The sequence below is a fragment of the Strongylocentrotus purpuratus genome, unplaced genomic scaffold (assembly GCF_000002235.5).
Source record: "Strongylocentrotus purpuratus isolate Spur 01 unplaced genomic scaffold, Spur_5.0 spur5_scaffold_8, whole genome shotgun sequence".
In the NCBI taxonomy this organism is placed as follows: domain Eukaryota; kingdom Metazoa; phylum Echinodermata; class Echinoidea; order Camarodonta; family Strongylocentrotidae; genus Strongylocentrotus; species Strongylocentrotus purpuratus.
Window position 1 is genome coordinate 10,574,678 of NW_022145614.1, and position 72,089 is coordinate 10,646,766.

General features: G+C 36.9%; 1 protein-coding gene and 1 non-coding gene across 5 annotated transcripts; both read left to right on the top strand.

Annotated features, from left to right (window-relative positions):
- The first annotated feature begins 6,603 nt into the window (after positions 1-6,603).
- On the top strand, positions 6,604-49,495 carry LOC576704 (serine/threonine-protein phosphatase 4 regulatory subunit 1). Of its 4 annotated transcripts, none has more exons than XM_030975867.1 (17): positions 6,604-6,753; positions 18,624-18,747; positions 22,447-22,553; positions 24,143-24,285; positions 27,559-27,705; positions 33,548-33,652; positions 34,601-34,666; positions 37,052-37,210; positions 37,755-38,801; positions 39,938-40,126; positions 41,389-41,550; positions 42,155-42,255; positions 43,021-43,141; positions 43,972-44,087; positions 44,919-45,079; positions 45,672-45,814; positions 46,442-49,495. In XM_030975867.1, exons 1-17 carry the CDS (start codon positions 6,669-6,671, stop codon positions 46,454-46,456), a joined length of 2,991 nt encoding a protein of 996 aa, XP_030831727.1. In that variant the 5' UTR covers positions 6,604-6,668; the 3' UTR covers positions 46,457-49,495. The 4 variants fall into 4 exon arrangements, with proteins under 4 accessions (XP_030831727.1, XP_030831729.1, XP_030831728.1 ...); XM_030975869.1 differs by lacking the exon at positions 6,604-6,753 and adding an exon at positions 11,518-11,625; XM_030975868.1 differs by lacking the exon at positions 6,604-6,753 and adding an exon at positions 12,086-12,149.
- Positions 32,263-32,363, top strand: Mir71 (microRNA mir-71). Its single transcript, NR_036399.1, has one exon. It is a non-coding gene; the product is annotated as a microRNA mir-71 (primary transcript).
- Positions 49,496-72,089: the final 22,594 nt, after the last annotated feature.

Sequence of the window (72,089 nt, forward strand, 5' to 3'; positions counted from 1 at the left end):
TAATTTCACAGAACATGTATAATAATATGCGTTTCTGTGATGTTATGCAATACTCATAAACGGAAATAATGTTTTACTACTTCTTCAGCCCTCAGCATTATTCTACTCCAAATAATGATAATAAAAGTCACATTTGTTTAGTTTTTAATACTACGTTTCTAAGCACTTTACATTGTAATTATTACTACCCTAGTCATTGGATTAAATTGCTAATTCGCACATGATAGCACACACGTACCCATCCAATCATATTTACGTTTGCATCCTACCGGGTACTCATTTACTACACCTGGGTAGAGACTAGAGAGTGGCAAATGTGGATTAATGTCTTGCCAAAGGTCATTAGTGCCAGGGCGTTGCATGAACTGCGGACCTTGTGATCCACTATCCTTTGACATAACCACAGCACCTCGAACATGATGTTGCCTGATGAATTCATGAACTGTTTCTGTATCAATTCCTCTACATCATGTACAGGTGTATAGAGAGAGACTTTGTCAGTTTGACGTGTTTTTCTCTGCTATGAAGTACCTGCCCTCTTCGTAAGTCCTTCTGAAAGTCCTACATCTTCTGTTTTAAAACGTTTTGCCGCTTGAAATAACTTGCTGTGAATCATAAGGCCCGTCTTCACTATCTCGAGATTGCCAAATATCCAGCTATTTGAACTATCCCGATTTGAACTATCCCGATCGAAACTATCCAGCTAATTTGCGTCTTCATTAGACCGAAGTAGCAAATTAGCTGGATAGTTTGTCGGGATAATATTCCAAGATATCTTGGGATAGTTTGCAAAATATCCAGCTATTTGTCCTGTGCGTCTTCACTAGACCGAAGATTCGCAATACACGCTAACGCTGAGCAAAATATCTCGAGCTAATTTCTCAAGGTCGAGTTTCAAGTTTCGAGGTCGAATCTCGAGATAGTGAAGACGCGATTTGTTACTTCGGGATTATTTCCCAAATAGCGGGCTATTTGGCAATCTCGAGATAGTGAAGACGGGCCTATAGTGAATAGAGTGAATATTGGAATCAAATTAAAACCTAATTGTACATAGGACATTAGAATCCAGTATTATAACTCGTCTAATCATGAACAAATTTGACAGTAGTAATTGGATTGATAAACACAATGCATGAAGGTATGGAGAATTTTCAGCTACTCTAATCCCTTTCAACACCCACTACAACAGGAGCATGCTCCCAAATGTCAATTTTCAAATTAATTTATATTCAATACTTGATAATAATAATTATATAAGAATAATAATGTATTTACATAGCACAAATGTTGATTGTAAGACACCTACAGATGAAATAACCTTCTGAAATCGATTGGTATGCAAAGCGGAAGTGAATATAATTAATCTAGAACTTAAAAAGCTGTTGTTTTCATTGAGTTCCATGTTATTTATCTGTTTTTGGTTAATGACCTTTTCTGTGTTCTGCCCCCTGGCAAGATATGTAATAAGATGAGCTATAAATAAGACAGCATATTGGAACGAAAAGCTCAACTGATTTTCTGGCTTGCATGATCAGTAGTGCAAGAAAAATAAAGATGGAATCATGAAGGCCTTCGAGGAGAAGAAGAACAAGAAAGAAAAAAAGGTGCTCCAAATTTTTAAATCTGAAAAACAGTTTTTTTGAAGTAGTCCGAATGTTGTTGAAACTAGGTAATTTACTAAAGTGGATTAAAACATTTTTCCATTTAATAAGAAAGCTTGATATCCTTTGTGTTATGATTTAGAATCCCCCTCCCCCCCCCCTCTCTCTCTTTATAGTGGATTGAAAACATTGCCAAAATAAAGGTATTACAATTTGATTGAAGAATTCAACCTATTATTGCTATTATTGCTTAGACCACAATCAGATTAGAGGTGCTTTGTGACAACTCAATACTTTTTCTTAAGTTGAAGTCGAAGAGTTTCTTTATTGGTGTTTTGCGTCTACGTGTAGTGAGAAATTGTCGCAATATTCCTCCAATTTACGTCATAGGAATTCTTCAAATTCACTAATTGCCTCTCGTTTTATGCCTAGCATGTCTGAAGTTAGTGTTTGTATGAACTGAATCTATCCAGGCTCATTGCTCTATTCTGCCTTGAAATTAAGAATAATCATGGTCCTGTGGTGTTCAATAATGCTTTCTTATATCGTATCAAGCTCAAGAAAGACGAGATATTTCTGCCGTCGCTATGCCAGGAATTTTGCTTCTAAATTCTCTGCATTCTGATCCTCATGACCCCATGCTGTACGAGGCACGGATGAAGTTAAAATAGAGCGTCGTAGCGTTCTGAATTCCATGGAGATTGTTTTGTCTCGATGTTTAGGATTTGGTCGTTGTGCATGTACGAATTTGAGACTCTATTGCAACCCGTTGTTACTGTGTAGGCCTTTATCTGTTAGCCTCCAATTTCGTGATTTTTTTTCATCTCGGGTTATACAAGGATTGTAATTTTTTTTTAAAGGAATTAAAATAGATCATGTTGTGCATTAATTATGTGTGTATCTTCATCTTCCTTCCAAATTCACAATCTTGAGATATAGGAGGCAATATTTTAATAAGGATGTTATATCCTGAAGTTTGAAGGGGAAAATAAACCATTCTCATTCCCCCAGCCGATCTGTCTATACACTCTTATGCGTGATGTCTTCATTCCCTTCATAATGTGATTGAATGTGATTTCCTGCTGGGCAATGTATTCGGATATGTAAACTAGATTGCTCAGTGCAAAACAGGGACGCCATGTTGCCTTGTATGCATGATGCCTTATTTCACAGATGTGGTGAGGATTAGTGCTGATATCTTATTCCAGGGTTGAAATGGAGGATTAGGTTTATATCTTAATAATAATAGATGACTACTTTTTAAAATGAGCCCATGTTTGATTATAACATTGTGGGACTAGATTAAATACATTTTTAAAGGCTAATGTGTAAGGAAAATGCAAAATATTAGGTGCAGTCTGGACTCTCTGTACATGTGTACCTTTGTTTTGAATTCATGAATTGACTTATAACCAAAGAGAAATGAGGTTTATTAAGTTTGGAAATGAATTCCAAATACATCTTTAAAAAAGAGTCATTTTGTTTATGTTTATCACTTTTGTTAAATTGTTTCTAGGTAGATTCTTGGATGGAATGTCATTGACTCTATTAAAAAAATTAATAGTTATTACGGGTAGTATCCAACCTTGATATATATTTTAATTATCTAGCCTGTGAAGATATACTGGTTGAAAGATTCATCTGTTCAGTCAGCCCTTCCCTACTGAGTAATGAGCACTCAACTAGACATTCATCATTTCAAATGAATAATCAAAATCGTGGCACGGCATCATTAATATTTTCTCTTAAGTTCCCTTTTGTGTTAAAAGTGTGTTTCGATTGTACATTTTAATACCAATATTAGTGCAGTGAACCTAATGGTGAATGTGGACCTCGTTAAACTATACCCGCTCATTGCACGCGTACCTTTATAGAATAAACTACAATGTAGGTTATGTTGCTCCCCCCCCCCCTCCTCCCTCAGAAGAGAGAGAAGAAAAAAAATGCCACACATCTGGGATTGATGTGAATCGACCATGCAAGGCAACTCAAGTTCCTGTTTATGGTTTAGTACCTTTATTTTTATTTGAAATACATTAGATTGTCCTACTCAAACTGAATCTCATCTTTAGGGGCAGTTACACTGTCATCCAAACACGCCAAAAAATGCCAAACCGGAGCCTGGCCGCGATGTTACCAAGGGCAACTACGCTTTACCGGCAGACATGCCAAGCCCCAAACATTCCAAAACGAAGTGTGATCTTTTGGCGTGTTTTGGCGTGTTTTGGCGTGTTTGGCAAGTATAACCGCTCGCAGTTGTAACATCGCGATGTTAGGCACGTGACTTCCGGCACTTCCGGATTGTTACCCGCGCTCTTTTAAACCACGTTCTTCCCGTGTGATATTTATAGCATTTCCATCGTCGCGCGTGTTATCCGTTCATTCAGCTCCGTTTGTTCCAATTCCGTTAACTCATCCTTTATTCAATCTTCGTTATTCCCGTCTGGCCATATCTGTCTAGTAGTAGTATTTGAGTGTTTTGTTAGATTAATTAATATGGAAGTGAACAATTCCCATTGGACTGATGATGAGATGAAGTTCTTGATTTCGATGTGGAGGCAGGGAGAGCTCCTCCACCAGACTTCCAAGCGTCCCTGCAAACGTGGGGAAAAGGGCTTCAGAGAAATGAGTGAAAGCATGAAATTAACAATTAACAACGATGATTTTTATAACCTTCCCATATCGTTTTTACTACTAGATTTCGATTGAATTTGGGAAAACTGAATCAGCAGCCGTAGTCCGTACTTCGTAACTTATCCACTCTTGCCTCAAATACTACACGCGAGATAAACAAAACATATCGCATGCATGCGCATGGGATGTATCGCTATTTAGCTAGCTATAGCGCTAGCTGGAAATTGCGCGCGCTAAAAATCTTATAGCAGGCCGGGGTCAAAGGTCGGGAAGACTGCACATGCGCATTACCAACCGAAACACGCCAAAACATCGCTGAACAGCTCCGTCGGTGATGTTTCAGCACAAGTGTAACCGGGTGCACGAAACATCGCGACTTTTCAAAATGAGGTATTTGACAGTATAAATGCGCCTACTAATTGGGTTGGTTTAAAACAAATAAAGCTTCTATTCATAACTCTTATCTTAAATCTAAAAACATTCAATGTATAGATAAGGAGCTCTGTGATAACTCCTTTGTCTGCGCGCACAGACTCTAATATGACACATAAAGATAATTCTGTGAAACCTTTAGCTGAGCCTAACTCTAACTATAGTCTCTGGTCATCAACATAACAGAGCTAGTGAAGTGCAGAGGACTATTTGGCCTGCGTAGTCTCACAGTTCAGACACTGTTGTACACACAACATGACTGGCAAGGGTTTGTCCCTGCAAACTAATACATGTAACTCCTCGTGTGATAGTTTATCAGCAGCAAAACTTTGAGATATTTCCCAGACGAGATAAATCTTGAATACTACAATGAATCTTCAGACAGGGTAATCAGGCGGAATTCACTTCCTGTCAGAGCAAAATAAAAGCACACCTGTTGGTAGTTTGTTTGCACAGACCCTATTCCTCCTACACTTTACGTGTAAATTACAAATTATGTACAATGTAGTTTTTCTACAAAAAGTACAAGTACTAAGTTCAGTCAACTGGATTTTGTATTGGCTTTATTATGAAACAAATGTTATTAAAGATGCCAGAAATGTTGGTAAAGCATTGCAAGTATAATATTTTCAAGGAACTTGTGTCTGTCATGATATATGATCAAACTGGGTATTTGACAAAAGTACACATCACCCATCCACCCCCCCCCCCCTCCCTGATCAAAGGCGAGCATGTACTTTGACTTTGATCTACATGTATATTTCAAATCATTTCATGATCATTAGGAATATTTTCTATGATACCATTATCAGAAGATACCCCACTAAATTCTGAAGCATAAGTCTGCTTTTCATCCCAAGTTTTTCCATGTTGGTATTCTACGGGTTAAGTGTACGCCTTGTCATTGACAACAAAAGGCAGAACCGCAGAACGACTTCCTTTTTCTTTCCCCGACTTTTCACTCATCTCCGTTACTTGGGGAATAGTGTTTCTGGGTCTTCTTTCCTTTCTGTCTAGCCAACCCAGTAGAAGTGGGAAATATCTTCATCATGTTTGTCAGGTATGTGCCTAAATTCCCCCTTTTTTTACTCTCTCTCTCTTTAGTTCAGGAAACAACTGCTCCACTTTTGTAAGCAGCAGTCATCTTAAGCCGATTAGTCATCACAACATACACTCAATATTTAAAAAAAAAGAGTCCCAGGCTGGGAATTGGGGTAAAATATTTGCCATTTATATGTGGACCCTATGTAATGAAGATTTCTGGAACTTGGGAAGTGATAAGGAGTGTTATAATTGCCGTGGATTGTGTACAGGAGTTCTGTTTGGACTTTGTGTTGCAAAAGTGTGATTTTTCTCGAAGACATTTTAAAAGGAAATGTAATTATTTTTGTTTCTTACCGGAGCTCTTGTGGATGTGACTGTACTAAGTATATGGACGTGGACTTTTCTATGAATTTAAAAAGAGATAAACTGAAGATATACTTTCTGAGTGAAATATGAAGTGCCTATTGGTCAACATAATACCTGGACATAACGTGGTATTTTGCTGTACGTAGTGCGTATTTTCTAAGTTCATCTTCATTCTTTATTTTGATGACATAAAGCCTACACATTGACTATTTCATAGTACATACAGGTACATGTATACAAAGGATGTTCTTGCATTGTTGCTATCCTTACACAAGGAAACCTGATCGAGGTTGGAACAGTTCTGAGGGCTACATTTTACGAATGATTGAATCAAATGAATGAAAAGACTGTATTCAGTTGACATTCTTCCCTTCAATTAGGATTGGAAGAGTAGTCAGGAACTATTTCTTAAAACATTGTACTTCACACATCACCTGTTAATAGGTCCATGTTGGAATGCAAAAGAGCGATTCCTTTGTAATCTTTTGTGAGCCGTTTCCAAAGGGGGTTTCCTAGGAATCCACAGAAGGGATACATGTAGTTGCAGGATTGTACTAGTGACTTGGTGCTCATCAACACTGGGTGGATGATATGCATGAGAGAGGGAAACATACTTGGGGAAAGTCTGTCTGCTATCTTCTGATCGCTTGTTCTCGCTGCCGGCGTTGCAAAAAGGGTACGTTATGGCCACGTTGTTCTCGTATCTACTTGTAAAAGGAAATGTGAGGAAGTGCTTTGCATGATTTTCATGCACATGTAGCCCTACATGAACCACAATCAATGTGCTATTTGTTTTCATTGGAATGCTTGTAGGTCTAACTGTTTTTTAAAGTTTTTTTTTTAATACTATAAGATTCTCTGAAGTATTTAAATTCTGGAAAAGTACTACATGTAAATGAGGTTGTAGATAATAAGTAATCTCTATCAATTTGGACTACAAGTTCATGATTTTGCATTGTTCTTTGCTCAATTTTCCTTCTATCAGTGAAATGAATGTGCAGACATAAATTTTATGCAGCCCAGGCATAAATAAAGGCTGTAGACCCCCTCTTGTACTGAAAAATTTCGTAGAGCATAAAATATATAAGACACGCGTCAATGAATAATCCTGTAACTGTAAGGTGGGCTTTGTGTAGGTTCTGATACTCTCAACAAAGTTCCTTTAAATTGACAAGGGTAGGCATAAAGTGCTAAAATTGAATAAGTTAAGCTTATGTATGCTGAAACATAGCCAAATACATTCAAGTCTACAAAGAACATTCAGCGACACCCGCTGTTGGGGCGCATGCAAATTTATGCACTCATGTGAACTTCTGGCATGGGCCTGGAGGCATCGCCAGTGTAGTCTTGTTTCCAAGCAAAACATCATTAAACTCTGGATGAACTCTCCTCGTAGTGTAGTCGTACCTCTCAAATCACTTTCAAGAGACTTTCAATATTTCTACTCTTTCTTGTTGTATGCCAGCTTATATTTACACCTTTCCTTAGTACTCTCCATGTACTAGGACTCTACCCCCAAAACACGAGTGTGGAGCTCTGCTTCAAAATGTATGTAGAAATTACTTTATTGTAGGATCCAATTCCGTGCAGGTCTTTTAATGGTCTTTTCTATCCATTTAAATGAGTTCATTTGCAATGGAATTATTTTGCTTTTCCCCTTGTTTTGCTTTTCCCCTTGTTTTTTTCAATGTTTTTAAATGCAGTAACACTACATGGCTATCTCCCCTCTATAAATTGCGCTGGACACAGTTGCTCGAATCATGCAGCTCTTTTTTTTTCAAGAGGCTTGTGGGGGGGGGGGGGCAACCCTCTGGCCGCTTCTGCTTTCTCTCCTGTCAACTGATGTCACCTTGAATGAAAGGTCAAGGCAGATGCATTAATTGACCATGCTTCTTCAGTTCTTGGAAAACAAGAGAATGGCTGAGAGGTGGCTTGGTCAGGGGTGAAGGGTCAATCTGTCCTGGCAAGTCTGTGGATTAGGTCAAGGCCAGTAATAATCACCGAAATCATGTTCTAACAAAGGTCAATTTTTGGTCAATCCTATGATGGTTATAATGAGAATAGACTAGCCTTTTTACAGTACATTTAAAAAATAATTTAAATGGGAATATTTGAAACAAAGGGTGGGGGAGCAGCTTGTAACATTGTGAATATTCATGATTTAAGCAATCTTTATTGTACTTGTAGGTTCACTAATCCCCATTTGATAACTCGCCACTGAAATTTAAAACCGAAAACAGCTGATGAATAAAACTTAAAAAGCCGAACATGTCCATATGGATCACTGTATATTTCTAAATCAGTACGATATAGACAGGTATGATATGTCTTGGGTTGAAGGAAATGGATAACAGATTAATTATGCATGTATGGTTTCGCTTTCTTATAGTCTCAATGCCACAAACATGTTTTCATGTTTTGGCGATTTAGGTCTACCGATCATTTGTTGAATAGTGCCCCAGAGTGAATGTATTGTTTTGTGTCCTTTATTCTATTTGTAGAACCATAAAGCATTGATTATGTTTTAGGTCCATGTGAATAAAAATTGATGAATCCAGCAAGAGCAGTAAAATTTGAATAAAGTGTTCCTTATGAAAAATGTATTGTTTGCTCTAAGGTCCATAACATGCAAACTTGACAGGCATGCATAGCTATGGACTGACCTATTATGCTTGAAATAATTAGCAAGCTTGGTGTATTTTTCCCCTTTTTTCCCGCATAATGGTGCCAGGTTGAACATTAGGCTTGACATCTTTGTGAACAGGCAAGCTCGTTTGGGCTGTCAGTATTCCATGCACAAAGCTGCTGGACAAAGAGTTGAATTTTCTTTGCTACGAGCAACCTTTTGTGGTTTGACCATTTCTGCACATTTACAGGGTTCAATATTTAATTCAAATTTCTCTACTTTTTGTTTGCTCAGAACTAATTATAGGCCTACGTATATATGTCCACAGTTGTAGAACCCTTTAAAATGTCAAAGGGAATAATAACACTGGAATCTGCCAATGTTACTGGTATTTTTTCAATTTTTATGGGCCTCTAATTATTTCTAAGGGCACAAAACATAATGTTAATCTTTTGTTTCATAATTGTATTGAGTGTGTAGTAGATGTTGAGAGATTGGGGATGGTTGAGAGAAAACCTACTATTTAAAAAAAAATGTTTTGAAAATCCCTTTGGTTAGGTTCTAAATTTCAAGGTGTTGACTTGTTCTTTGATGTTGAACTAGTGAAGGTTAGCCATATTTTTTTCTGCAATTGGTAGTTCTTACTGAAATCTCACCGCAATTTTGATTTTGATAATCAGAACATGTAAACAAGTTGCGATCAAAGAAAGCAACTGCATATTATTGAATTGATAGGTGTCCACATTGTTCCTTTGTCCTCCAATAATGAGATTAATTGCCGCTTACATACCTCATGATATTCACAGATTTGAAGTCGGGCTACGAAGCATACATAGCATAGCTTGAATAGTTCAACTTATGCACTTAGTGCAATGGTCATTATGGCATTTTAATCATTAACTACATGTAATTGTATGGCATAATGAAAGTAATTGATGTTTTGCTTGCCAATTACGGTGTGATGAAGAAATAAAATGAACCGCGACTGACTGAAAACGAAACTTGCGAGGAGAAAAGGGTGAAACTTTTGTGGTGTTAGTAGAAAGTGCTTTAGAATTGCATCCATGGTGAGCTTTTCATTGATGTTCATTGATTTCATGGTGAGCTGCAAGAAAGACTGGGCATGGGTTAGCCAGTTAATATTGTGCCCCAAGGCGATGGTACCCCTGCCTCGCAGAGTAGGGTGTCATTCCCCATTTATACGGCCCTTCAAACTAATTTATTCAGCGAAAGGAGAGTTGAAAGGAATAATTTTGAAGTTGGTCTCCATCACAGACCTGAAATAATCCCCCATTGTAGTTCAGAGCCCCCCGCTCCCCCCCCCCCCCCAAAAAAAAATATGATAACAAAATAAAATTCCAACAAGTGTATCTTTACTCCGTTTCAACTAAAATTTGAATCTTACAATTAAAATATAATAATTACGAATTTCTACTGCACAGTAAATCTTTGGTTTATTCGTTTAAGGAGATTGAGTCAACGTTACAAATACCATGAAGATTTGACTGCAAACCAATGTTCTCTTGGATGTGGGAAATTTTTTGTCTTTCTTTTGTGAGATATGAAGGAATCAGAAACGGTGAATCAGAAGAAAATGCTAACAATATAACTGATATCTGGAAGTGCTTATTTCATTTGTTTGACTTAAATTTTTGTTTTATGATGATATATGCTGGTCTAACAATTTTCGTATTAAATTCATTATGAAAGAATCATTCTGTATTTTGCTGATAATTCTTAACCTATCATTGCCCAATATAAACTCATTTATTTATAATCTGTGCAGCCTATACACTTGTAGTACATCCTTGGCTGGACAAAGGATTTGAATTGTGCCTTTGTAAACACTTTGCTTGGGCATTGTGAACTTTTGTGAGAGTAGAAGTTTATGTCAAGTCTTTACACACAGTTATTTGGTGTTGATTTGATTACAATTGGCATTTATTTGACTATCACATTCAGAGCATTGCCTCAATTTTTTTTGTGAAGGACCTTTCAAGGCTGGTGTTGCAGACTACACTGCTTTGAGCTGAGGTCAAATTAGGCCTACTACGGTGACCTCATCAGGTGGGTCACGCTGAAAATGATTCTTACCCGCCAAAAAAGAAAGAGCCGGGCATCCCAAGCTTGCTTGCTTGCTTGTGTGTGAGGTCTTTTATTACAAGAGCTCCAGACTCAGTGGACTGCATGCTGGCAGTCGAGCTAACGGTAGGCAGTCAGGTCTGTGATGTGTGTATAATAAGAGGAGAGGGTGATCTTGGAATCATCTCATTCTCGGTGCAGGGATTGGCCTTGGCAAGGTGGTGATTACAAAGCTGTTTTTCCTACGTAGGATGTCGTCGAGAGCGGCTTGTGCTTGCGCATGCATTTGTGCATGGGTAGCCGGTTGGCTCGCAATCGCACATATGGACAACGTTGTGAGACTATGTCTGGGAGTTGGTGGTGGGATTCCGACTTTCGATATGGGGTTGTGCGCCGGTGACATTTTAGAGAGAGGGGATGGATTGCGTCTAGCTTCGTTTGAATTTCAACTAGATTGGAGGAGACGGAGAATCCGGGTATCGTGTAAGACAAGATGGCGGGCGTCTTGCTGGAGCCGACATGTGCCTGTGGCTATACACAGGAATACGCATCACAGCGTAGTGGTTCAGCGCCGCAGCTAACATGCATTACCTCCACGAGAACAGCAGACCAAGCTGCTCCCCACTCGCCCTCTCTCTCTCTCACCATCTTTTACGGCATCGCAAATCTCCCACTCCATATTCATGACCATGCCTGTGCCTGTGGAAGGCTGTGGGACCACATGTTATCGGGGTGATGATAAGTGCGCCAAGTCTCCACATGGCCCGCTCGTTTCCTGTTGGCCAGCGAGCTAGGGAGCCCCCATGCATCCACCTTCTCATGTTTTCAGGGGCGTGTTTGGTATGTATGCCATATGTACTACTTTATTCATGTTTCCCCTTCTCTTCTGAATTTTTCTGACTGTAATTTTTAGAAGTACCAAGGAGAATGATTTTATCATCAGGATTGTGTTAATGTTAATTGTGCATTGTAAGTAGAACTCTTAAAAAAGAATGAGCACAGTCAACTTATGTCAAATTACTGTTTCTATTTCTGGCAAAACTCTGGCAAAAGTCATTTGCAAAACTTTAATTTACCCCCATCGATAACTTTCAGGTCATGGTGCGTTAAAACTCCAAAAAGTATTCCCCCAAAACCATAGATTGATCTCCAGATTTTGAATTGGGATATTTTTGGCATTTAGATGGGAAGTGGGTAGATCAGCATGATGGAGATATCACCTGTTAGTGCCCACTGAGTTGCCATTGTGCCTATTCAGCAAGTTGACGCCTACACACATTTTCTACCCTCGTATTATCTCTTGAAGAGAAACCATATGGTGAGTGGCATGTTTCATGTGGAATATTTTAGACCACTATCAGCTGGTAAGCTTTATTACAAATTAATTCACTTTCTTCTTTCAAATATTTGTGTTCTGTAAGAATGATTCCATTGCTCCGTGCATATGTAGGCCTGGTTACAATTCAATTATCGTGTAGGGATTGTGTTTCATCATTGAAGTTCTCTGATTTAACAACTGAAATGGTCTAAATGGGATGCCTAACAAATACAGATGTGTGCACTTTGACTTTTGATGATTAAAAGTATCAGGTGTCTAGACTAAATGGATTTACAAACTTTCCTCCTTGTATATTTTTCATCACAGAATAAGCGTGCTCTTGTTTGCTATTTTTCAGCTGAGATTGTTTTCTGCTCTATTTCTCACTCCAGGATTTTGTATGTATTCCCCATTTGGGGTAATTAGAACCAAAGAGATATCTCCTTGTTAGAACCCATTTCTAAAGCTCTAATTGCTGCATGCTCCTTGACTATTCTATATGAAATTAGCAGGATTAAGGAAAGGCTGGTTTATTTGTCTGGGGTATTAAAAATGCTGATTTATATGGGTTGGTGAAGCTATTCAGGCATGGAGGATTTCCTCCGTAATTGGTCTCTGGTTTCTTCCAAGATTAATCCCAGATATACATCAAGCTGTGCAAGCAATGCTGCTTGGGCCACCTTGGCTCTGCTGCCCCTGCTCTGCAGCCCCACAGATGACATGTGTGCTCATCCATGCATGGATTATAGCCAGTTGTTCCTAACTTCTTTTGTCTCTCCTTGCACATGGGACCTCGGCTCTGAACAGACTGGACTTGCTTTTAATATCAAAATCATGGTGTTATCCACAGAAAAGGGGGGGGGGGTATTGTGTGTAAAGTGTGTGTGCCTTTCTGGCGGGATATTTCATAATAGGACAAAGCCCATGAAGATACGGGGTTTAGGGTTTGGAGGAAAGAAAAGAGCTGGTAGTGCAGTTCATGCCTGGACGAACAAAGGGTCCTTTGATGCAGGAGGGAAACACCTGCTCGCAGCTCAGGAATGAGGAGGCAAGACTAGTCAGTCACTGGGCTGCCATTCCTCATGGGAGAAGGTAGTGTGATTGGAGGAATGCATGCTCTCAAGTTTGGGGTAAACTTTATTACCGGTGGTGCCACATGGAGAGGCTGGAGGATGAATGTGCTAAAGCATGTGGAGATTGTAGGAAGGGGGACTGGTGTGGTTGTACTGAGAAGGGGTAATACGTGGCTTGTTGCTCACCCAGGATGGTGGTAAGTTGATGTCAGTGTTTTATTGGTGGCTGTCAATCTGATCTCAACTGCATTGTTACTCGATTGGTATTTCATTGTCATTTGCCGTATTAAACGTGGTGCCATTCCAATTCCAGTGGAAGCGTGCACATGTCATTCTTTTCCATTGTGCACCAACTTTTTCTATCATTCCGTTATTAAGATTGCATCAAGTGACATACAGATGGATTTAGTTAATCAATCCACAAACTTATGACCATCACACCTTTGCCTCTATATCGCTCTTTCTTTTCATCTCCTTTCTGTCTCATCTCTTACTCTATGTCTCTGTCTTTCTCTTCCGTATTTATGGTATGTACATGTATGTCATAGATTTGTAAGATAGTTTGTCTTTTGTTACTTTACTTTGTAAACTCCATGCAATTTGCGATGTGGTGGTTTTTAAATCGATACCAGTTCAATCGCTCTGACCTCCCTACAAATGCCTGTACATAAATTGTTAACCATGCTGATGGCAATGGATTATCACTAGTAGAGAATGCACAATAGCGATTAGGATGAATGAAGATTGTCATGTAACAAAGGAATTGGAAGTGGGTATCATTCACAAGCTCTGTTTGTATTGCCTTGTTTGTACTGCGCACATGTGTGCTGATCTAAGTTAAACATTATAAAGCTCGTAAATCTGTATTCCCTTTATTAGTACTGGACCTCACCTACTGTAAATTACAGTCTTTTCTTCTGATATGAGTTCTGGCACATGTTACAAGCCCTCGGTACACATGTGTATATATTATCTTGCTTAGTTATATTGCAAAGGCATGAGAAGGAATGTTAGAGTGTTAATTGATAGTATTATGTTGAAATATTGCCTTCTTTGTCAAAATTACACTTCAACAATACTGCTAATTTGCGTTTGGTAGTATTTCCTGTGTAGGAAGTTGGCAGTGTTTTTTTTTTTTTTTTGGCGAGAGGGGAAACATCCTTTGTCATTCAGTATTATATGAATATGTCATAGTAGTGGTGTGAATTAAAATGCAGCTACACAAATTTCTAGCCATTTTCTTTTTCTGCTGGAGAAGTAAAATGGCTCATTGAAAACTCCCCATTTATTTGCATTGGAGGTCATATAAAATACTATGAGCAAAGCCTAGATGGACCAAGCAAGAAGATCCTTAATAATTCTCTGTGAAAAGAGAAAAGCTCAGAATGGCTTACCAATTTCTTAATCTGGACAGAGTGTATCACATGGCAAGTTCAATATTTGACCAGATGCTTAAATCCAAGAGTATGGAATCCCCTTCAGAGCGGACAACCTTCCGTATCCTGCTATCTAGTGAGTCACTCAAACAAAGGAGATGCTCTCTTTCCATCTCTTTCTATTTGGCTATTTGTTCAGAAATCCTCAAGACGATTACTCAGGTAATGCGAAGATGGGTCCATATCATGGCCGAGGTTGCCTGCTTGCCCTGCATAGTGCACTGATTAAAAGGACAGTCGAGATAGATGTTAGTAAGATCAAGAGCAGATTTGATTTGCAGATGACAGAGTAAATGTCAAATCTTGACTTGGAAAACCAATAATGCGCTCTCCATACCCAGCACATGATTTAGGAGTGGGACATTTCTACTACATGTACAAGTGAATAGCCGGCATCAGTGTTTGTCTGTCTTATAAGTCTATTTACATATTTTGTAAGTGATGCAAATTGAAACATTTTTTCATTGTCATGATTGTGGCTGTACTCTCTCCAGTTTAGGACCTGAGAATACATGCAGGAGCCATAGAATACTTAGATCATCATTTATAGGCTACAGTGTAAAATTTGAACTAGAACTTTCCATTTGCAGAGATGCCATCAATCGCTGGCTAGGGTCGCATTCTTCTGCCCTTGTTCCCACGGTTAGGGATGTAAGGGTCAACTAGGGGTCACATCCAAAAGTGGAACTTTCTAACCTTGCCTTCCTTCAAGATCGATTAAATTTTATTTCAATTTATGTTCTGCTGCTACTGCTTTCAACATGTTATGTTGCATTTTAATGTTGACGCATTGTCCTTTTATAATGGGTCTAACGTTAGCAGTGGGTCCTTTTCTATTCTTTTATTTCATGGATGGGAGATAGTTGTAGTTCGAGAGTCAAAGAGATAACTCATTTTATTTTTCTCTCCCCCATTTATAGTCTCTCACACTCCATACACACTCCTGTAATGACAGTGATACATGCATACAGAAACTCGATCTCTCAAATATCATCTTTTTATGAGCAACCACAGTTTATTTTCTTACCCTCCTCTCCGGAGGCCTGTCTCGTTGTTTTGTTTTCTCTCATCTTTGGATCGTCGACTACTCTTCCCAGCGCAGGGCCCTTTGTCTTACTCTGCATGAGACAATGAGGAGCCATCGGGGTTAATGTACCATGGGCTGTCTCGAGATTAGTATTGTTGAGGATGAATATAAATCAAGCTGTACAGGCAAATCATCGTAAGAGTTTTAATCTTTAAATTTCTATTCTTCATTTCTGTGAGAGAGCTTATTTTGATAGCTTTGAAGGAAAATTTGTTACTCGTCAATTTATATTGCTTCCTGTACGTGATGTATCACAAAAGAAAGAAAAGCTGTTAATACATCGATTGGATATTCATCATAATATACAGTTAAAGGAGAATTTCATTGTATGAATGATGTATGAGTCTGTCATTATGAAGTAGACCTTCTTTGGATTGGATATTCATCATAATATATAGTTAAAGGAGAATTTCATTGTATGAATGATGTATGAGTATGTCATTATGAAGTAGGCCTTCTGCATTGTGTACTATTTTTTAATGAATCAAATGAAACAAACCAATTAAAAAACTGCATGTATGTAGAGCAGAGCTTAAAAGGTTATATATTTTTCTTTTAATGAGAAACAACCAAGTTAAACCAGTACATTATTGTCTATTTAAAATGCAATTTAATAGTTAGTCTATAGCTTTAACAGGTAGGGGGGGGGGGGTCCTTCCTTGTTCCCATCACCTCATTCTCCAATTTTGATTGCATGGTCACCTCTCATGCTTCCCATCTTTTGACTGAGCTTCACACAAACTCTGCGGAACCTTGTCAGAATTTAATCAAGAAGTGGTAACACAGATGCACCTGTGCTTATCAACCGTCTCTAATTATACCCCCATGCTGATGAGGTACTCCGCAAACTCCTAATGAAATGGGAAGTGGACCGGTGGGACCGATGCTGATTCTTCACACATTGTGGTGTCAGAAGGCCTGTCATCATCGGCTCGAGATTGCCAAATAGACCGCTATTTTCAGACTTGGGATATTATCCTGAAGCTCTGACAGACTTCACCAGACCGATACGCTCATCACAAACTAGCTTGGATGGGCGCAAATTAGCCCGCTATTTCCCAAATAGTGGGATATTTGGGTAACGAGACCAAGATTTCTTGGGATATTTTTTCAACCAAATATCCCGCTAATTGCAACTGCGGTCTGATGAAGAATTTGTGATCGGGATAGTTAAAATAACGGGATATTTGGCAATCTGGAGCTGATGACGACAGGCCTATTGTGGTGTCGGAATGGTTCACCATTCCCCCACAGCATAGGGGAATGTCTTATGGCATGCGCTCTGCTGTATGATGTTGACCCAGCTGATTTATGATATTGCCATTCATAATGAACGAATCAACATAGCTGATGTTATGGTCCTAAATACAAAATTACTGTTATCAAAGACTCTTTCGTTCCTAGAATAGAGAATCAAAGCTGTTTACATTGATGATTTAATATGTACCAACCATAAATTGGAAAGACCAGCGTGACTTGTTGGCCTAACTACTTGCTAACTGGCATCCCCCCTCTTTTTTTAAAGACAGAGCAAGATTTTGTCAATACACCAATATATTTTACCATGCTTGGTTGTGGTATTGCTCTATGCAATTAGTGGAATAAAGGAAGAATCTACAAGATGTATCTACCAGATAACATGCAAAATTGCAAAAGGCTACTTGGTTTAAATGTACTCATGTTGGGTGAAAAATGATGGAAGGAGAATTGCCAATGTATGAAATAGTCTGTTCAGTGCTTGTTGATTGACTAGCGCCTTGGGTACGTCTGTCAAGTAATTGTCGAGTGACGAGTGCCTTCGGTTCAGTTGAATCCAGGGTAGACTCATTACTGATGTGCCATTGTTCATTACACTAGTGCTAGGTATGGCTTCTTCTTTTTTACCGGTTTGTCAATGCCATTTGCAATAAATGAATGGCACTTCCTACGTATGACTCAGATCTGTGGAGACGAACTCTCATGCATTATCATTTCAATTCATTTCAATACATAAGTGAATAAAGTAGAACTTTTCTCTCTTTTGAAAGAACCATGTTGGTCGGCATTCTATCATAATCCCCACTCCCACAAAAGAAAAAAAAAAACTTTGGTATAGCAGGGCCCTGTCTTACAAAGAGTTACGATTGAACCAAATCAATCGCAAGTCTTCCAATCAATTACAAGTTTGCAGTCTCCTATCTTTTATGTACATACTTGCGGTTGATATCGATCACATTAGGCGTGTCTGCACTATCTCGAGATTGCCAAATATCCAGCTATTTGAATTATCCCGATCGCAAACTATCCAGCTTATTTGCGTCTTCATTAGACCGAAGTAGCAAATTAGCTGGATAGTTGGTCGGGATAATATCCCAAGATATCTCGGTCTAGTTTGCGGTTTTCCGTGTTTACTCGAGGTCAGTGGTTGCGAGGTCAGCGCTGAGCGGTATAGATCGCATGTGCGAACCGGAAATCGTTGTGCATGATGGGATCGGGATAATTGACTCCGTACTTCGGTCTAATGAAGACGGTCGCAAACTATCCCGCTAGTTCGGAAATAGAAGGATATTTTGCAAACTAGACCGAGATATCTTGGGATATTATCCCGACCAACTATCCAGCTAATTTGCCACTTCGGTCTAATGAAGACGCAAATAGCTGGATAGTTTCGATCGGGATAGTTCAAAATAGCTGGATATTTGGCAATCTCGAGATAGTGCAGACACGCCTAATTACATTGCGATTGATATTAACTCTTTGTAAGACGGAGCCATAACTCTACATTTATTTTTTTTTTTTTTTTGATTGGCAGAAATATTAAAAGTCTGAATGATGTGTACCTTTAAACCCCAATTAAGAACACCAAGTTTTGATCTTGTATTATCATGCTCAGTTTGTCCGACATGTGTATTGATCGTTTCTCTTCTTATTCTATCTTCTTACAGTGGAAGGGGAAGACGGAGAAATTGGGATGGTCAGCTCTGCGATCGACAGCCCATCACCAGAGGAGTCCCTCACCCCATTGGCCAGACTCAAGAAAGACATCAACAGCGACAATGTCTTCAATAGGTATGTATGACCATATGGATATGAAATGTTCAGCATAAGAATGTCCATGCATATTGTAGGGCTCCACATTCACCTTCAAGAATAGTTTTTGGGCTGGATTGAGATTGTTAGGGTCTGTTTTGGGCCCAGACCTACATTTTGAGTACCCATTTGTCCTGGGCACCTGTTACTGTTAGTGTTGAGTTGTCATAAAGGATTATGTTCTACTTTGCCACCTCAAATATAATTATCTTTGCTATTTGCACCATGTGGCATTTTCCCTATTTTTGGGTAAGGATTGTTGAAAATCATGAAACTTACTTGATATTTTGTTGTATCCTACTCTTTTTAGTTATAGTCAAATGTATATTTGACAGTGACGCCAAATAGCAGTGGTCAACAGTAAATGTATAAAGTGCTAGCAAAATTTTCTTTCAATAAGGCTTACATTTTTTAATTTGAACTATCCTTTCTCGGGTTACTTGTAGAAAGAAGATGTAGATTTTGGGCTTATGTACAAGTCAACTCCTTTCCTTTTTTCTAAGAGAAAGTTGTTTGTCGAAGGATCTTACATCCATTGGCATGATTGTGTTCTTAGCCTCTTCAGAGTTGATTAGTACCCCACTTTCCCTCCCTTTCCATGCCCTTTCTCTAACCTCATTTGCCGCTCCGTTCATTTCCCATGCGTTTCACTGCCATCTGCGTCCCCAGCAGTAGGCCGATTATTATTGGACCCCTTGTGCAAGGCTCTTGTCACAAGCCATTATAATATGCCCCACCAGAAAACAAGCCAGGATGAAGAATATGCTTGAAAATGCATATTTGTTGCTCTCTCTCGCTCTCTTGATCTATTCCAATCAGCCAGTGTTTGAGGATCTAGAACTATCGTTTTCGTTCTCTCTCTGTCACCCTTTTCCCTAGATCTTCATTCATCTTTCTCTCTCTCTCTCTCTCTCTCTCTCTCTCTCTCTCTCTATCTCTCCCTTTCTCTCTTCCTCTCTCTCTCTCTCTATATCTCTCTCTCTCTATATCTCTCTCTCTATCTCTCTCTCTCTCTCTCTATTTATACTATCCTCCCCTCTTCATCATTTTCTTCTATCACTCTCTCTCTCTCTTCCCTCTGTTTCCCCCTTTTACTTCCTCTTCTCTTATCCTCTATCTCACTCTCCCCATCTTTTTTTTCTTAAATCCTTTATCCTTTAACCTTTAACTTGTGCACACCGGTATTCAAGGCAAAGATTCGCCACTTGCATCCTGCATCTTTTATTCCTTCTTTTCTTCATCCTACTTGTTTTGACAATCTGAAGGTCACCCTCATCTTCATAACCATTCCTGTCTAGATGTCATAGTCTGGATCCAGGCTTCTCTGCATGTTTTTAATGTACAAACATACACGATTTTAAATGTACTTGAGTTCATATAATGTTGATTCCCAAAATGTGTACGTGTATGTGTATGGAGGTTTGGGGGATTCGGGATTGAATGAATATTTTCAAATGCACAAAATTGGGTTTACATTTTTGTTTGCATTGAATCATTGGGCAAGTGCCTTTGCTGATCGTAGACCCACCTACTTATAATGATGTCTTTTCTGGAGACCAACCAGTCTTTGAATAGCGAACCCTGAATAGAAACTAAAACTAGGTCCCATTTCTGCACTACAAACTTCAATTCTTCTATTGTTGGGCTTTCTATTCCAGTACAAGAATGCAATTGAAAGGCGATTTCAACAGTTCCTTTCACATGCTGCTTGTAATCTAATCACTCACTCTCCTCCCGTCTTGAGATGGCTGGTTTTTGATGGTGGAATGAATTGAATGCATTTACCAGCTGCTCACCTCAGCCAGGTCATGACCTTAGAAAGGGGGTCATGTGAGTCCTTCAGATTTTCCTTCTTTTCAAGACTTTGCTGGGGTTTACTGTGTAGTCTCCCTCTACAGACCCAATTTTGAAAAGAAAATGAAGAAAATGACTGTCAATTTCACTTACTCAAATCCCTTAAACTACCCACTCTTGTTCATTGTATGGAAATCGTGATTTAAAAAAAATAAAAAATTGTCTATGAAAGTGCAATACAAAGTGCATTGCCGGACAGGACAATCCATATGGAAGGAAGCATAGGATTATCTTTGTATTCAAATGACTTTAGGTCTACAATTACAAAGATTCTACAATTACATGGAGGTCCGTCCATATGGTTATGGATCTTACACGGTTAGATGCAAGGAAGTATTTCCCTCCATTTTGCCAAACTGGACCTCACCAGTCACCATCTAAACCAATCTTTCACTTGCCTTTTCCATGCTTTTGAGGTTGAGCCCTCTAGTTAGGATTATCCTTTGAGTGTGCTGGCTGTTATTGCGGAGGTCATAGGTCAACCTTCCTCAAGTATGCAGTTGCTTACATTTCAATGTTAAAGGGAGGATAGTCTGGTAGGCATGGTCATAGGATATCCTGGGAATCTATATGCCCTTTTCAGTATAGACTATAATAGACCACTTTTCAATATGCCGGTTTATTAACATATTCAAATTTAAAGCATACTTTATTAATAAAAGTTGTTCTTGACAACCTGGCCTGTCATAGCAACAAGTAATATATGCAGTCTGGATTTTGAGTATGGTAGTTCATTTAATGGAATATCTCCACACTTGGTTTTCCAAATTATTTTACTAGATGTAATAAGGCTTAGTTTCCTTTGAGGAAAGTATGAAATATGAAGTAAAATATGGAACACCTACATATTTTATGACATAAATGTGATAAGATCAGTGTATAACATATTCATATGTATTCCTGTACACTCCTTTTTCTTTTTGTTCAGCTAACACACACAATGTGAAGGTTATAGCTACTGAAGGCATGAAATATCCCCATTAATATGGTCTTGAGTTGACTGAAGCCAAGTGCTAGACAAATACATTACACATTAATCTACATATACCAATTCATCGCTCAATACCCCCCCCCCCCCTCCCTCTTCCTATCTGAGAATAGTATGTCAATATTTGCTCTCAAAACTTGAAGCTCCGCGAGGGCTTCATCATTTCTCACTTTAATTTCCTCAAGTACAATTGATGCTGTGTACCGTAATTGGATTTGATACTTGAATATACCAATCAAAACTTGTATGATTTATTGACAGGCACTTAAAAGGGTGAAAAAAGGGTGAGATATTGAATGAGCAATTCTCCCCTCATGCATTCTAATGTACATATTGTTATTTCTTTTTTTCCAGTATTCATTAATTTACCGGTACTAAGTATGTCCAAGTCGTACTTTCTGTCAATTTACTTTTGAGTGTTGGTATTAGCTAGTTTTAGTTCAGGCACTTAAAAGGGTGAAAAAAGGGTGAGATATTGAATGAGCAATTCACCTCTCATGTGTTCTAATCCACATGTATTTCCTTTTATTCCATTAATCATAATGTACTTAGCATGTCCAATATGTATTTTCTAGCAATTTCCTTTGAGTTCCTATTTGAGAGTTAAGATTATAAGAATTAATTTCCCTGCGTCAGCTTTTCTTTTCTTTTGCCAGCCTATATGACATACTTATAACCTAATTATATTTCAATTCGCAATATTTCATGCATGAGTTGGTTACAAGCATAAATGTCTTTTTAAAAATATTCAGTGCTGTTCTGTGGTTTTCAAATTATTTTCAGTTCTGTTACTAGTCACCCTTTTTATAATCTTATTCCTTTTTCTCTCTTTGCAGACAAATGGTTGCTCGTGGCTTACTGGACACCCTGAGAACGGTCTGCGACAATGAAGATGATCGGGAAGCCGGGTTAGAAGCTATGAGTCACTTATCGGAAGATATCGGTTAGTATGCATCTATGCATTCATTACTAGACCATGAAATGGGAATTGGATGTTAGGACATATGACTAAAGAAAATCTATAATCGGGCGGAAGAAGAAAGGATGACTTATGAAATGACTTATCATGATGTAATATTCACTGTCAGGACAACTATTTTCAGCTTGAGGAAATAGTACATTATGAAAACATTTACATTGAAACTTCGGTATAAAGCGCTCTGATATAATGTAACAAGGTGATTTTGCTGGTCCCAGCTCTTTATATTCTTTTGTTTTAATACCCTGATATAACAAGGCAATTCCCTTGGTCCCAAGGACCTCGTTATAATGAGTTTCCACTGTACATAGATGCAGTAAACTATCAGTTTTAAGAATTTTGGGCAAAAAAGTAACTTGGAGAAACACATGGAGTTGATGAACACTTCTATTGTGCTACACTGCAGAATAAAATATGTAATGAACAATCAAATGGAGTACAATTAGAGACATTCATTTTTATTGGAACTTCCTATATCGATTAGTCGCACAGATGAATACACTCAGAAGTTTCAGTAGATGCTTCTACCTTTAAGAAAGGACATTTAATCATGTCTAGTGCTTTTTGTTCATGCTGTGTAGGACTAAGATGTTAATCATTATTGATAGTAAGTGTTACAGTACACTTCACATTTACAAACAGGAAGTATGCTCCTTTGCTTGCCGTTTGATTTGTTGAACAATATCTTAAAACTCCTGCTGAGAGGGATCGAATGTCGAAGATTAGTGCTTTTGAACTGGTAATGGTAGCCTGATGACTGTAGATATGCAGGTAGTTCTTGTTGGTTAAGATGGTGGTTATATGCTGACTTGGCTTTCAGTCTAGTTTACATGAACAAACCCTTGTCAGTTGTATGTGTAGCAGAAAAATGTCTCAATGGTAAGACTGGAGACTTTCTGTACACTCATCTCCATAAACCCTCTACTATGGCTGCTCCTATCATATCAAGACATTGATAAAGTTAGACTCAAGGCGCTATGAAATTTTGTTTTATGTATCCACAAGATTCTTTGGCTGACGACCACTTGTGAGCCCTTCTCTCTAATCACTGTCCCTAAAACATATGTTAATTATATGATTATGCTCTGCGTGTATTAAAAAAAACCAGGCAATCATTATAAGGATCAAGTGTAGACAATACATACTACCGTAACTAGGTTTATGTTCTTTTTTTCTTTGGTACTTTGTGAAATTTGAAACCATATTGGAAATGGAGTACTAGTCGATTTCCCCTGTTAGACATTAATAGAGCTATTGATCCCTTTATTAGAGGAAGGTTCAAATGAACGGTGTTTACGGTTCTTACTATTCCTAGTTAAAAAAAAAAAACATTAAAGAGGAAGGGAGATATCATATTAAAAGATTAAACCTTTCCTTTCTTGTAATGCTAGTTGTTAATTCTTAAAGCACTTCCTTAGGCACCATCTGCAGATGGAGAACATCCCTTAAAATACTTGAAGATGCGAACGGGTTGAAACCTTTTGCTTGTTGATGGTGAGAATGCATTAACTTAACCTACCCATCCTCCTTCCCTCTCATGAATATTCCCGCAGAGCCGATGGTGCGAGCAGAACTGATGGAGCAGATACCGCACATCGCGATGCTGTGCCACGAGCACCAGCATCTCTTCCCATCCACCATCCAGGACTACATCCTACCCACGGTGGTGCGCTACCTCACCGATACAAACAACCAGGTATGTAGTCATCATCGTCATCATTGTGGTGGAGGAGGACCCTGGAGGAGTTGTCATAGTTACCACCCAACCACCTCCCCTCCCCACCCCACCCTCTCAAACATATGTTATATTCTAGCTTCCTTCTCCCCAGCCACTATGTTGTCACTATCTATGTTAAGTTGTCATAGATGCTGCTTGCCAGTCCACACCCCTCCCTTGAACTGTGCACTTTCCACTTTCCCTTCCCATATAATACATTCTTACATTTTATGTTGTATTCCTAGTCAGGTTACATTCCTGCTAAATTTGATGCGCTATTTTCTTCTGCCCTATTCTGAGAGAAATTTGTATTTTCTCCAGAGCTCTTTTTGAGCAAAATCTCTCTCTCCTTTCCCTTTGTATATTTTTCTTCAGTAATTGCTTCAGCAATTCATAGAATTTAGATTGTGTCTGGTGATCAGTTCAAGCCTTTACTCTCCGTCCATTCTAGAGATACTAGAGAAATGGCTACAACCAGACAGGTTAAAATGTTGAACTTTTATGAAGTCAATGAACTTCTCTCTCTCTCTCTCTCAAGCCAACTTTTGATATTGCGGAAAAGTGATATGCAGTCACTAATCTATCTACCTGCCAATAAAAAAAGAATCATCTCTCTTCTTTGAATGCTACATCTTCTGATTAGTTCTTCCAAGTGTTTTTCCATCATCCCCTATAAAGATATGTTATTGTTTTGTCTACATGTCACATGCTGTGTTGATAAGATATGCTTTATGAATGTTGTCTAAAACCTTGTCATGTTGATAAACAGATGCATAAATCAAATTCATGTTTTATCAGTCATGTTGTACATGCATGAGCTCATTAGCCGAGGGGAAATCCCTTCTGACGCCCCCCCCCCCCCCCCATTGTAATGGGATACCCTTTTAATGTTCTGTTCTGTTCTGTTTTTTTTTCTTATTTTGTATAATTTGATTCATCATGTGAACCAGTGAAAAGAAAGTAACACCAGAGCAATGAACCATTTAGCACCACAAAGCTCTTCAACAGCTTTGGATATCAACTAAATTATTCATACTAGACCCTTACCAAGTTTTGTAATTTTGAAAGTATTTGAGTAATTGATATGTCCTGATTTATGTTTCTTGAGCATGTGACATATTAAACCTTCTTTCTAAAAGTATTAAACAAAGGCCTGATTCAACCGATTCGCATAAAAAATTCATGAAATTTACAAGGGGTATGAGTAATTCCTTTGTTAACTAGATTGAAATTGCTGTATTGAAATCCCTCTTTCCTATCAAAAAAACTTTTTGAGTCAACTATCTCATTTCTTCTGATCAATATGATTCTGAATTTGACACGAGTTTTAGAAACTATGTTACATCTTTATTTGTGATATAATCACATCTTCATCGCTGAGAATATTAGAATTATTTGTCGGCGTAAAGAAAGCAATCTCTTGTTTCAAGAAATCCAAACATGACCTCACCCTTAGCCCTTCCCCAGCATGTGGCTGGTTACACCTGTCACAAGTTAAATCGGCCTCATTCCGTGCTAATAAAACTAGTTGCATCCTAGATGGTGCAGCACTATTGCAGAGTTAGGGAGAAAGATGTAAGGGGAAGGGGAAATCAGACTGAATGTATATCAAATATGTATATCTGAAATTCAAGATTAATGGCACATAGCATTTTAAAAAATTGTTATTTTGGGAGGAAGGAAATTTCATATATTTATATTAAAGACCATCAATACTACTGGGCCAGAAGGGATTAGACCACCCAGCGAGGTCACTGACTGTTGGCTATCTCATTAACTCGGCTCTCAACTAACATAAGAAAAAGAGGATCATGGGGGATCAACGGCACCGATTGGGGAAGTTTTCTATATAGAGGGAGCAAGTAGCTACAAGTAGGACAGTGGGGCTTTAAAAGAATAAGAAAGCAACTTCCTTCATGTTTAACCTAAAGGTTACCTGATTTTCGTAGTCGACTTCAAATGCTTTATAAAAAGCACAGAAAACTCTGAACTCTTCTGTTTCCACAGAATACAGAGTGTACATAAAAGTGAAGACTGAAGCTGACACGCTCAGTTCAATGGATGTAGATGATATAAGTGTCATTAAAGTTGAACATAATGCATTTGTTATATCAGTTTGATGCAGATTGCTATTTCTCCATCCAGCTTCATAATTAACATGATTTTTATGCCAGACAAAGCAAAACTAAAGAAAAAAATAGCTGTCACTGACGTCACATTTGAGTTGTTTTCAAGCGTAATGCTTAATGTGTGGAGCAGATGTGACGAAAGTATGGCATTAACACATGCATTAATATTGGATATTGCCTTTTGAGGACGTGGGTGTTTAAATAACGACATGAATAGCAAAACATGAGTCTCCCTGCAACGAGTGGGGAAATATTCCATGATATATTCCTACAGTAGGTTTAATATGGTAAATATTCCTGCAGTGCAGCTCGAAAGTGCGTCATAAAGCAGGACTATACTCCACTACCCCTGATGGAGGTCCTCTTAAACACTCGCGCTCTAGCAGAACATAGGGGCTGTCCGCCATGATGGATAAACAGGATTTACTCCAAGGAATGATCAAAAAGAATGACTCAATTTAGCCCGCGGCCAATTTCGGCGGTTGGAGAATGTCTGAGGAGATTAATTCTCCCTTCTCGGGAGGCTCTCTCAATATCTTTCTACCAGAGATGCAGTGAATATGCTTGCGATGCATCTCATTAACTTTTTGAACCCCCTTTACTTTTGAAAATGGCGCTGGCTGTCTGGCAGAGCGATCAGGCCTTGAATTAAGATGGATTCTTGCGTTTGATAGAAGCTCCTTGTTGTGCGTTGGAGTGTGTGTAGCCTTCAAGATTGTGTTCATCTATCCGTGTAGAAATATTGCTCCCGCTTGAGATTTTACTCGTTCAATGCCTATGAGCAAATGGAAGATTCAAAGGCATTTGCTCCTCATACAATAGTATAGTTTCATGATTATTTTTTTTGTACATAAACTAGGCATAAATTTTTATTTCTAAGACAATAATATTGCTCTCTCTCTTTTTTTTAATATTTTTAATACACATTTTTGATGAGAATAATAAGTTAATCTGAGATAGATAATGTGCATCTATTATACTTTCAAATATATCATCCAATTTAAAGAAATGAAGTTGGATGTGCTATGATTGTAGTATGTATTGTGTGCAATATTGTGCATAGCTTGAATTTCAGCTTATAAAATATGTTGCTCAATGTTTCTCTCGATGTTCGTTCTCGCAGGTTCGGAAGACAAGTCAAGCGGCATTGCTAGTCTTACTAGAACAGGAGTTAGTAGGGAGACACGACATGGAAGATCAGGTGTGTCCAGTCATTGTCCAGTTGTCCAGTCAAGACAGTTCAGATGACTACAGAACAGAGGCTGTTGCAGTAAGTCTATTCTTTCATTTTGCCATCCATTTTCTCCTCTCATTCATTTCCAGACATCATCTGTTCCAATAAGATATAAAGATGGTTGTAACCATTAACAAAATGTGTAATTGAATATTTGTGTCTGTGAATTAAAGATAAATATGTGATCAGTCTTTTGTAAATGTTGTTCTGTCAATAATTTGATTGTTGTACTTTTCTGATGATTACAAGCTGTAATGCAGAGCAGTTCACAAGTGTATCATGGTGTTACATGATTAAATTTCTTTATGGTGAATATTTCATCTTGTGTAAACCTTGCACAGCAGAGCACCAACATATGGTGTGTTCTAAATGGTCTATCAAGTTTAACTGAAATTTAGGAGTAGTCTTGCAAAGCTCTGTTGTCATTAACATCTTCATCGGCTTTTTGAAATGTAAACTTGCCCTCTGGGAAAATATGTGAGTGTGAGTGTGCGTGTGTATGTGTGTGTGTGCGTGTTTATGGGTGCATGAGTGCGTGCCTGTTTTGTAGTTTTAAGATGATATTATATTTTATATTGCTGCTTTTACTCTGTTAATTTTTCAGAAAAAACAATAAAAACAGAAAGAAAAAAAAACAAAAAAAACATATGGTGTGTTCTTCCATACATACAACAAAATGTCATTTACGATTCTCGGATTGTAACCTGGGATAGTGTTAGAATTGATTCAGATTCTTTGCAAGTCCTCCCATAAATTACTAAGTGACAAACTTCTTTTTAATACAGAGTTACGATTAAAGGTAAAGACCAGTTTTGGAAACGCCCCCCTCTCAAAAGATGAAATGGAAGTCTTATTACCAATCATGTGAAAGAATATGTTTTGACTAATATGTGATAAAACAAATTTTGTCGGGAAACCGCCTACTAATTGATATATTTGGTAAATTATTATATCTATTTGGACCTAATAGATATCGAGCATGTGTCACGTAGTCCCATATACTTCTTTCTGTGTACAGTGCTTGTAACTACCAAGACTGGGCCAAATTTCTTATCATTTTGATGATTCCAGAACCTTGCAGTACACACAATGTTTCTTTCATAATGCTATCGCATGACCAGTACTGATCTTTACCTTTAATATCAAGTTGCAATCCATTTGAATCAATTGTAACTCTTTGCAAAATGGGTGCCAGGACTGTCAATTCAAATTGTCTTATATTTTGACTGAATTGAATATTAAATGTGTCATTAAAACCAAGGTTGTAGTCTTGAAAAACATTTTGAAATCCATACAGATCAATTTAGACCACTGATTATTTGCTTTAGAAAAAAAAAAAGTATTTATCAAATTTGAATTATCATCGTCCCCTGTGACCTCAAGAGTTCGGCTACTCCTTACCCACCCCGCCCCAAAGTTGTTAATGATATGCATCATTGTATCCTGGCCTGGTATTGGAATGTTTGAGAAGTGATTGCGATATCAAGGGAGGTGGGCTGCTCTTATTAGCGATAGTCTGCAAAAACAAACCCTTGTTGTTCATCATATGTAACCGAGTGTCTGATTCAGCGAGTTGTAAGACTACGAAGGCTGCACTGTCTACTGCGCTACATAGGCGTTGTACAATAGTTGCTACTGACACTGCCAGAGACTGACAAGAGTTGGGCTTGGCTCCTGGCTTTGTGGAACAGTGTTTAAAGAGAAGGTTGAGTTCTGGAGAGAGGTGAAAAATAATTTGTGAGCGTTATCTTTGCTTTTATGCAAGTGTGGAAGAACATCAGAGTAAAAATGTCCCCTGAAAAGCATGGCTCTTCGAATGCCTTCATATTCAAAATATAACAAGTAACAGCTTAAAAATAAGGCCTGATTTTTATGCCACATGTTTGGGTAGTTCCATATACATCTTTGTGTGTACAGTGACAAGACTGTATGTGCCTATTTTCTTATCAATTCGATGATTCAAGTGTTGTACACACCAATTCTTTTGATCAACCTTTTCTGATCGATTCCAAAACATTTCTTTCTAAAGCAATCGCAAAACCAGAACTCAACTTAATCTTTAAGTGTAATATAGAGTCTATGTGTGCAGACTAGTGTAGTTTATCAGCTCCAGCGTGGCAGTGCCAAAGTGCACTCCCATCAATTTCAATGTGTGGGAATCAGATGTGTGAGATAGCTGACCTACTCACACTAGAGAAAATTATATATAAGTCGTATAAAGAAGCGTCATGTTAAGAATTGAATGTGAAAGGGGCATATACACTGGATTAAAACATAGATTAGGGAAATATTGCATAAAGAAAAGAAACAAATTTAGAAGAAATCAGATGACATGGCTTCCAGCCAACTGTGGTGAAGGCTCACAAGCCCTGACCTATAAAGTTTTCACCATGCTCAGACGATAATGGGACCCTCATTTAAGTGCAAAAGGATGCTCAAACCTACATTTCGCTATATGACGTTTCATTAAATACGACGCAGGATTAAAAACGTTCTTTTATGAACTCTACACTGTTTTTAAGTGAATTTTGGTATAGTCTGAAGTGGGTTAGAGGAGAGAGATAGAGAGCCAGGAGGTCAGGCAGTCAAATCAGTATGCTGTCTGATGTTTTCTATTACAGTCTCAACAAACGTTGTTATTCTAGGATATTATGTGACCGGAGGAAGATGGGGGCGCTTTGCTCATTGCTGGATGCGAGTTATGCATTCGTCAGGGAACATGATTGTTTCCAAATGTCTGAAGGAAACGTTTTTTTATTGAACTTGAAGATATGTTGTTACTTGGGAGTTTCGATGACAGATGTGCTTGATCTGCATCCACATCAACAAGTACAACCCAAATTTGGCACGATGTTTAACTGACAAACTTTTTTGCTTTAAAGAGGAGGAAAATTGGACGAAATTCATCCTACAATTATTTATTTTTTTGACTTTAATTCATAATTTGGAAGGTTATGTTTCAATGTAGGAAACTCATGAAAACAAAGTCTGAAATTTCTAAATGTGGGTTAATATTTTACAAGTCTGTGATTTGACATTTTAAAAATGGAATGGAAGTATCCAGTGTCCAATTTTATCTTTTCAAATGGATGATAAGAAAATATATCTTCTTTTCACATCATAAATATAGCTTTTTAGAACATGCAGTGACTTTGAATATGATAGAGGATCTTAAATTATTTTTTTTTCTTCTTAATTTGAGGCATAAAGCATTTCAGAAATGAATTTTTATAAACATGCATGAAGCCCTTCCTTCTAGTTTTATTTTTGCCTTCGGTTCAGTATATATTTCTTTTTTTTTATTAATTCTATGAAATATGTCGCCTTGAGACATTGTAAATCAAGTCATTAATTCTCTCTTGAATATATTTTTTATTCAATTTATCTTATGGATGATTGAGCTCAGGCGGCGATGTTTTAAGGCTTCTTGCAGATGTGTGCGCATGAGCATATCATTGGAGTCCTGATTTTATAGAAGATGGCCTTTGAATACAACAAAAGATAAGAAAAATCTTGCATAAAAAAATGAATTATTCACACACCAAACATCTGTGTGTGGTGTGTGTATGTATTGGAGACACATAACTCTCACTTGGTAGCCTCCTAGTCTGCACAGCTGATATGCATGCACCCAAGCAATCTTTCCCGCTCAAACTTGCATGCTGCACACGAAAACACACTTTCACTTTATAACACACACAAGCATACAGTACAGGGGCAAGAGCACACTTATCACATAGGACCCTCACACAGTACACACACATATGCACACAAAGGCATTGCAGCCTAGCCATAAGGAGAGATGCATGCACAGTACAGATGTGGAGATGTGCTCACTGTTACCACTTTCTCATTTTCACATGGAGGACAAGGAGGCGAATATGACCATTCTCCAGTATTTTAGTGGATGAGAACTGAGAAATTGAGGTCACATTACTGGATGGGAGTGTATGTTCGTGAGATCAAGGAGAGGACATTGCATTCCGATAGTCTACTCATAAAATGAGCTGCTGCTAGCTGCCTTGCTTTGTTTGAACAGTGCAGTGCTTTCACTGGAAATGACTTCTTCTGCATTTCTTGCACCTAATGAGGATGCTACTGGAACTAGTCTGGAACATTGCCTTGCATTTAAGTGTTTCATTTGGATCACCTGTTTTTTCATTCTGAAGAATTGGTGTGACATCAAAATGCACGAGTCCTAAAATGGGGGAAGATAGACTTGCACTTCTGATGTGAATAGTTATCATGTGCTATTTTTATCTTGGATTGAACTGGAAGAAAAAGGAACCACTGTGACTGATCAAGATTTATGGAAAGGATCTTGTATACTTATAAAGTCACCTAAAGCGGTGCAACACAATCTCATTGTAGACAGCCATTACAATTACATCAAGCTGATATTTACAGGCTGTGTTCTTCAAACAAGCCACTAGATCTACTGCATAGGCCTCCACGTCCATCCACTCTCACAGTGCCATAATCCTGCATAATGCCGGCTACACCAGCAGATGCCAGAAAAAAAAAAGGCATCTCCACAATTTTGTTGGATTGGAACCTTCGTGCCTGCGATACTTCATTTCATGATTACAATTCACAGAATCGGTGTTCCCTGAGTGAAAGACATGGGTAGTGAGATTTGACTATCACAAAACAATCTCACTATTCTGTTTTTCCCCTGGTGGATACTTATTACATCTACTACCTGCCTGAGCGTCGCGTCGTCTTGCTCCAAGCCACGAAGATTCAATTATGAAAATTGGAGTAGAAGTTTGCAATGTAAGCATTGTTCTGTAGCCTTACTCCTTTAATCATGATATATTCAGCATTGTTTTTCTAGTTGGGGAAAATAAATGCAGTCTATGCTTGTGAGATGATTGTTAATTTGAAAAGAAAACAGTTATTTTCGCTCTCTTTGTCATACTCATCTTTTTTAATTAAAATTTATGAAATCATGATCGGTTAGTGGTCACAGGTCTCAGTAATGTTTGTAAACCTTTCATTTTATGTTCTATTGTATTGACTCCTATTTTAATTGCAACATCAACTTCTACTAAGCCTGCTGTCCTTTTCCTTTGTAAGAAAATGGCAGCTTCACTTATATTTCTTTCATGCATGTTCGTAGTCTTATTATCGATGCATTTCTGTCAAGATCTAAAAAAACAAATAGGTATCCCCATGTCTGTCTACAGCATTCATGTTGCCCTCCAGAAGGAGAGGGAGACGTGTAGTTGCGTTCATTGAGCAGTTAATAATGCTGGTCTAAGTACCACAGAGCTTATTCTGCCAATATTATCCATAATTAAGGCCTCCCCAAAGACCGACATACAGCACCCATCGATGACAGATGCCTCTGATCGGCCTCTGCCCATATGCCCTTTTCATTTTGGTGTGCAATCCAATGAACAGCTTTCTACGATGAACGACTTGAATTTATTCAGGAGCTTGCATCGGAGCTCGCTCAAACTCGAATTCAAATTTCTCATTAAAGCTGAAAGATAGGAAGCCTTGTTAATGCTTGGCAAGACTGTTTGTTGAAAGGAGACTATTTTGATAGTTACTCTCACTCGACGAAGCTCATTGTATCTTTTGATACAGTGTAAACTCTATATTTGTTGCAGTTTCTTCACTTTACAAGTAACTAATTCTAGTATGAGACTTGTGAAGGAGAATGCTTTCACTAGATTTAAGACTTGGTGCTTAAAAAATTTGTTACTATCATTTAGTGGCCTAAAGATATTTCAATATAAATAATTAACCCAAATCTTTTTTTCTGCTCTCTACCCAAATCCTTTTCTCATTTTCATATTCATATTCATCTCTCTCTCTCTGTCTTCATCTTTTTTTCCTTCTGTATCCTTCCCATTTCTTTGTTTTATAGCTGATGAGCAAAGTTGCACCTCTCGTTGGCAAAGACATAACAGAGAATTACTTTCTACCCCAGTTTACTGAATTGTGCAAAGACAGTTTATTTCATATACGAAAGGTGAGTTATAATTATCTGCAGTTAGTATACTCTACTCACAACAACATGGCAGACACCAGATCGACAATAGATCGACCCTTCCCCCCCCCCCCCCCTCAATAAAAAGATTATTAAACCTAATCGCTCAGAATCAGTTGGGCTTGGAATTAAGTGTAGTTTATCAGTGTGACTGAGGTTTCATTGCTTTGTAGTTTTGTTTGAAAGGATTAAATTTGCTTTCTAAAGTACCATTTTCTATTGGAGAGAGTTATCCTATTTATTTCCTAATATTACTAAAGCAAAATGTGTATTCAAAATGCATTTACCTTTAAGAATTCCCAACCCTATCATGAATGAAAGTGAAATAGAATCCGCTGCATAGCGAAGCTTTTTTTCTTACCACTTATCATCCATAAAAATGTCAGATATGTTCATTATATCCAGTACCCATTTCTGCTTCTCAAGCACATGTGCCATTAAATAGCTCAGGAAAAAGGATGTGAAACTCCTTTCATCATCTCACACTATTGATCAGCAACCACTTTCACACACTTCAAATTTTAGTTTATACTTCCTCCTATATTGTTTTCTTTCGAGATGTATTATTGAAACAAGCCCATGTTTCCATGAGGAAATGTTTTTGCTAGGTATAATTTGACCATATCCTTTTTCTCCTTGATATTGTCATAGCAAAATGTCTGCATGAAACTGGTTTAATAGTAAGAGCTGTGAGATTAGTTTCATGTGGGTTAAATGCTGAAGTTGAAGTTTGTAATAAGCTTCCTCTATGAAAGTACTTGGCAGAGGCATTGATTTATGTAATTCCTGCTTGGCCTACCCCATTGATACATTTCTCAAATTAATTCTGGTAGGATGTATGATTCTTTGATATTTTTAGAAGACAGAAAATGCCGCCTTATTTTTTCAAAGTCATTTATATTGATTTGGAATTGTTTTGTTCTTTGAAAGGTCTGTGCTGCAAACTTTGGTGACATTTGCAGTGTTGTTGGAGAGGAAGCAACTGAGAAACTTTTGGTAAGAATTTGCATTAAATTTGTAAAACACGAGTCGAAGTAGGGCTAAAATGTATAAAAATCTCCCCAAAATCATTATGAAATGGCAAATGTTACCAGTTCTTAAGAAAAGGCACATCCTGTGCAATATTATTTGTTGTCAGTGCCATACAAATTACTGAAATTGATCTTCTGTAAGAAAAAATTTGTCAGTCTTTTAAAAAAAAAAAAATTCTTCCTAAGACAAATTTCACGATCAATTGCTCTATTCCAAATTGAAGCTTTAAAATTCTGCTTGGAGTGACATTTTGGTTTGATACCAGTTTATCTTGCCTTCATATCAGTTTGGTGTCCATTAGTGAGATTGACCATGACCACTGAGAAGGTAACCTGACCCCTTGTGGTCATTCCAGTAAGGTCCAGTCAAGAACATATTGGACTGTCATATGCATAAAACAAACATACCAGAGTTTTCATTACTGATTGAAAACGTGGCTCCCTTGGGCAGGCATGCAAGGTTGGCATTCCACAAAATGCAGCATTTAACAAATGAAAAATAATAGCAAGGGGTCATTACCCTGTGTAAGGTCGGGACAGACACTGGTGTCACCGGTGCCAGGTTGAAAAAACTATGATCTGATTTCTTTGCCTTCCTTTTACAAGAAAACTGGGTATTTCCAAACTTGAACAGATTGACATAGATTTTGATGAAGACAGCAAAAATGTTTTTGTTTCATTGCTAGATTGATCTTGAGATAGCTACAAATTATCAGACTTGATTTCATTTTCACAAAAAGAATCAACTAAAAGCTTGAGCTGTTGTATAGTGATATAAAACATGCAACTGCTACTGACCATGCATCTCCCTCCCCAACAAAATAAAGTAGTAAATATTAAAACAATGATAACTTTTTTTTTTTTTTAATAAATGTTAGTAACCATCATACTATTTTTCTTTATTTATAAGCTTGTATTTTCTGTCCAAGAGCTTTTTTTCCCCCACTCTACATTCTCAGTCTTTTCGCTTGCTTTAATTTTTCCTCTTATCTTTACACCCCCCCCCCCTTCTACCTCATTGTCACCATTCAATGTTCCTAGTCATTCCTAGAACCAACTGCATATTTGTGACCCCACTGTTTCCCCTTGAAATTAGAATGAACACACATGGTTCAAATGGCAGTGAAATGAATTACTTGTGTCTCTGTGTTATTTTAAGAAATTGGTTTAGCCCCCAAGCAATGATATGCAAACATATTGTTAGGGCTCCTAGAGGCATCCAAGGTCTTGTTTTGAGTTTCATTCATTCATTTTAAAAGTCTATTCCTTTAAGTCAGTCATGCAGAATTCTATTAATAAATCATTGAAAAGACAAATGTTTGTTTATCTTTTTGGTTACTTTAAATAAATTTTTAAAGTAAAAACATGATATGGGCTCGTATAGCTTCTGTTTGACCGCTCCATATTTGAAGATTTAGTTTGTTTCCTGTGCTTTTCTCTCAGTCTTTGTAATTGTAATAAGCTGACCAAGAGTAACATGCACTTTCTTAATTCCGCTGGCAATAATAATGCTGCTTTGGTAGCAGAGAAAAGAGTCATTCATAAAACAAAACTCCCTCATTGTCAATGCTTAGGCTATAATGTGATATAAGGGATATCAATGAAAGTGATTTGTTATCCTTTTTCATCTGTTTGTGTTAAAATAGTATTGCTGAGAACTCTTGCGTGCTATTATGCCTTACATTGATTTTTCACTGGTTTGACTGGTCCTATTGATGGCACATTGAGTGCAGACACATTCACATACACATCACTCCAGTCACTAGTAACTCAAACGAAAGCTGTTATTTTGGTATCTATTGATCGGTGGGTCGTTAGGGTCGTGGTAATTGAATTTGTTAGTTGCACAGGAGCCGATGGTGTAAACCTCGGGAAGGCTGGATAAATTTCAGAAGGGAATTTGATTACGAGCCAGAGAAGTTGGAACATGAGAGAAACAGTAAAGTGATAGGTAGCGCGAGACTGCACATTGCTGGGGTCGAGGTAACGGTGCCTTTTAATTCAAAGACAAGCAATATTACGAAAGTGGCTTGAGATCTACAAAACATCCCAGGTCTCCCCCCCCCCTTGTGTGTGATGTATTATTACAAGGCTTAAAGCACTGTCTGAGAATACTGAATTAGGAGTGAGCGATTCCTATAGAGATTGCTTCCTAAAGGTGTTGTAGCTATTACTTCAAGCTGTTCCTGTCTTGATAAGAAATTAAGTGATGTGCGGTTACCAAGCTTGAAATTTTGTGCAGGGATGCCAAGAACGCTCCCCAAAGTGTAAAGGGCCAACCCTAAGTCACATACGGCCCCCATTAAAATTAACATTTTGCATTTTCATTTCTTCTCTTTCTCATTTACAGTTACCAAGGTTTGAAGCACTGTGCGAGGATGGTGTATGGGGAGTAAGGAAAGCCTGTGCAGAGTGCTTTATGACGGTATCATGGGCCACATCCAAGCCTAAACGAGAGCGGGAACTCTCTAATCTCTTCGTCCATCTGCTGCGGGATCAGTCTAGATGGGTAAGGGCAGTGCTCACACTTACACACACACATACTTTTTTCCCCAGATGATTTTTTATTAGAGTATACTCTGTATCCCCTGTATTTTTCTTCTTCCAGGGCTTGAATCCCCCCTCACACTAAAAAAAAAACTTGATTAAATCACAGGCAAGTCTTGTCACTAACGAGTAGGAAGGCACATGGCCTTCAAAAAAAGAAATCAAAATGACCTCAATACTAGTTTTTCATTCTGAAAGGGCTTTAGGGAAGGGAAAAAGGCTTCTTTGATTTGTTCAAGTCTGTCTAATACCCATTTAAAAACTAAAGTGTGGAGCTTTACATTTTATTCATTACTCTATTTATTGGTCTCAAGTGATGAAATAAGCATTGGACAAAGGAGGACAAATTATCATTTCAATTGTTTTGGACCATTCTGCACATGTAATGAACTTTAAGCTTTTTACGTGTTTTCCAACTTTTCTGTATTTAATGATTGATCCTTAGAGATTATCATTTCATGTTCTCAATTCACATTGATCCTTTTCCATTTCTCCCCCCTCTGAAGGTTCGAATGGCAGCGTTTCAAGCTTTAGGTCCTTTCATCTCGACGTTTGCTGACCCCAGTATATCAGGCATTCACCTCTTGTACAACGCAGACGGAACGGTCCAAGTAGCTGGCGTAGTGCCTATAGACGACGATATCACTAGCAACAAACAGACAAATAACTATCCCAATAATACAGATAATAGACTAGCAGAGCACATGGTTATAGATGAACGCAGCAACAGTAACTCACGCTCGAACAAAGACGGCGCAAGTAACGAACAAAGTACCAGCCGTGACAGAAAGACTTTACACCAGGGGGTTGGGGAATTAAACTTCAAAGTAGGCGATGGGCAACCGCCCGCTAATGATGATAGTCCCGAGTATAGTTCTTTTCTATTCTGGCGACAGCCAGTGCCGGTTCTTGGGACAGGAGGAAAGAAAAAATCAAGTACTGATAAGGAAGAGGAAAAGGCGAAGGAGGAAAAAGCGACAGAGGAAAATAAAGGGGAAACCATCGAGATGGAATCGGTAGAAACATCGTCGCAGGACTCGAAAGACAGTGAGGATGACTCTAGGACTAAAGATGATAGGTTTACAAGTACTACTCAGTTTGCAATGGGAAGCAGCAGCAGCAGCAATACGGGCGCCGCAGAGAAGTCATTGCCCGATTCCGGTATCAGCAGCCCGGAGGCTGTGCATGAGGACAATGACAACCCAGCGTCAGGCGAGGGCGCCGAATCCAAAGAACTGAAGAAAGACATCCAGGACTTGGTGCAGACGATATCGCAGATGAACCTAGAGGGCAACGGGGAAGACGCCGCTTCGTCGTCGCAGAGCAATGACGGGGAGCAGACGGAGGCGGATGGGAACGTGAAGCTTCACACTGCTGATGTCAGTGAGGCCAACGACATCACTGAGATGGTGATGCACCTACCCAGTACACAGACCCTAGAGCAGAGGATCGATGACAAGACACTGTCCTTTGTTAATGGTGTCCTAGAAGAGGAAGAAGAGCTCAATGAATGGGCTGAAGTGGAACCTTCTCTCAACCAGGTTTCACCTAAAGTAAGCATTCTCTCTCTCTCTCTCCCTTTTCCACCTCCCCCCCCCCCCCCATTTTTCTCTTCACCCTCTGAGTAAGCTATGATAAGGTCTATTTGCAAGTAACACAGCTGTCGTAAAATTGTCCTAATGGTCCTATCACTTGTCCATTGGTAGCTACATCAGACTTGGGGGCAAGTTAGGCAAGAGCTTCCCATGTCGAAATTCCAGATCATCCTAAGTTTTATAATGTCATGTATTCTTATGCAATTGAGGAGAGGAAATTGTGACAAAACATTAATTTATACTCACAAGGAAAGTGATAATAATGGAAAATGAATGATTCTGATAGGATAGCAGACAAGGTAAATGAAAGAAATGAAAAGGCTGAAAAACATCTGTCCAAACATAATTGGCCAGACACATCTCCAAACACATTTTCAACCTTGCGGAGAAGCATGACAAGAACATTGCTCGTTAACATGATTAAGAAATGTTGGAGGGTTTCACCCGGCCAATCACTGTTCTATTCATCTGATTGTTAAAAACTTGTTTGTCACATGAGGGATGTGAACGTTTCATGTGAAACATTTATTCTATGAAATTGATGTGACGTAAAATTATTTACACAAAATTGATGGGATTTTTTCATTGATGTACACTGAAAAGTGTTGGGAATTCCCAAAATGAAACAAATTACTACAAGAAAATCATCTGCATTGCACACAGAAATGGGGATAAGGAGCTTCATGTGTGGCATAACAGTTGGTCCGAAATTGTAGCTTCTTCTCGTAACATTTCAGATATGAGGGCTTTCGAAGAGCAGTCCTTTTCAGGGGAAATTTACACCGGGATATTCTTTCAAACTGACATTGAGAAAAATATAGAAAGCTCCCAATATTTCATCTATTTCGAAACTCAAACTTCTCTTCAAATGTCCCTGAATAATAAAGAATATGTGATATCTGCTTCACCCCAGGGGAAAAATACACAGGGGCTCAGGGTGAAGTACCCCCCGAAAGTCATAAAAGAGTCCCCCAAAATTTGCATAAGGGTTCAATACAAAACAAATTAAAGAGTGTTATTTTCATGCAAGCAAACTCGAAAAGTAGCCCCTGTAATTTTTTTAAATATTTTTTTTTCCCTGCTTCACCCAACAGCAAGACGTGATTCCGCACATGCTCCTGGAGAACTACCTGTCGATGACGGACCCCAGGATAGCTCAGGCGGTGGATACAGAGATCGCCAAACATTGTGCCTATAGCCTCCCCGGCGTAGCCCTCACCCTGGGCCGTAAGAACTGGTACTGCCTCAAAGACATCTATGAAACGCTTTCCTCGGACATGCAGGTGAGAAGTTCATTCCGAAATCAAGGAATTTGTAAAACATTTCTAAAAAAATGTTTGATAAATAACATTTCAACCTATTCAAGGACACTGATTTTCAAGGGCTCTATGAAATATCCTTTTTGCTTCTCACTCAATATGAGCATCCCCCCCCCCCCCCAAAAAAAGTATTCACTATGCCTTGCCGATAAAAAGCCATATATATCAAAAGGTCAAGCATAAACCAAAAAATTACCACTTGGAATGGGAAAACTGCAATTTCGAACCTAAATTATGCCCAATTAATAAAAAAAAAGTTCCTTTGGGGATTTCCAACATCAAAGAACACTTCTCTGCTTTTCACATACATGTATGTGGTTCATCCTTTTTAACTATCAGCTAACAAGGTGTACCGCAAAATGTTCACTTTTTTCCTGGTGGGGTGAAGCACGTATCTTTTTATAAACCAATTAGTGATAACATCCAGATTTTAAATTCTTTAGAAATTCTCAGATGACATTCTATCTGTTTATCTTACAATCATAAAAATTAATAGTAAGCCATTATCCATCTTTTCTATGCTGATTAGATTTTGTGCAAATAGAAGGGTTATAAAAGGTCAGTTTAGTGGACTTTGTTGTTTGTATGGACTTGAGCCTTTGGAGTTTGATAGAACCCGATTGCTATCTCAAGATATTTTATCAGAGAAATGCTTGATAGCACATGATTTGAACCAAACTAACTTCCAAAAGACATTGAAAATCATTTTTTATTAGAAACCAACCAAGCTTTAAGAAGAAATCAGCTCCTTCATAAACATGCCTCAAGTATAGATGTTTTACACAAGGTTTGAGAAGAGTTGAAGTAATAAACTTTCACTCCCAAAACACTTGCTCAAGATAGCAATAGAGACACTTTACCAAAGTCAAATGTGAGAAAGCCCACACTTGTATGTATGAAATCTGGGCCCGTCTTACAAAGAGTTGCGATTAATCCAAATCAATCGTAAATCCTTCAATCAATCGCAAGTTTGCAGTTTCCTATCTCTTTTGTACATAGTTGCGATAAGTTGCGATTGATATCAACTCTTTGTGAGACCGGGCTCTGTTAACAAAAAAGTGAGAAGAAATTTGGCCTTCCCCATCCATGAGATGGATCCTTGATCCTGGGCAATGCCATTATGTCCTCGGACTCATTGCTTATCTTTTGAATGACTTTCCACAAGTCCTAAACAGTATCTTCAAGCACTTTGTTGACCATACCCTTCTTTGTTGTCTGTTACACAGTGGAAGGTGAGAAGAACGTTGGCGTTCTCCATCCATGAGATGGCCCTGATCTTGGGAGATTCCATCACATCCTCGGACCTGGTGCCTATCTTCAATGGCTTCCTGCGAGACCTGGACGAGGTCAGGATAGGAGTCCTCAAGCACTTTGCTGATTTTGTCAAGGTGAGTCGACGTAAAGTGTAGAGGTAACGGGAGGTAATAAATGGCAATTAAAAGAGAAGCTTGAGTTCTGGGAATAATTTTTGAGTGTTATCATTGTTATTATGCAATTATGGAAGAACATCAGTTAAAAAATGTTCCCTAAAAAGCATGGTCATGTTCAGTGGTTGTCAGAAAATTTACTTCCACATTATGGGGAGGAAAAATGGTTTCTTGGTCCTTGGACTTCGCTCCGGTGACAATTACGAAGCTGTCTGTATCCTACACCTACAGAAATCCTAAGTTTCACCCTGGACCAACCCCTGTCCCCAACTTGTATCCTATATTTCATATTGAAATTTGAGAACACTTGCATAGAGTTGACGTTTATTTATTTATTTAAGTTAGGTTGTTTTTCCTACTTGCAATTTGATCTCGTTCTCATTTAAATGTTTGATTTGATGCATCCTGTGAGAAACTTGAGTAATAGCACATAATGTCTCTGTTTACACAATATTAAACTGAAAGTTTATTCTTATTCTTCAATCATAACATGACTGAAAAGTGCAGGAAAGGTTTGTAATAACACTTGACTAATGGCACTGTGTTCTTTCTTCAATAATAATAGTTATTGCAACCTGAGCTGAGGAGACAGTACTTAAACCGGATGACAGACTTTCTGACGACGGACAACCAGAGGAATTGGCGCTTCAGGCTAGAGCTCGCAGAGTGAGTATCCTGCTTTTTGTAAAAAAGCAAAGCAGTTTGAAATGTACTGCAGTCATTGTTACATCAATGATCGAGGTTATTTTCTCATTACGCTCAAACCAGAAACTGTTGCGTGTATCAAATAGTGAATTTTGAGAAAGTTTTTGCAAGTCGCCAAAGCTTCTTGCCATAGAAAATGGATTTTCTTAACAATTTGCAGAATTATCAGTGTTGAGTAAGTTTCTGCAGTACGTGGATAAAAAAATGACAGCTGATTAGATTGTTAACTTTGTTAACAAGAAACATCCCAGTACCTTTTATCTGTTTATCCGATGTTTGTAGTTGCCTATGTTATTTTAATGAGTTTTATGGAAATGGATCATAAATGATAATGCTCTTGTATAGTGATATAGATCTTTATTTTTGATTTACGTCACCACATGGAAACTATCCCACCCCATTCTGTGTGACGTGGATGAACATTCAGTAATATACCACCTAAAAAATAGCATCATTTACAATCTCTCATACAAAATATAAAAGAAAGATCTCAAGTATATCCACCAAAAAAATAGCATTATCATTTGCAATCGTTCTCAAAAAAAATGAAAGAAATACCTTCACTCTGCAAATGGTTACTCTTGATAAAATGAGGAAGGCATATAAAGGAACATGTAACATCTTTTCAGACGTTCTTTTCTGCTTCGCCTTTGAAATTCTCTCCCATTTTGATACGTCAGTGACGAATATCTTTTCATTGCTCATTACTATCCATCTCCATTGCAGGCAGCTGATCCTGCTGTGTGATCTGTACGACCCTAGTGACGTGTGTGATAACATCTTACCCATCGCTATGTCGCTAGCTGGTGACAGGGTGGCTGATGTCAGATTCACCTCCTATAAACTGGTAAGTTGTTGAATTAAATTTATTGAACCATATAACATGGAATAGCAAAACGTATGATAAAAAATCAAATACATTGAACATAAAAAATACAAAGCAAATGTATGGTCAGTACCTTAGGACCACAAAAAAGCAAATTGGTTATAAATAGGACCCCCATATGAAACAAATTGAATGAAATATGATTCTAATTCATGCTGTAAAGCTTCTCACTTATGATATTCAAACCATGTATAATGGTTTTAACAATGAGGCTTCTAATTAAGTATTCTGCTCTTCTTTAGCCCTTATCACTTTATGATATAACGTCCATGTGTGCTTGCAAAGAGCTTTGGGAATTATTTCTCTGGTTTTGCCCCTGCAATAACGCTAATTACCCACAATTAATTACCCATTTAGTCATTATTAGATTTTTTAAAAATACATAATTATTTATATAAAAAAAGATATTTGCATTATCCAAATGGCAAGATGACCAATTAGTCTGAATACCTTGCCAGAATGAAGAAATCCTATTCTTATCTCCCTTTTATTATAAATGGAGTGCTTTGGTAAAAAAAATGTATGATCTGAAGGCTACAAAATATTTTATAAGCTGAACAAATAGTTACTATTTTACCCAGCACAATGCTACCATTCCCAATCTCCATTTTCTCTTTGAGGATCACTTTTACCCTATCCCTATGAAGTGGGGGTGCAGCTAATTTGGGCACGTCTCACAGTGGGGGTGTAGCTACTGCATAATACAAGGCTTTAAACACTAAATCTGTTGTCCGCCATGATAATTTTGATGTGATTTCTGATTGCTCTTCATTTCTCTTTTCACCCAATAGTTAAGCGTGATTGCTAAGATCGTCTTATCCTCCAACAACGGTGACCTGAGGCAGACCTTTGTTCAGGAGGTCGTGACTAACTACGCCCAGAGTTCAAGATGGGCTTACAGACAGGCGTAAGTCTTCACCTAGTCTCTCCATTTTGTCTCGCCTTACTTTTATATTACTCGCTGAAAGACACCGTAAAATAGTTTGTGCTATTTTGAATGGTTTCCAAAATGTTATCGTTTCCAGAGTACCACATCTCTTTTCTCCCTTTCTCTCACGCTCTCTTTTTATTGAGCTTTGTGCATTGTGAAGCTATTTGCACTGACGGATCACATACAGTGAAATCCTATTCTCATCGACGAAAACCATATAAAATTATTGGCTACTTGATGTGGTCAGACAATTAAACCAAAATTGTTATAGTACATGATGAATTTGGAACCCATCGATAGTCAACTATTGCTTGAAAGAAACTACAGAAAATTCTATAATGTCTTGATGGTTTTAGACAGTGGGCCAACGAATGTACTCAAGCAACACACTGCTAATATAAAGTCGGACAGATTTATCCGTAAATATAAGGAGATGGCTATGAACCTTATGCGTCCTGACATCTCCCACATAAGACAGCAATAGAAATCCTTGCAAATTGTTTCCTCAACCAATACTACTTTTTATAAATTGAAGAATTTCGTAATTGAATGCGTTCTTATTATACCGAATATCAAAATGAATTTCTCAATAGGAATTCAATCTTTCATCATAGTGATATCTCTTTGTTGTAAACACCTCTGTACGAGGACAAGAAAGAAACAAATTCTCATATCTCCTTGTTGCCAATTGTTCCCCAATCTATACTACACTTGATAAATTTAGAATTATGTAATAAAATGACCAATCATGGAAATGTCTTCTCTGTTAGGACTGTCAAAAAATCTCTCCTCTTCTTGTTGTTGCAGGTTTTGTCATCTGTGTCAGCGCCTCCTCCAGGATCAGGCCGTTGAGCCAAATGTGTTTGCCGTGGAGTTCCTGCCCAGTCTACTACAGCTAGAGGATGATCCTATTCCTAATGTTAGGCTCACGCTGGCTAGAACCGTCACAGAATACATTCTTCTCATTAGTAAGTCCATTCAGATTTTGCACCATAAACAGCCAATTTGATAAGAGAAATCATTCCATTTTTTTTTTGTGGCTGAAATTGACAAAGGGCTGTCTCTTGTTGAAATCGACATGCATAGAGTTGGATGCCTGGAAACTTGATTTTTTAGTGAAATCATACAAACTGAAAAGAAGTCATTTAGAATTTAAAGCTCATTGAGATGATTTACTCTTAAATGGTGTAGAGTTTATTGGATGATAATAACTGGATCATAATTTATTTTTAAATCTCGCTAAATTTTCACTTTTGGTTATCTGAGTTCAGATGCTTGATCCCTTTGTTGGGTTTGAATGCCCTATAGTTGTTGAAATACAAAACAACATCAGTGGGAAACTGAGCGAGCACTTGCCTAATTTTAAAAGAAGACCTCGTGTTAACCATGTAAATATTTACTCCCTCCTGAAAAACGTGTGATGCAAATGGTGTATGAATAAAACTCCATACCAATAATAGAAAAAGTAAAAAAAATTATTTATTTTTTAATGGAGCTAGCCATTTCAATATTTATAAATCCATTTTGAATTTCATTTCTTTTTCTCTTCTGTTTTTCTAGGTTACTTTGATCATATTGAGAATCCGTATCGGGAACATATGTTGGCCTGTCTTAGCCGGTTACGTGGGGACGAGGACCGGGATGTAAGGTTCTACTCCTGCCTGGGACCGTCGGGGGATACTAAGGTCCATTATGCAGAAGGGGTAAGAACTCATTCAACCCCGCCCATACTGCTCCCTCCCAAACATTCTCCTTCTTCCTCCTTTGGAGTTAAAACCTGCAGAGATATCAGCAGTGAGAAAGACTGCATCAGAAACTGTAAAACTTTGACTTGTTCAGAGGTGGTCTCTAACTGACAAATCATATGATCATGTGATGAATGCATAAAGATCAGCCTGAAGTGATTTATACTAGCTTTCATAAATTTCAAGCTTTCTTGGAGGAGAAAGAGTTAATGGGCTCAGAATCAGAGTAACGTCATGCCAGCAGTTAGATTGTCTACGATCTGAATCCTTTTCAGCTTTTATTCTGACCAGAGGGCTAAAATGCACTGATATTCCTGTTAGTACTCTTACAATTATTTACAACCTAAATCGGGAAGATGAATGTTTGTTTAGATTTCTATTCAATTTAAATTTCCATCTACTTGATAATCTGATCGAGGGAAGATTGTATTGTTTGTGGTAGGCTTTAGTGGCCTTATTCTTACAGAATTCAAAACCGTTATGAATCCATTTATGAGGAATCATATCCAGAATGTTGAGATATTACCATTATAAAAATGTCTTACCAAGCCTTCCTTTTCTCTCTCCTCATATTTTCCTTTACAGGAACTTCCGGTATAACGAGAAGTGCGCTTTCTTCCTCACCAGATGGACTTTCTTACATAACTTCCTTCTTCCACATGTGTGCTGCATACGACAACCTCACTCACTCAAAAAACAACACATACCGGTATGCCTTCACGTCCACAACTACTACACATTTTTGTTGGCGTTACAAATTTCTTGAAATTTTCTTTTGACCACCTTATGCAGCAGAGGGATAATTCAATAGGAGCAGATTGACCAGCCCTTTATAAATGAAAATATGTTTTAGTATCGAGTATATTAAAACTGTGGAACATTGCCTCCCTTTTCATGGTGTGTATCATTGTTCTTGTCCGCTGCTTGCGATAAGTTCTTATTTATTTACATTATCTTTATTTTCATTTACTTATATTACCTCACATGCCCATGCTAGCTGGATTTAGGGATTGATTAAAAGAAAGTTGAGTAATTCCTTCATATTTTTACAAAGATTTATGATTCCCCTAACTCGACATATAAAATGCAACGTATAAAAATGAAAAGTGCTAATATGTATAGTCCGTTAGCTTTTAATCTGATGTTTGCATTTTAAAATTATGAGTAAACTAAGCGCAGGGTTATGCCTGCAATGCCTATATGCAGGTAGTATATCGTTTTTTGATACAACAAAATCATCCATTGTTTTCATTCGAATTTATTGTGATAGAGAAGGCAAAATATGTAGAGATACCTCACTTGTATGTTGTGGTGATGGTCACTGATTAGGTCCTGATTTTTAAAAATGGTATTTTGGTTTAACATTTTCATGCCACTTAGGTTGAGCTGTGTGCTCTTAGGAATCACTGTTTTGAATTGGATGTTAGGTTTGGATTATTCACCAATGCTGTTCTGCCCTTTCTTTTTGAGCACTCCTAAAACTGGAAACTTCTGCGTGCTCGAACCTTCGTTGAGATTTGCAAGTTACTGGCCGCGAAATCAGTCTTCGTTAATTTGAGATAGTGTCTGGTTTGTAGTAGCTCACAGGCTCGCTTGAAAGGCCATTGCTTTTGTATTTTTATGTACTAACCCACTCTCTTACTGTATCCTCGATCTACACCAGTCCCACGTTGTCTATTTGGGACTTCCCCTTGTAAATCGTGCTTCTTTCTCATTCATAAGCCTTCTTCTGTGTACTGAATTGGTGAAAGCCTTGATTCATTCATACCAGAGTTTGTGCTTAAGCAAGATAATGCTGTTGCTTCTCTTCTTTCATTATAAGGCTTTTATTCTTGTTGTGAATGAACATAATTGAGAGTAATTTTAAATTGACATGTTTTCTGTATCTCATACAGTGAATTTTTTAAATGTCTATTTTAGGGTACATGTATAATGTCTATTTTTATATTCTTTCCAGTGTATGTACTTTTTTTTTCCTTTATGATCTATTTTTCATCCTACCAAAGTGTATATACGATTGCTATTTTTTATTATTCCTGAGCAAGCCATATGATCATTAAATTCTGAATTCATAAAAAGTGGAATTGATTCAAGAAATTCAATATGGTCCTTATTTACCAATCATGATACATACATGAACCCTGATTATGCTATATGCTTGCTTTGATAATTTTGAACAATTTTCATTTGTTTCTAAGAATATGCAGTTTGCCCGGTTGAATATATTGATATAAGTCCAAATTTATTTTATTCTACCAACCTTGGCTTAAATTTTAATCAACCATACTTGTTGAGTACCCTTTTTTAAAAGCAATATAACACACCCTATTTACTGTGCAAGATTCCTTTTTAAGAAAGTATCTTTTACAATATATGTTGTGTTCGATTGATCGTCGATGCATCTGTACTATCATTGTTTCAATCCTATTTTGTTTTCATTGTTACGATGCTGGTTTTATGTTATGCTTCATCACACACACAATAGATTGAGGAGAATGGAATTTCTGTCTCTTTTTCTCCAGTTTTCAAGCCGGAATATCCATGCTATGTAAGGTGAAAGCATAAAGATCAACCATTATAATTGTTGGCATCCCCTTTAATATATATTATGATTTCTTATACTCCTTCATCATGCAATGTTTTAATTAAAAAGGGGGGACATTTGGATATTCATTAAAGGGTTAGTATGTCTATGCAGTATCAAAGCAAAAACTGTTGGTTTTTTATCACATTTTAATGTTGTGTCAGAAGTCAGTAAGTAACTATCCGTATTAAAGCAACAACAAAAATACGCCTCTGGAGTGCTAATGCATAGTGGCTCATCCAGTAGCAAAAATTTCAATGACGGACAATTAAGATGTACTCTTTCATTCTCTCTGTGTAGCGAGTTACCATGATAACGTTCAACCCTGCTTGTCCCAATACAAGGAACACAATGATCAAAATTTGAACTGTTCAGTACAGACTTTACTACTAAAACTCATTGGTTATTTTGCCTGTGCCTTTTACGGTCAAGTGTGTGTATCAGCGCGAGTCGTGTTTTAATGCTTTTACTACGGTGATATTCGATGACAAATTTATTAGGATTCAATCTGTATGGATTTTACAATGAGTCAGTTTTTAATGCATGATTTATGATGCTCCCAGCTTTTGACTCGACTTGTGTCAGAATCATCAGGTTTTTATTTTTTTATTGTATTATCATCATGCCCACAAGGCTTTGTTGTGAAGAAAAGCTAATTTTTCTAGAATTGTCTTTCATTGTGATGGATTGACTAAGTGAAAATACTTAATAGTACTTGGTATATAAGCAACGTGCTATTGGGAATTTCAGTGTGATGTATTGCAGAAAAATAGTATCTTGTTTTTATTGAGTAGGTTTCATGAAGCAGAATAAAGGGACATATGTATGTATGATATTGAAGACAACAGAAAATGATTAATATATATGCATACTTATAACTATGACTTGTTAAACTGTACTACTAACAACAGAACGCTGTATAGGGTGTATGAAATTGTTTGTTGCTATTATTAACTTTTATAGTCTGGAGAAAATGTGCAAAGAGGGTTGAAAAAATGAGATATATCATGTCGTGTATAGTCCAAAATTAAATTCTGAATTGTATGAAGATGAAAGTTTCAAGTATTTCTGTGTCTCTTTGTTTGTATAGCATTGTAAGAAGACCCATCATGATATTTGCATTTAATGATAATAATGGAGATTAGGGTCATGGATAAATGATGATGATGATAGTGGTGGTTTCAGTAAAAGAAGTTGATGTGGTAGTAGTGGTAGTAGTAGTAGTAGTAGACAGTAGTAGAATGAAAATGAAATTATGACAGTTGTGGTGATGATGATATAATGGCGACAGTGGTTTTGGTAGTGAAAATGATACATTAAGTTGATAATTATGATATGATATGATTATGGTGAGGATTACAACGATGTGATGGTGGCAGTGAATTGAGCATACAAATCAGAAAAATAGAATGGTGAAAAAAATTAGACCAATAATAAAAAGAAAGTTATGAATGTGCGAGATGACTTAATATATGCGAATATCAAATTGATCCCTTGATTATGACATACCAGTAGTCGTGGATAACTCTCTCCCGTTTGTTGTGTACAAAAAGACATGTTTCATTAATTCCTGTTTTTCCCCCAAGTACCTTCTCACTTGGAGCACTACTTATTATAGGTCCTCTAAAAAAAAAAAAAGATCCTCCTTTTTTATACATGTTTGGGGGAGGAATGACAATTCAATCATTTCGTGTGTTGGAACAAATGACAAAGTTGTCAACCACTACAAAGAAACAAACGATTTAGCAACTTTTAAGAGCCCATGCCTAAAGTGAATACGAATGTTAAAAACTCATAACTTTCTCATTTTTGTCTGGTTTCATTCAAACTTCCTCCATTTTGCTCTCTGATATTTTTGCTCTCTTCTAGAGTAGTTTGCTGTCAAGGCTGGATTTCCCTTCAAATCATAATCGACTCGAGGGTAATTTCAAAGCCAATTGCAGTGCCTCCAGAAATGATTACAGATTTTGTATCATGTCATTGCATTTTGCCGTAGGTTGATTTCCCGTGAAAGTCTTTTCAATTTGTGTTTCAATCTGTGACGTATGATTTGTGATGATGTGGTGCTCTGTGATGACCTATTTTTGATGAAAGTTGGTGATCCACATAAGTGATATTGAGAAGAGGAGTTTGTAGATTAGACACAAGTGAGAAATGAGAAGGAGGATGATGATGATGATAATGATGATGACTATGTTGATGATAATGATGATAATGATGATGACTATGTTGATGGTAATGATGATAATGATGATGACTATGTTGATGATAATGATGATGACAGCGGTGGTGATGATGATATTAAAGATGTCGGTTTTGGTAGTGAAGATGTATGGTGACAATTTCAACCATAAGATGGTGATCGGATGTGGTGCCCCTGGGGGGGGGGCAGGGGGTACAGTGCCCCTACACTTGTTCAAGTACCCCCGAACTTTGTAAGAAGTGCCCTTTTTACATAGGAAATTTGCCCCTTCTCCTTTTTCCATTCTCATAAGTGCCCCTTTTCAGGAACGAGAAGTTACCCTTTTCGCTTTTGATAAGTGCCCCCTTCACCTTTGATAATTGCCCTATGAAAAGATGAGAGGTGCCACTTATACTTTGACAAGTGCCCCTTTTCCTAAGTAATTAGTGCTCCTTCCCCTTTTAATAACTACCCCTTTTCAACTCGAAGAAGCGCACCTTTTATTTTCACATGTGCCCCTTTCCCTTTCTAATTAGTGCCTCTTTCCTTATGATAAATGCCCCCATTAAAAAAGAGCCCCTTCCCCTTGTCATAAATGCCCATTTTCACACGTGAAAATTGTCCATTTTCATTCTCGTAAGTGCCCCCTTTACATCCCTGGCAAATTACCCTTTTCACTTCAGATAAGTGCCGCTTCCACCTCCAACAATTGCCCCTATTCAACTCTAAGAAATGCTCGTTTTACTTTGACATATGCCCCTTCCCCTCCTGATTTATAGTGTTCTTTTCCATCTCTGATAAGTGCCCCTTTTCACCTCTAATAACTGCCCTTTTTATTTTGACACGTGCCCCTTTTATGTCGACACGTGCCCCTTTTCCTTTCTAATAAATTTTTTTTCCTTCTTATAAGTGCCTCCCCTTCTCATATTTACTCCTTTCCATCTCTGACAAGTGCCCCGTTTATTTTTAACATGGGCCTCTTTTCTTCTGTTAAATAAAAGCCACTTCCCCCTTCTCATAAAAGATCCATATCACCTCGGTGCCTCTTTTCTTTCAACAGCATATTTTCCTTTATTAAAAGTGCCCCTCTTCATATCTGGTAAGAAATGCCCCATTATCACCTCTGATAATTACGTTTTGCACTTTGACACGTGCTCCTTTTCTTTTATAATAAGTGTCTTATCCCTTTCGACAAGGGTCCCCTTTTCCTCTCATCATTAAACGTGCCCCTAATTTAAAATGACCAAGAGCAATTTCCCCAAAAGAGCGCTCGCATTTATAGATGATATAATTATGTTACTTATCAAAGGTCTTTTCAGTCTCCCGTTACGAGAATGTTATAACCCCATCAGGATTGTTTTTTCCCTCTTTATAAAATGTATTTTTTCGCACTGCGATCTCACAAATCTTAAATGGTGGTGAATCTTTAAACTAGAATCGGCTGATTCAGTGATTCAAAATGTCAAAAAGTCATAACTTTCTAATTAGTTTTGTCCGGTTTCATTCAAATTTTCACTATTCTTTTTCTCTGATATTTTGGTTTATTTCTAGAGTCAGGCGCGCCGGAAGCAGTTTGGGATTTGTTTTTTTTTTGTTTGTTTGTTTGTTTTTTGTTTTTTGTGTGTGTTTTTTTTGTTTTTGTTTGTTTGTTTGTTGTTTTTTTTTTTTTTTTTTTTTGGGGGGGGCAAAATTCCAGGGTACTTACCTTCCAGGGGCAGTGGCGTAATGAGCAAGAACGTTTGGAAGGAGGGGGGGGCGCAGAAGAAAAATCTGCATCATCACCACTCTTACACGTTACATGCAGGTACCGCGGAGATTTTTGAGGTCGCAGTGCGAACAATTACATGTAATAAAGAGGGGAAAAACAATCCCGATGGGGTAATAACATTCTCATAACGGAAGACTGAAAAGACCTTTGATAAGTAACATAAATATATCCTCTATAAATGCGAGCGCCCTTTTGGGGTAATTGCTCTTAATAGTCGCTTTGAATTTGGGGCACGTTTAATGATGAGAGGAAAAGGGGACACTTGTCAAAAGGGATAAGACACTTATTATAAAAGAAAAGGAGCACGTGTCAAAGTGCAAAACGTGATTATCAAAGATGATACTGGGGCATTTCTTACACCTGAAAAAAGGCACTCACCAGATATGAAGAGGGGCACTAATAACACTGAAAATGTCTAGTAGTTTGCTAACAAGGTTGGATTTCCCTTTAAATTATAATGAGATTTTTTTCAATTTTTTTTGTATGTATCACGTGATTGCATTGTTATGATATTTTAACAGATGATGCCAATGATACCCGAGAAAGTCTTTAGAAATTTGTGTTTCAATCTGTGATGTATGATTTGTGATGATGTGGTGCTCTGTGATGACCTATTTTTGATAAAAGTTTGGTGATCTACATTAGTGTTGTTGAGAAGAGGAGTATATTAGACACAAGTGATAACTATTTGATGATGATGATGATGATGATGATGATGATGATGATGATGATGATTACGATAAAGATGATGATGGTGATGATGATTACGATAATGATAATGATGATGATGATTATTATTATTACTATTACGATGATGATGATTATCATTATTTTTATGATAATGATGATGATGATGATGATGATGATGATGTCTGTGGTCGTTTTGATAGAGAAGATGATGAGATGAGCTGATAATTATGATGATGATAAAGTTGAAATGCTTTGATGCCATATGGTGGTGATTATGGTGATAAGATGGTGATGTTGGTGGTAAAGATGATATGAAGATTATGACTAAATTAATGGTGATGATGAAGGTGGCGATGATAATGGTGCCGATGATGATTCAGATGGAATAAAGAATCGTTAATAAAAGTTTTTGTCGATTTTAACAAAATAAATTGATTGTTCATGACTAGTATTTTAGAATCATTTCAGTAGATTCAACCAAACTTTTTCAATGATTCCTGACTGGTGTTCTTAATTTTTCTTGATAATATTTTAGAGGTAATAAAGCTTTGTTAACAACTCCTCAAACCCCCCTACCCTCCAGCACTGTTATGACATTGGTAAAAGATATATTTAGCTTAGGGAAAAGGTTTCAACTGGTAGTTCAGAAAAGGTCCCTAGTTCACCAAGATCTCTTCTCATCTCTGTTTCCATTATCGACTATGTGGCTTTATGTGCTACCTATTTTCCGCTGTCGACGGTGTTCCTATTGTCCATGCAACTCAGTTGTCGAAGTGGTGATGGTGGTTATGGTTGTGGTGAGAGTAGTGGTGGGGATGATGGTAGTCGTATCAGCAGCTATGTCACTGCTGCTGATACGTTTCAGCAGCAGTGACGTAGCTTCAGTCCAATCGTGAGAGGGGTGGGGAGCTGGTCCTTGATAGATGGAAATAAATGACAGTGATTTTAATAGACAAGCCAGTAAGGGGAAGTATACGAGGGGATGATTTAGCTATGCGACGGGGAAGGGGGCAAATTAAGTGTCTCGAAAAAGGGTCTCGATTTCCCCTCTCAAGACCAACTCAATAAAGTTAGGGTGGTGGTATATGGTGGATGATGATGGTGGTGGTGATAATTGTGGCGGTAATAGTGGTAGTAGTAATGGTGGTGGTGCAGTGTGGGGTGGTGGTGGTGATGGTGGCGGCGGTGGTGGTGGTGGTGGGGGTGGTGGTCCAGTAGTGGTGGTGGAGTTAGTGGTGGTGTATCGGAATAGTCGGTGTATTGTTATTTCATTTTTATCATCAAAAGTTATAAGATTAAATTTCAGAATCATACTCCTTTAATATAATTATTTATGCCATGGTTCTGTCATTGCTTTTCGGGATCGTGCATCATCCTCCATCATTAGTCCAACTTATAAAGGTCTTAAACGTTTCCCCGCGTTACAGCGTTGATCTTGATCGACTCTTCAAAAAATTCTTAGAAGTGGAAACCTGCCCAAGGCTGACGAATCAGACGGCAGGTGTTCTATTCTCATTTTTTGAATAACCAATGTTTCTATTTTAATCGCACAAACAAAAATATAGTCCCACCTGATGTGACAAGAATATGAGATTAAAGCATTTTGAGACAAAATAACTGTTTTAGGATGATGAAGTACATGTAAAATCATAAAGATAATTATGAGGTAGGTTTGAAAAAACACCTTCTTATCCGTCAATTTGTTTAGGGAAAACTTTGACGGGCTTCAAACAACGAATTGCAATAATGTATTCATGATACGTCTGTTGTTGTTGTTGTTGTTGTTGTTGTATGATATGAAAAAGGAGAATACGAATATAGAAGAAGAAGGATAAGTAAAAGAAGAAGAAGAAGAAAGAAAAGAAGAAGGAGAAGGAGAAGAAGAAAAAGAAGAAGAAGGAGAAGGAGATGGAGAAGAAGAAGGAGAAGGATAAGTAAAAGAAGAAGAAGAAGAAGAAAGAAAGAAAAAGAAGAAGGAGTAGGAGAAGGAGAAGTGGTTGCACTTGAAAAAAGAAGAATAATAATTGAGGAATTGACATATATAAAGCAACTTCAATCACAATGAGAAACAAGGAATTAATTAGGACCAACCCTATTATGTCTGAACTGTGAATAAGGAAATTCCAACTTTGCTTTATAAGAAGGGGGACAGTATTTTCTTAGGCAGGCTTTTATTGGCTTTGCGTTCTCATTCCTGACCCATTTTTTTTTCTTTCCAGAAAAGCACAGTGTTCCTCGTATCCAATTTTGACTACCCTAGAACATCAATCGATAATTTATGAAGATCGAGGCACCCCTCAGTACAGCTAACTCGCTGCTGTTGCGATTTATTCAATTTCTCATACTAGCTGATGATTTTCATTTAATGGAGGATCCCATCACTCTTCTTCTATATGGTTAAGTTTGAATAGTTTTCCTTTTATTCTGCATTTATTCGGGAATGACCGAGGCCTGCGACCACTAATTTCGTGACCCCTTGGACAAAAATGAGAACTAGCGCCCTCGGGGGGGATGTCGTCTGCTCAAGTATTCACATCGCAATAACATGAAAGAAAGTGTATAACTTCAAATGATATAATGTTCACTTGAGAATACCAGAAAACAAGCCTCGATACATGGTCGCTTGTTATCTTCGGTATAGCAATTTTCAAATGATGTACAGAAAGCAATGTGGAAGAAAATTTGACATAGATGCAGAGTCGATAATCATATCGGTGCAATTTTTTTTTGACATGACATGCATCGACACTGCATTGACGCACGCCAATTACCGCAGCATATTGTAACGACTCCCAAATTCGATCCTCCATATACCCACTACCGCCAGCGCTACGCAAGGCTAGGCTCGCGTGTAACGTGTTTTCCGTATTATTAGAATCTAAACAAGCTATATCGGCTGCCGTGGAAACCGGATAGATATCGCGAATGCTTGGATGGAGTCGGAAATCTCATCAACAAATACGAACAGATGATATTTCTGACATTTCTTTGACGAATTCAGGAGCCAGATTTACATCAAAATGGGGACAAGTTGTTCATCAACGCGAAGTGTCAACGGAGATTCTACTGCAAAGTGAGTAGTCAAGTAGAGCTATAGAGGAGTGTGATTTAAATTTTATGTTAATGTGTGAATGAACGAGAAGCAGTCCCATCCACTTGTTTTGCAGTTTGTGATCACTTGATTCTGTAGCTCGAATTCAGTATCATTTTCATTGAATTTGAATTAATCTTCAAATATGATTTCACTTGAATTTGACAAGATGTTTCTATCGTATTCCCCTAATGGCTGACCAGATCTTAATCCTTAAGTTATAGACTCTAGTTTATATCCTAATTCTCGGGAGTAGATTAAGTGTGCTGAAGAAAATCTCATCAAAACTCATCAAAAAGAGAAGGCAGTGGTGTCTATTTGACATTGCAAAAAGGATTTTCCTATGTCTGTGCACTCATTGGCTTTACACATAGGTCTAGTTTGGGATTTTAGATGTGATGATGGCATTTGGGGTTTACTGTAACTTGTACACTGAAAACCTATATTTTGTATTCTTTCAATTTCATCAATATTTGTCTTCAAACACATTTGTTTTGAAAATCCTTGCAAACATTTTGTGTTAAATGACATCCTTTTTCACATCACTATGCAATGTAAGTGAAATGTTGCCATCAAATATTTGAAGCTCTCAACACTTTGAGAGGCTTTAAAGCTTACATTGAAGATATTTAAAGTTAGTTTTGATTGTATAAAATTAAACCCAAAGAGTTTTTTTTAATGTGTGGCATTAACATGCAGATAATTAAAAAAAATAAAATTATATTACAGTTTGCAGATAATTCAAAATTTACATGTGTACATGTATTTTATCTTTAGAAATTTGGGTTTTAACATGTACAGTATTTCACAAATATAGATCATTTAGATGTTTATGAAAAGAGCCTGTGAGAGGAAAAGAAGGGACATGTTGTCCATTGGCAAACATGTATACCGGTATGCTTGTGAAAGTATTTGTCTTTTTTCATAGCTATAATATATACTGTACATAAAATCAAACTTAATTGTTATTTATTTTATTGAACAATTGTTTAATAAATATTTCTGAAATATGAAAAAAATATCAAGATATTAAAAAAAAAAATTGACATAAAATACAATTTACTTGTAATACACATGTATGTCAGTATGTGTACATGTAGGATGCAGATAGATTTAGATTCTAAGTGTAAAGATATGTCTATTCAGACATTTTTCTTGCTTGATGCAGATTTTGTTTGAAAAAGGAGAATACTGGTAATGTAAGATCTACATGTACTATGATAAGGCTGTTATGAGAACCATTTACTCATATGATGCCAAATATGAGTAATAATGTTACATGGCCGAATATAAGTATCATGTCATAGATGTATAGTACAGAATGTACATTGCTCTCATATTTCCAGGCCTTAAATTTCAATATTTTTAGGGCAAGGCCACTTTTCTGTCGGGCACATTCCTATATTACAGCACAAATAGAAAGAATTGGAAAGGGCACAACAAATCTCCAAGGCCAATGAGAGGGGCATTGAGGCCAATCAAAAGGGCATCTACGGCCATGGCCTTGGTGGCCTTGGATTAATTTAAGCCCTGTATTTCTTTTTTGGGTTCATATATATTCCCCTCCTACTTTCTCTAATACTTTTGGATTCCTCCTCGTAAATAGTCCATGTGTGTGCGTTTATGTGTGTGTATGTGTGTGTGGAAGGGGGAAGGGGAGTAGCATATTCAATCAATTTGTGTAATTCTCTTCTTGAATCATGTGTAGCCTACCCGCATACATGTACACGTACAAGTAGTACCAGTATGCAATCATTCTTCACAGGGTACTTAATTATCAGAGGGATAAAGCTGTCATCTATCACAGAGTTCTTTAAAAATATATATTTTTAGATTTTATAGTGATGTACCGGTATACATACATGTACATGTATTTGCAGCCATTTTTTTTCTATTTTCAATTTGAAATTTGTAATTTCACACCCAGTATATAGATTATCGATTGTTAATTTACTTGAAGGCATTTTGAGTACTTGCACTAAAATTATCACCATCGTCATTATTGTCTTTCAAAAGAGAAACTCAGGAAGTATATGTTCATTTAAAAGAATTTTTTCTGTTGAGTCTTTTTTTTGTTTTGCTCTTTGAATGTGAGCTGTCATCAATTCCATGATTAATCCTCCAAAGTGTGACACAAAAACCCAGCAGAGGTTCACGTTGGCTTGCTAGCATTTTGCCATTTCACAGCATACAAGAACCTAAACAAAGTTATACATTGCAAATCATAGGTTCCCTAGACTTAATTTGTAGGTTTCACTTGTCTTCTCTCTCCCTTTTATCTGTATTTTTTTTACAAACTTGATTTTTGGTAGTTTCACTTTTCCCTCGCCCTTTTTCTTCTATTCTTCTTATATCTCGTCCTGTTTCCTTGATTTAAATATAAAATCAGATTTTATCTTCTTTCCGTTCTTCAGGTCCCCTTTATCTGATAGTGTTCTAAAATGGATGACTTGATTATGTTTTGCACATGATGGAGTACGCATGAGACAGATCTAATCACTTGATGCGTGTATGTTGTGACCTTGTCTGCTCTGCACCTGAGCACACGTTTACGTTCACCTGAAGTACAGTAGGGAGGTTTAAAAAAACAAAAAATAAGAGCTGATCTGATCTATTTATGTCTTGGTATTTTATGCCAAGTATTCATGTACATGTAAATATATAGTGGTATACACATACATGTATGCAATACATGAATTATGAATACAAATGGTTGAATTGAACTGCATTTAAATGACACCAGTCATACCCTTAGAGCATGTCTAGAGTGTTTGAATACCTTCAGGCAACTAATAATATATGTTCTACTTAAAAGATCGATAGGTTTATTAAGTTGTAAACTGTTTCACCTGCACGTAATAATTTGTCAGACTCCTACATACATCAGATATAGATTTTTGAGTTAAATAATGTCCGTTTATTAGGTGATGATGGGCGTGACAACTGTTGCTAGTTCTTGCGTAATCTCGTAAAGTCCTCTGAATTGAGCAATAGTTTCTTTATGTGCTCAATCAATATCTCTTAAGGTCCCTAATTGATTATACTCTCTTCCTTCCCTCTATTCCTCTATTCATTCTTTCTGCAATCGCTCACAAGGGAGGTTATTTTAGAAAGAAAAACATTTCATGCTGGAGGAAAATATACATGTTTCATGACTTGCTTTATTTTCCATTTTGGTCAATTGTTTCACTTTGAAAGCAACAAAAAAGAGCAGCTGAAGCCTTTTCTTCATTGGCTTTTGTTGAACATTTATACCCTTTGGTATCAATAGGCGCACCCAATAACCCCAATTACATGCCTCTCTTCATGCCTTTGCACGCTTCTTTACAAAAGGGGATCAATAAAACCAAACAGAGACCGCGCCAATCAATAATGTTAAAGCCAGCTATTTAATGTTAATTGTCAGTGTCGCTCTAGTAGAAAAGACTTGTCACTGTTCTCTTTTTAATTTGAAATTCCAAATAAAATGATGAAAATCATCATCTGTTGTACATTGGCAAATGAATTTTGTTAAATTATAGCATTGGGTACTGTACATTAATTTTTGCTGCAGTCCCAGAGTACTGAAATCAATATTTAAATGCATTTCATTTTAAATGAAAGAAATGGGTTTCTCCTCATATCATAAGAAAGGAGAGAAAATTGTGAAAAATAATGGCTGGATGGCCTCTGCTTCCACCATAGCACCCACCATAGCAACAAACAAAATATGAATACAAAGATGATGAATTCATGTTTGGTATTGCTCCATTAGAGCGAATATTGGATGAGACCCGTACATGTAGCACATTTTAGATGTGTGCAGCGGAGCAGGCAGGATTGATCACGAAGCCACGTATTGATTATAGGTATATCGTAGGACGACCTATATTACCTAGGTAACCAGACATACATAGTAACACTCTCCCAATTTCATCAAATTAAATGATAAATAATGCAGTGCATCCATGTGGATACCATTAAACAAATTAACATCTTCCCTGTTGTGAGGTTTAATTTGCGGCAGTCGGTTGTGAAATCCGGTAAAGCAATTGCGATTAATTTACTTGATATTTTCAAATGAAAAGAAATTCAAGTGGTCATATATATAGCAGAGGAAAAGGACATTTACATGTACATTATCATTTACATGACCTACTATAGCAAAAAGAATATGCTTGCACATCAAAAAGTGCAAGAACATGTAAAATATGTGCAAAGTAGAATATGTGCAATATCAACATTTTGATATGTGAAGTTAAGAATTGATATATAATGTAATTGAGTTTCTATATATATTATAATGCCTTCTGTCATTCAGCTATTTCAAATGGTTGTAATTTCATATGCAAAGGTCTGGCAGATTAAAAAGTTGCCACTGTTTATAAAAAAAGAGCCCTCTTCACCCTTAAAAGCCATTCCTGTCAACAGTTTTGATACTTGAAGCCATTGAATGGATTTAAAGTTTAGCTGTGAGAAAGAAACTTCCTTTTTCCCCAACATTTTTGTAAGATACTCTCGGATTAGGACATATCTTTGTGATAATTGAGACAATGATTCACATCATTTATATGGTGCACTATTTTTGTTATAAACACCATAAGACACAGATGGAAAGAGGCATTTGATGGAATTAACTAAGGTGTTTAAGGTGGTGTGGAAATCAAGACTATAATTCTGTTTTGTCAGTTGCTGTTTGTGAATTAATATCCTAATTAATGCCTTGTCATAACGCCAAGGTTAGGTCAATCGGCCGCATCGCTCAGTCTTTGTTGCGAGTAATGAATTCTCGATGATTGTCCAACCTTGCATGTGAGCAGAACTGCACCAATGATGGTTCATTCAGACTAGACGTTGTAAACCGCTGATAAAGACACAACAAAAATTGGAAAGCGTTTTCAGGTAAATGGAGATGGCAGGAGTGGGGCTAATAAAATGATACTGTGGCAACGAAGAACCATTAACAAAAACATACTTTCATGTGTACTGATTAAATGAGATACATCCTTTTTATAAGTAAAATACTTGTACTTGTCATTTTTAAGACATTTTCTGTGATGAATTTTTTAAAAGATGGCTTTAAGCCTCAGGTGTATATGAGCATTAAGGAAATGAAATACGAAATACATGACATTGTTGATCTGTTGCTGGGGGATTGTAGTCTTGGTGCTTATATATTTTGTTGTTTGAGTGTTGGGTATTGCGTATTGGTGATTGGTAGACTGCTTCTGCTATTGAAATATGAAAGCAAGGTATTACATGATTACATCATGCTTTTATAATTATATTTTGTATTTTGACTTTACATATTTAGTATTTTAGATATTTTTAGTTAAAGGGATTGGGTATCTTTGTCTCAGATTCTAAACAAAATCCTGGATTTACACTTGTAGCTCATGCTACAATCTTACTTAATTATAAACCTGTAGGTCAGTCAGGAATACCATGACCTTTACAAGCTGATCGCCCGTCTGATTATCAAGTAATTCATGATTGGAATTTTTAATTTCAAAAACCGTTTTTAACAAAAATATATCCTTAAACATGGGTCTGTTTTTTCAAAATTTCAAAAATGTCTGAAAATTGTGAAAAATGGGCCTTATACTGTATGTGCCCTGCAATCTTAGAAGAGTATACAATGTATAATTACATGTACATGTACGCACTACCACAAAATAATATATAAATATTGAATTGACATACAATTTTACCCTCATTTTGAACCTTTGTTCAAAAACATACAGAATCAAAATAGATTGACCTTTGTGAACATGAGCTTATATTATTTCCATAACAAAATCTGCACGAAGCAAGAGAAAGTCTGTAAATGAACCTATCTTTTACAATAAATGTATAGTCATGTAATCTGCATTCTACATATATTATTGGTGTCTTTTTTTGTTGTCATTCATTCTAAACTGAGATATTTTCTTTGTATTTGAACCCAAAAATATGATTGAGGTAGTCTCCAATTTGGATCAGAGTTTATTCTTACATAGTTATAAAAAAAGCCAAGAAGTTCCTCTTAATAGGCACATGTTAGTTTATTCAGGTACACTAGATAATGAGGCATCCCCATTTTTAGAACCTTCCTCAGATTTGTACTTTATCCTATCATTTTGTTACTTAAAAGATTTACTCAGTTGCAGAGTTCTCTGTTATCCGATTTCCCATCAAATCCTTTAAGAAAACTCTTTGTTATAGAAACCTTTGTTTCTTGTTAATTGCATTACTGTAGAATAGTGAGAGATTCAGTTTGTTGTTAATACTTTACAGATAACTTAAGGCTATGCAGATTAATGGCAGAGCAATTCAAAACAAGAAAGGGATGACATGGAGAAATCAAGACAAATGTAACGAGGAAAAATATATTTAGAAAATAGAAGAGGAGGAGGACAACATTAACAGGAACTTGACAATATTAATGTTTCAATCAAGTTTAATAAGATTTGTATGATTATTTAAAATCAAACATGGCAAATTTAAGAGTACATTTCTGATGTAGTATTTCTATTACAGATACCTTTGACAAATTTCAAGGGGTTTTCAGTTTTGAACATTCAACCTGTGCACAATAGTGCCAGACATCTCAACATTCAGAGGATCATGTGTCTGGAAGAAGATTTCTTAGAATTGAAGATATTTTGTAGGAGAGATCATGTGACATCTATTGTGTTCTGTTCAGGTCAAAGGTCATGCTAGCAAAGTTCACTGTCTCAAGGGAAACGTGTCAGTCAGCTCGTCCTTGTTAAAAGATTTCTTACTCTAGATGTAATTACAGGTAGCTATATAGGCATGGAGCGATATATAGTTTAGAAGAGTTTAACATTTAAATTTTTTTTTTCTTCTTCTCAGTATCCTCTTTTCTTGTTTCACCACTTTTGCTTTGATCATAAACTTGTTTATTTTTCTTTACTCTAAAATAAAAATCAATTCAGAAGTACTTTTTGTAGACTCTGCATTGAATATATTAAAATGACGTCAAGCCAGATTGTTTGAAAAAGTAGTTCCATAATTACACTACCATTTATCAAAGTTTATCTTTGATTCTGTAAATTGATTGGTATATATTATTTTCATTGATTTATTTGTATATTATTGCAGTATGCTACTAGTATTACAGACAGTTGCCTTGAATACAAACCTAGCCGTGCTTATATGTGTTCGGGTAGCGCTGGAATATATTGATTGAAAGATGAAATATTTACACAGCCGAGGAATTAATTTTCCAAATTTGGCACTGAAATGTGTCATATATGTGCAAAGCCAAGTCTGTTCTGAGACTGTATTCAGACTTCAAAGGGAAATCTCATTGATGGATTCCTTTTTGACAGACTGACTTATATGAAATATTGAAGTTATTCAATTTGTTTTATATTTTAATATATTTTTGTGATCTGTCTAATTTCATCACATTTACATTTGAAAAATAGAAGTGGAAAATACTACCGTAATCAGAAGCAAAGACAAACATTAAGCACGTTTTCTTCTCAATAGAAAACAAATATATTTACTTGTTCTTCTTCCTTGTTTCCAGAACACTCTTTTTAACATTTCGAAATTCATTCCGGCTTCTGTGTTTTTGTTGTTGCTAATTGTAATAACCATTGTATCCTCAACCAATGGAACAATCAGCAATTTCCTTGAAATAGAATTTTATCAATGAGAACAGAAAGCCCAAGAAGTAGACACTGATGAAAAGCAGTATGTAAAACTCTCATTTTCTCTTAAAGCCAACCGTTTTTCTAATTTAAAAGTAAAATGCTTATATTCCAAACTGTTTTCGGCTACAAGATAGAAATCAGCACAATGAGGTATTCATATGGATAGCTGTCACAGAATTAAAGCCTGTATTTGTAGACTAAGGTGAGTCAAAGGAAAGGAAGATGGATTCTGATCATCATTTATGAAATTGGTTCTTTGTCAAATCTGACAGTCACCGTACAAATTGTAAATATCCACTGCTGGTGATATGTGCTCTTTTCTTTGGGGGTGGGGTTAAGAGTGGAGGTAGGGGTGAAATAGGCTTGTTCATAATTAGAGAGTACAATGTACATATGCACTAGGCCCGGGGTGGGGTTGGACATGGGATGAGGCAGAATGAGCCAAGCCCTAGGGTTCAGCATACATGTACACTATATAATGAGGTGTATTCAACATTAATGTGTCATGAACGTTTTGCTAAAGGATATATGATCTGATGATTCAGTCTCATTTATGGGATGCGATCCGTATTATCCCTTACATATTGCATTAATACTGTTTTTTCAAATAAAAATGTAATTTTCCTATCGAAAAATATATTGATATTTAATATATTTGGCCGGGGAAAAAAAAAGTTAATCAGTGATCAGGCATTATTGCTTCTTCTTATTTAACCCCCCCCCCCCCCCCAAAAAAAAAAATAAATAAATAAAAAAAAAAAAAAAAAAATGGAATATTTTACAAAACAAATGGATGGAAGTATAGAATTTATAGTGTTTTTGTAATATATATTTTTTAAACATTTAATGAGTACCTTGTTGCATACGTTGGATAGTCTTTAAAAAAGAAATCCATTGATTTTATGAAATTGGCATTGAATTATTGATGATGATTTTTAAGATTTCACATAGTTTGATATTTGGTGATTACAATTCTGTACCCTTATCTATTTCTTTCACTCAACTCATACAGTATGATACCCCCCCCCAAATAAAAGCCTCATTTTTGCTTTGAAGCTGCTAGTTTAGAAGGATTTAGATGTGGAATTTGAAATAAGAATAACTTGAAGCATGAACAGAAAACCTTTGTACATGTAATATATCGGAGCTATATTTCTCCAGACATTACCACATTTCCCTAATGGTCTAGAATTGCATGCTCAATCAAGCTCAAATCCAACTGCTTCACTTGTTCACTAGATCAAGTATGCTATCTGCATGTAACAGTGGAAAAACAGCAAAAATTGCTTTTTAAAAGATATCACCTAAAGGGAGAGTTAACCCGTATATCAAACAGGTTTTGACTTATAAAAAAAACCCATAGAAAAACAAGAGAAATATCTAAGAGAAGGTTACAAGTTGTGAAAAAATAAAGTCAAATCAATCAAATGCAAATTGGTAATTAATGGTCTAGAAATGCATGCTCAATCAAGCTCAAATCCAACTGCTTCACTTGTTCACCAGATCAAGTATGCTATCTGCATGTAACAGTGGAAAAACAGCAAAAATTGCTTTTTAAAAGATATCACCTAAAGGGAGAGTTAACCCGTATATCAAACAGGTTTTGATTTATAAAAAAAAAACATAGAAAAACAAGAGAAATATCTAAGAGAAGGTTTAAAGTTGTGAAAAAATAAAGTCAAATCAATCAAATGCAAATTGGTAATTATTTTGGTAACCCTTAGCACCTTTCCCGTTTCATTTATAATAATACATTTTAGTCTTTATAGTTTATTATTTATCTATTCAATTTCATAAGGGGTCTTTTTGAAATATTGTGCATTGATGACATCTAAATGTAGGGGCTTGCATATTAAATGAATTACCTTCTTTGGAGAAAATTGAACTTTAAAAAATATGATAAAGAATTTTAGGATTAATATTTTATTTTGAAAAATATTTTTTTTTCTCTTGAAATGCAATTAAAAATCACCAGAACTCAACTGTAAATATTTCAAAACACCATTTGAGTTCGCCTAACATGAAGATTTTGATCAGTGTTTTATCATCTTATTAAAAGACAAAGAACTAGAATGAATAAAGACTACATTAAAACAAGACAAGGATTAATTGTCAATTTTCCCCTCATGTTTGACCAATGAATCTATTTCCTTGCCTTGATGAAGAACATTACAGTTAATAAATGATATGTACATGTATGACAGCTAAGATCTCAATATATATGGAATCCAATCAATCCTTTCTTCCCACACTTAATTGTTGCTATAGCAACAAGCTCAAGAAAGTTTTAGAATAGTCAAAGGGTAATTCATCCCTGAATAGACCTCCTTATTGATCTGTTGAATGGGGTTAATTTTCTGATTAATCTATAATTCCCAATTATTCATTGTGATCAGTACACATCCCCCGAAGACTGTGTGTACATGTACATTATTCTCAGTAATATAAAGAGAGGGAAGCAATTCTTGATGCCTGCCAAAGTGCCATATATACTATATGGCAGGCATCTATTTTAAGTTCTCCAAGTTGGTTTAACTGAACAGTGATGCTTGCTCGACAAATACTATCACATTTGTTTATGGAACCATGGTTACAACTTTTGTTTAAATTTGCATCCACTTTGGTGCTCTATTGTGTAGTATGTTTGCAGATGTTGTATAGGCTTTTCCCTTCATGACATGGTTACTGTGTTTTCTATGTGCATAACACTTCTTCTAGAATGAAAACTGACTCAGTAAGTTAGTATCAATTATATACCTCACTTAAGAAATCCAGCCATCTGATTGGTCGAATTGCATTCATAAACTTCAACTGTTCCTGTAAAATTCTCGGTAACCATGCATAAAACATTTCAATATTTTTAATAACCATGGTTATTAAAAAAAGTTGGTCAGCCTCCATGGTTACCCCATAGGTTTACATGTTAAAAAATGGTTTGAGCGATGGAGGATGCCGTATGTGTGCGAAGGATTGGTCGGTAATTTCAATACAATTGAATCTCGATCGATCTTACCGACAATTTTATCTTGCATTGTTGACATGAAGACGAAAATAAACTTCCAAAAACAAAAAAACAACATCTGCCGATAGATCTTGATCTAAGTTCGTGCCAATATGCATTGCAAAAGTAAAAGAAGAGTCCGTATATGGAGCTTTTGCGAAGCATTCATCACACGCGAAGCCGGTTTCAATCCATTTTAATGTATATATTGGAGAAAACTGCCGAGCATGTTAACGGCGGGCCATAGCCGAGTGGTCTAAGCGTTGGTTTTCGGTACACCTCTTGTTGTACGCAAGAGTTCGAATCCCGTATTCGACAAAAATGATAAATATTTTTAATTTTTAATTTTTTAGTCTATTTTTTTTCGGCATATAAAAGTATTAATGACTGCTTTAATATTCGAGAAATAGTTGTTTTCATACGCTCTCGGGAAGGTTAGAATTGGGCTATTCCCCTCGGCAAGCCTCGGGGAATAGCACAATTCTAACCTTCCCTTGAGCGTAATAAAACAACTATTTCTCTCAAAGCAGTCATTAATACTATACTATCACACAACTCCTTGCATAATAAATGTGCTTAATTTCAGCGCCTGTATACATTCCTATTGCCAAGGGGATGTTAAGATATGCAAACTATGAATCAGCAAGTTTCAGTACTCTCAGCCTAAGTGGCCAGTGATGGCAAGTTTCATTAACTGTACAAATGCCAAGATTGGGGTCTGGATATGGAAAATGGGGCCTCTGTGCATTAGTTATCGGTGTAGTGTTGAACATTGGCGTGACATGTATTTACTATCAGAATGTGTACATGTATGCGCTTGAAAATTATTGGTACTGGTCACTGTGTATTTTGATAATAAATTACGTATCCATATCAACCATAAATTTAAAGAAAACAATAGAACACTTTATTTGTGTAATTATAGATGTATGAACGACATCAATAAATCAGACAATCGCAGTATACTGCAAAGGGATATATTTGAATGTTGTATAGAAAGCTCTCAGGTGTACTTAGAACTTCAATGTCTGCAGTTTTACTATTGAAATGCGTGCTCCTTTAGTATTCAAGGTATAATTATCACCTTCTAGAAGTGCAATCCATTGTTGCATAATTAATGAAGCTGTTCTCGATGACGTCAAAGGTTCTTAAATACATGTAGGTAGGAAGAATGAAAGGTAAATTTGGCATGGTCTTACATTTCAGGGCTGGACGTTGAAGAGAAACAAATCAAATATTGACTCGTTATTTTGTTTCCCCTCCAGCTAAAATAATCATGATAAATGGGTTGTTGCTGTGCATATCATCTTATAAGTGTTTTGTGTAATCTGTTGCTAAGGCCAAGCTACGTGACAGAGGAACTAATCACATTGATGTCCAGTGGTCAGCACCTCAGCGGTCAATTTACCCTTATAGAAATTCGCGCAAGCTAGCATCGAGCTTACAGTGAGCTTGTGATGAGTTTACAGCAAGCTTGCAGGGTTCCAAAATTGCAAATGATTTCGTGCAATAAGGTTGCAGCAAGGATCAATGGGTTAAATACAAGTTAATTTTTTTAAATTGCTTTGAACTACATAGGCCTCCATGTGAAGAAAACAAAACTATTTGCTTTATTACATGTACGTGTGGAAATAGTAAATTTCTTGGTGATCATGGATGTTTTAATTAATTGAAATTTAATTGAAATCCATGTGACAGAGTAGAGAAGTGCAAACTTGATTTTATTGATCATACAAATGTATTTTTATAGCAAATTTGATAAAACGATCACTCACTGAATAGAGGCTTACAAAGCTAATATATAATTTTGAGAGAAAAAAAATGTTGACAGTCCTGTAATAGAAATACTAATTTTGATGTAAATGTTCAATCATGAATCAGAAGATGATGATAATGTTATTGGTAATGCCATCTATTTGGAGCCAGAAGGGCATTAACTCATATTATTTTTACACAGAGTTAATGCCCTTCTTGGTCTAGATGATGTTATTGATAGAGATGATAAGGAGGATAACGATAACTGTCTGAACGATAAACAGTTCTGATGTTATTTCCCAAACCCTAAATTTATAACTCCTTGTTATTACTGACAAATGTACCTTGTTTAAGTTTAAAGGAGATTGAAAGGGTCAGAAATAATAAAAGCTATGCACAATGTAAGCTCGCCTGTTTAAAGGTAAAGACCAGTATTGGAAACACCCAATTTCAAAAAATGAAATGGAAGCTCTCATTACCAATCATGTGAAAGAATATGTTTTGACTAATACATGATGATAAAAAATTTGCCGGGAAACCGCCTACTAATTCATATATTTGGTAAATTTGTTTCTCTCATGGTCTGTGAGAGATATAGGGTAGTCCCATATACATCTTTCCGTGTATAGTGCTTGTAACTTTACGAAGAATGGGCCAAATTTCTTATCATTTTGATGATTCCAGAACCTTGCAGATGCTAGATGCTAGAAGATCAACCTTTTCTGATCGATTCCACAACGTTTCTTTCACAATGCAATCGCTTGACCATAACTGGTCTTTACCTTTAATAGTGTAGTATAGATAGGGTCCTTTTAAATAAAGTACATGTATATTTCATCTAAACTTATTTGCTCTTTAGGGCCGTGAAAGGTTCTGAATTATTTGACTGTATACTCCTGTGCCATAGTATGGACAGCTAACGGTGAAAGTTGTATTCTATTAATTGCATTATGTTTGGTTTGGGTTGCTCTAAAAGGCTTTAAAGCGATGTAGTGCTCTTCAGGTGTGCTCTGGAGTACAAACAGAGCCTCGTGAACTAATGACAATTGTGTTTTATTTGCATTTCTTCTGGTTGCGCAGAACGGTTTTGAGAGGTTCTTTATAGCTGGTCTAATGCAAACCATTGTCTGTTGCTGTTGTATAATCCTTGCATTATAAAGTTTGCTGCCTGCAAGAAAGCCGTAAGTGCTATCATCAATGGCATTAACGGTCTTCTTGCGGGCAGTGGAAGATGTATATATAAATTGCCTCATTGAGTAGTGAAAGTTGTTACCAGTTGCGTCTGTTTTGTTTTCAGTTGCTAGTTGCTACACAGACATTTGAAAGGATCTAATGAAAACCAGGAAGATCCTGAGTGTGTGGTTGTTTTCACATTGTCCTGGAGATAACAATATTGAGTGATAACATTTAAATCATGTTTTAATTTGATTTTAGTTGCCCAGGCAATGATCTTATTATAATGAGACAAGCTGAGCGCTGGTCTAATAACAATACTTGTATTTCACGCCATTGTGAGTTTTCCTTGCTTTTTCTGACAAAAAAAATTAACCCATTACCGGTAATCTATCATGCAGACGACCTTCAGGACCCCTACCCTTCATAATCAGCCCGCCCTCGTATGTAGTGGTATACAATTATAGATATGACCTCGCATACAACATGAAATTCAACTTACAAAAATTCATTAAAAAGAAAAAAAAGAGAGATGCGCTCGCCGATCCATGCAGTCCTTGGTATCCACTGGGCTGGCATCCAGAATAAGAGATGTGTGCTTGTGTTGCTATGATGCAACTCTATAGCAACAGTGTTACTATTGCACATCGTACCAAGGTTAATGGGAGTTTATATCAATAGCGGAAATGAGCTGCTAGAGGAAGACCGGGGAGGGTAGAACGGACGGATGGGGGAAAAATATTGACAAATGCCTTGCTGGAGCCAGGCTGTACTAATTAGAAAGGTTGCTCATCGATCATGTTTTAAGCTAAGCGGATAGCCAGGGGAGAGAACAGCATAATTAGAGATTCCAACACATCTTTTCATGGATATACAGTGTAGCTATGTTATTTTAATTTCAGGTGTAGTTTGTCATTTAGTTAATCATCGCATTAACTGTATGTTCGTTGTTTAAGCTGCCTTGAAAAGTAGGGAGGATGATTTTTCATTGCAGTGTACAGAAGTGGATAACGAATTTCATGGAAGGAATTTCTTTTGCGAACGTGCAGCACATAATTGCATAGCAATAATCGGGACGTCCATGCCTCATTTAGTGCAAATAATGTTGACTAATGATCAATTACCGATGATTAATGGAATTTCTTAAGGTCCTCTTTATGTTTATTTATGCAAATACAGTGAAACATGTAGATAAATATTGTTGCAGTCATTATAGGCAAGTGGTCATTCTATTATGGTTTCTTTCATACAGTTTTCAAAGAAAAATGTTATTAAAGGGAACCAACAAATGTGTGGTCTTAAAAACTCTTAATAGACAGGGGGTCTTCCTTTTCATGGGGTTTCCAAAATTTTCCAGGCATTTTGACCATTTCACCCAAGTAGTTTTTTTTAATGAATTATGATTGAAAGTCTGAGTGTGTTAAAGCCTCGGTATAAATGAACTCTTAATAGCTGCACTAGCTGAATGTGATCTGAATTTGTTCCGATTGGAGAATGATAATAGTTGTCATATATATGTTTACAATGTACATGTACATGTGCAGTGTGTGAGGTATTACTGATACATATTTATTACAGCTTAGAGAACTTGATTGAATTTTAAAATATTTGTCATGTTACAATGTTTCTTGTTACATTACGCATGTAATATTTTGATATTATGCATTTAATGTATATCACACATATGTGTTTGTTCCTACTTTCATTTTGATTCATGACTTGCAATGTATTTGTTACATAGAGTGTACTTCAATATCTTTCTTTATATTTCTGATATGATATACATGTACCATATCTATGATATTCAATGCAAACAATGCAATATACATGTACTTGTAATGCAATACAAAACAGTACAATACAACACAATATGATACAATACAGTACAATAAAATACAGTATTACAGGACATTACATGAAATGTAGAAGACAAATATAAAATTCATCATAATTGTACACACTTCCCCAACTGCGTACACAGAAGATTTTAAACATATGAACGATTTGTTATATTAAATTCTTTTTCATGTGATGTTAACTCCAATGAATTGTCAAATTGTGAACATGCATGAATAAATAAATAAATAAATAAATAAGTAAATATAGCATCCTCGTGGCACATGCTTGTTAGAAGAAGAAAAAGAACTACATGTAACTTGATTTAAAATGTACAATGAGGGCACAAGGGGTGGGGGTAACTTAAGAGCTCTCCTTAGTCCATATACAGCGCTTATATTCCCTCAAGCTGGATGACTCATCATCTTCAGAAGATCAAATTCTCTGTTTGGCGCCAAAAGGGCATTAACTCATATACTTTAACACAGATGTAAAGCCCTCCTGGCTCTG

Excerpts from the sequence above, each read along its gene's own strand:
- LOC576704 (XM_030975867.1), top strand. The coding sequence starts at position 6,669 with ATGCATGAGAGAGGGAAACATACTTGGGGAAAGTCTGTCTGCTATCTT. Across the intron at positions 37,211-37,754 it reads TGCGGGATCAGTCTAGATGG|GTTCGAATGGCAGCGTTTCA; the intron begins GTAAGGGCAGTG and ends CCCCCTCTGAAG. Across the intron at positions 43,142-43,971 it reads GATTCACCTCCTATAAACTG|TTAAGCGTGATTGCTAAGAT; the intron begins GTAAGTTGTTGA and ends TTCACCCAATAG.